Genomic DNA, 72,089 nt, shown 5'->3' with positions numbered 1-72,089 from the left:
GTGCGGTAGATTACAATCCGTCGCCAAACTTTTTGTATGCATAACAAAAATACAGTACATAAAAACTGCATAATTGAAACATTGTTTTATATCAATTCTCTTTGAATAAAACTACAGTTTGTTGCTAATTTCTTTTTACTATTATAACCTCACCAGTCAAAACATTAGCCTGTTCTATAAATTGAATATTATGGACAGATTACGACAATTTGCTAAGTTTTTTATATTTATTAGAAAGTGTATAAAAATCAAAATTATATATATATATATATATATATATATATATATATATATATATATATATATATATATCTATATATATATATATATATATTTATATTCTGAATTACACAATTAAACAGTGTCATTTTATTTCAATTTTTTTAGTACCTTAAATGTACATTTTTATATTGTTTTTAACCTCAAAGTAGGTTTGCACAAAATTTTTATATTATTATTTCAGTTTTCTAAAACTGAACTACAGAAGTGCATATAAAATGACAAAGGCCAATAACTAAAATTTTTTAAATATTACTAATATATGAAGTGCGTAATTTATAATATTAGTAAAATAATAAATCTATATATACTTATAAATCAAAATTTAACGACACATCTTTAAAACGTACTTTTTAATTTTTAGGTTATATTGATTAAAGGAAAATTAATTACTTTTTTAAAAAAGAATTTTAATATTTATACACCTGATTTTAATCAGATGTAAAAACTATTTACAAATCATTATTATGAAACCGTATGATTTGAATTATAGAGTAATTTATTCAACTCATATATATTAATGCGATTATATGAGTTGTATTTTATATTACAATAGCGTAACAAGATTTCTAGCAAACTTGCCTACGACTTATCATAGACTTTCAATTCATACTCATGCAAAAATATGACTTGATTTAATTTCTAATTGCGTGACGAGATTTACAGCTATTTTTTAAAACGATTTATATAGTAATTTATTTTACTCATATGTTCATGCAATTATATGAGTTGTATTCTATATTACAATAGCGTAACAAAATTTTTAGCAAACTTGCCTACGACTTATCATAGATTTTCAATTTATACTCATGCATTTTTATGATGTGATTGACTTTCTAATTGCGTGACAAGGTTTATAGTTTTTTTACTTTTGGATTTATATAATAATATATTTATATTTTTTTATGCTATTATATTAGTTTAACTCGAAATTAGTAGATTCTTGTATATATTGAAGCTGGAATAAAGGGGAAAAATAAAGTATTATAAATGTTATTCTCACCAATTGTCCTCGTCTTCATTGCCTTGGAATTCTGCCTTCTCAGTTATCAACACAGTTGGAAGAATCACTTTATAATTAATTTTTTACACTTTCTCGTTTTATTAAACTTATTAGTTTGTTATGTAAACAAACAAACATAACCTCTCTTTTTAAAAAACACATTTTTACACATTTTAATGAACGAGTTTTACTTTAAAATTTCACTTATCACTATCTTTATTATTTTAAACTGCTTCTACATTACATCTTTACTACTGTCACTTCTTATTTATTTTATTTAAAAACAATTACCACTTGAAATGAGCAACATCCACTTGCAGGAACATGCCGTTATACCGATGAGAAATATGAATATTCGCCACATTGAACTTTTTAGAATTTTTGAGGTGTCGAATTAAAAATTATCGAATTTATATTTAACATGATTTTATAAAATAAACTTTAAAACTCAACTGAATTTTTTGTCGTAAACTTTTCATTTAACCGAACTTTGTGAAGCAGATTTTCAAATTAACCAAATTTTCATTTAAGGTTAAATAAAACTACCAAAGTATTTATTCAGATGAGACGAATGTATAAAAAACTGAAATTTTTCGACCGTACCAAATTGCAAATATACCAAGAGAAAATTTTTCAAATTATATAAAGTTCTACTTTGCTAGAGAATCGTAAACTTTTCAATGGTGTAGCGCGCGAATGTACACAAAATTCAAAATTTGATAAAGAATATTTTATACACCTCGGCTGCCTGTACAGGCAGCAGTGAGAGTAAGAGAGAGGGAAAATTTGAATTTGCATTGAATTCAATTTCTCTCTCTCTCTCTCTTACTCTCTTACTCTCAGTGCTGCCTACGCAAGCAGCTAAAGTGTGTAAGTGCCCTAATGTGGCTCACTCACACTTCACTGACTATACCTGTCTGCCTACAGGAATTGTCATGACGACGTGCAGAAGTAAGAGAGAGAAAATTCAAATTTGAATTTACTATCTCTATTGCTCTTATACGTTGCCATGACAACGCCTGCAGGCAAGCAGCCGCGAGGTGATGACAACGTTTGACGTTGCGTTTTGTCACTAGTAAATTAGTTTAAAGGAAATGAAAGTATAAATTTGTCTCTTTTAAATTTAAAATTTAGTTAAAAACCGCAACGCAAAACATGGGACTTTATCTTAACTGCTATCTATGCAGGCCGACTGTTGTCCTTGTCCTATGCATGTGTTTCCATGGCAACATATGCGAAAGACAAGGATAAAAGATAAAGGTATATCTGGCCAAGAGTGTAAATAGAACAAAACGCTGAGTTAGTGGAAAAAAGGACACGTCATAGTTAAATCAAACGGATGTGTCCTTTTTTCTACTAACCCAGCGAAAAATGCTAAAGAACATAATTTACAAGAATATGTCACTTCGTAAAGACAAGTATGATTATGGGTGAAATCACATGCAGGCGTAAAATAATAAATTTTGTAATTTGACCATGAATGGTAAAGAGACAAATGTCCACACGTGATTATAGATATGCTTACACATTTTTGTCCTTTTCTAATGCACGTGTTGACATGACAACACGTGAGTTAGAAAAGAACAAAAATGTGTAGGCATATCTGGCCACGAATGTATTCTTGCATTTATTTTTTATTCCATAGGCATTAAAGGCCTGAGCAGAATAGAAATGTAACCGGAATCGTAATCGCAAACTCAACCGGAAGAATGAGTTAGAGAAGGATAAACATATTGTTTGTCCTTTTCTCACTCATTATTCCGGGTGCGTTTGCGATTACGATTTCGGTTACGTTTCTATTCTGCGTTGGCCTTAAGGCCCTTTCCAGAATGGAGCTAAACGCAACACAAACGCGACACACCTCCATTTGCTTAGCATTGCGCTGCGTTGCGTTTGGCTCCATTCTGGAAAGGGCCTAAAGGCCTTTCTCCAATAGGAACCTAAACTTTTGCGTTGCGTGACTGACGCGTTGATTTTAGCATTGATTGCCAATAGCAATCGACGCAATGCATACGCAACGCAAGAGTTTAGGATCCTATTGGAGAAAGGCCTTCATGGAGCGGTCAAGGCCTGAGCAGAATAGAAACGTAACCGGAATCGTAATTTCAAACGCAACCGGGAGAATGAGTTAGAGAAGGATAGACATATTGTTTGTCCATCTCTAACTCATTCTTCCGAATGCGTTTGCGATTACGATTCCGGTTACGTTTCTATTCTGTTTAGGCCTTGAAGGCCTTTCTCCAATAGGATCCTAAACTCTTGCGTTGCGTATGCATTGCGTCGGTTGCTATTGGCAACCAATGCTAAAATCAACGCGTCAGTCGCGCAACGCAAAAGTTTAGGTTCCTATTGGAGAAAGGCCTTCACAGCTCGACTGCCTGCTTGCCTGCGGGCAGACGGGGCAAGGGGGCGACATGAGTGTAAGCGAGAAGAAAAACTTGCATTTTCTCACTTACACTCATGTCGCCCCGTCTGTCCGCAGGCAGCCGAGCTGTGACCGTACCATAACATGGAGCTTCTAGACACCTGTGGATAGGGTGTAAAGCCATACATTTGTCCTGCAGTGGGATTACGAATAGCGCTAGTCGCTATGTAGCGCTTTTCGTTATTAAGAACTAAAAACTTACATATTTTTAGTGAAATTTGTTCCAAATCATGACCAATATAAAATACCGTTGACAGTTTCTTCAAATCTTAAACTGGAAGATGGTAATTTAGAAGAAAATATAAACATAACCCCCCTAGATAAGGACATTGACATAGAATTCATGTCAATTTCCTTAAATATTTTATCTACGTAGCAAACAAATTCAATATGAAGGTGGAATCAATTTATGGAGTTTTGGAGGTTAGGTAAGAAGGAGCTCCAGGTCTCTCATATCATGAAGGTTATCTGACTCCCTGGGAAGGTAACACTGTCCAATAAATACACAGTAGAGATTTAGTTACAACAAATTAAACTCTTTATTTTATAACTCCTGTGTATAGAATTTTACATTCATGTCTCTTCCTGGAGACCCACACTACACAGCCAAGTCTAAAGCCGATCTGACTCTCGACACACGCTGCCGGCCGGTGGAGCATGCGGTGGTGCCTCAAGGCGAGTTCTCACTTTTAAGGTGCGTTTCGCACTTGACTACACTCGCGGGGTGAGGACCCCCACATACTCCCCCCCCAGTGACAACGAATCTCTCATACATTATATTCTCGTGCATTGTTTGTATGAATTTAAATAAAAAAAAAAAAAACCTAGATAGATGTATTTTTGTTAATATTATTTCAATTTTATGTTTGTTTTTAGTGCGAAGTCAGTCTTTTTTTTTTTATTATTATCCCTAGCTAACCTGTTTTTTTTCTACGTAGGATCGAGGGAATGAATCTGACGCGTTTTTCCGTCGTTTTCTCTTTTTGTTGAGCTGGGATTTCGTCGTTATTTGCCATTGTTTTTTCGCGTGATTTACATGTAGGCTTTGGTATTTTTTCAGGGCTTTTTGTCTTTACAATTTTTATTTGCTGGTCGCACTCGTGGGTCAAAAGCGCGGCTGGTTTTTGGGGCTTTGTCGTGCTTTTTACCGGTATTTGTTTGGCGATGTCGGAGTACGTTTTGTCAGTCAATTCTGTGTTGACCTTGTCATTTATTATGCTACGTTTCTCTATCGTCAATTTTTCGGTAAACGGTACAAAGTGTGCTGGCTTGACGTTCTCTACTGATACATTTTTCAATTTCCCGTTTACATCGATGCGAAAAATCCGGTCTGTAATGCGTTCGATCACCTTGTGAGGTCCGGAGTACGGGCACTGGAGTGATCTTTTGGCCGGAGGGGCACGTAAAAATATGTGCGTACATGATTGTATATCTTTATGTGCGAATGTTTTTCTCCTGTCGTGATGCGTGACGGGAACCGCTCTAACTTTGCTCATATTTCTGCGAAATTCGGAGTGAAAAAATATCGGGTCAGCGGACTCGTCCTCAGGAAGAACCAGTTCTCCAGGGATGCGAAGGGTTGTACCGTAGAGGTATTCCGATGGGGATATTCCGTTCTCCATTACGTTGACTCGTAAGCCGAGCATCACCGTGGAAAGTGCGTACACCCATTCTTGGTCGGTGTGGCACATGATCGCCGCTTTGAGCGTTCGGTGCCACCTTTCGATCATGCCGTTGGAGGCGGGGTGGTATGTTGTCGTGCGGGTGCGATCACTTCCGGTGACCCTGCGGAGTTCCGAGAAGAGGCGTGACTCGAATTGTGTGCCCTGGTCTGTGGTTAGTGTCTCGGGGCATCCGAATCTCGCAATCCACGTGTCGACGAATGCGCGGCAGACGGTTTGTGCGCTGATGTTTTTGATGGGGACGGCTTCAGGCCATCTCGAAAATCGGTCGATCATCGTCAGGCAGTACTCGTATCCATCCACTTTCGGCAGTGGTCCCACGATGTCCATGTGGACGTGGCGGAATCGCGTTTCTGGCGCAGCGAAATCTGCTGGTTTTGTATGCACGTGTCTGTTCACTTTTGCTCGTTGGCATTCGATGCAGTTTGTTGCCCACTCCTTGACGTCCCGGTTAATCGAGGGCCACACGAATCTTTGTCGGATGATTTTTCCCGTCACTTTCGCGCTCGGGTGGGCGGGGTTGTGGAATATCCTGAATATTCGTTCTCGGAGCGTTTGTGGTATAAATGGTCTCAATGTTTCTCCAGATGTGTCGCAGATGACTTTGACGTTTTCCGGTCCCCATTTAATCTCCTGTAATTTCAGTGACGTGCTTTTCGAAGTGCGCCATTCGTCGATTTCTTTATCGTTTTCCTGAGCTGCTGATAATTCGGTCATCGTGAATTCTGCTGGGATTTGGATTGAATCGACTCGTGACAGCGTGTCCGCGACGACGTTTTTCTCACCCGCAATGTGCCGAATTTTATTCGTGAATTGCGAGATGAAACCAATTTGGCGTTGCTGTCGTTTTAGCAATTTATCCGATTTTTGAGTCAGGGCGAATGTTAGAGGTTTGTGATCGGTTAGTACCTCAAATTCGTGCCCTTCCAAAAAATGTCCGAAGTATTTTATGCTCTCGTAGATTGCCGTCAATTCGCGGTCGTACGCGCTGTAGTTTCGCTGTGCCGGTGAGAATCTCTGGGAAAAGAATCCGAGCGGCCGCCAATCGTTTCCGATGCGTTGCTCTAAAACTGCCCCCATGCCCGTGTCCGAGGCGTCCGTTGTGAGTCGCGTTTCGGCCCCTTCGATGGGGTGGGCTAGGGTCACGCAGTTGGCAATTTCGGTTTTTATGGTTTCGAAGGCTTTTTCCGATTCAGCGTTCCAGGGTATTTCCCGCTTGTCATTTTTCTTCGCGTCGCGTAAGTATTCATATAACGGTCCTTGTATTTGGGCCGCATTTCGTAGACCTCGACGATAGAAGTTGACGAGTCCCAAGAATCGTCGCAATTCTGTGCGATTTTGTGGTTTCGGGAATTTATTTATGGCGTCGATTTTCTCTGTGGTGGGCCTGCATCCTTGTGCGTTGACGATGTGTCCCAGAAATTCTAATTCGGATTTGCCAAATTCACACTTGTCGACATTTACTCGCAGTCCGTATTCCTTCAGGCGTTGAAACACTTCCTTCAGGTTTTTCTCGTGCTCTTCACGGGATGACGATGCTATCAGTATATCGTCGATGTATGCAAAGACGTTTGGTAGGTTTCCAAGTGCACTAAAAATGTACCTCTGGAATGTTTGTCCCGCATTTCGGAGGCCGAATGTCATTGTGGTAAATTCGTATAGCCCGAATGGCGTGATTACCGCAGTTTTCGGGATGTCCTCGGGTGCTACCGGTATTTGATTGTAGGCTCTATATAAGTCGATTTTTGAAAAGATGGTCTTCCCATGTAGATTTGCCGCGAAATCGTGTAAATAGGGTACCGGGTAGCGGTCGGGTTCAGTGACAGAGTTTACTCTGCGGTAGTCTCCGCAAATTCGCCAGGTGCCGTCTTTTTTCAGTTTCATCAGTATGGGGGATGCCCATGCTCCGCTGGATTTTCTACATTGTCCAGTGTCTTCCATAGCTTGAAACTGATTTTTGCAGTCCTTGAGCATTTGTGGGGAAAGTCGGCGCGCGTGTTGTGCTACGGGTGGCCCGTTTGTTAAGATGTGGTGGACTACGCCTTTGACCGTCGGTGTCAGGGGTGTTAACGGGTTTGTCAGTTCGGGGAATAGTTTTAAAATTTCCGCGAATGGCATTTCGTGATCGATGGTGCTGACCCCTCCAAACGCCACCGCTTTTATTGTTCCGGAGCTTCGTAACCATGTGAGGGAATCGACGATTTTTCTCGATCTGATGTCTACGAGGAGTCCGTATCGAGAAAGGAAATCGGCCCCCAGGATCGGGTATGGCACGTCGGCGACGCAAAAGTCCCAAGTGAAGTTTCTCCGTAGCCCTAAATCGACGTTTATTTTCTTTTCGCCGTACGTTGATATTTTCGAATTGTTGGCGGCGAAAAGTGTGAATTTTGACGGTGTTTTCGAGTCGTTCTTGTCGCGTGGTATAATGGAGATATCCGACCCCGTATCTATTAAGAAATTCAAACGTGTCTTCTTGTCAAGAATGTGTAAACGCTTAGAAAGGCCGCCAGGTCCGATCGCGTCAACTCGGTTTGGCGGTTTCAGTTTTCCGTGTTTTGGGGTTTTTTCCACGTGCACGGTGATTGGCATTTTTTTGCTTCCTGTTTGAACTTTCTGTGGTACCAACACAGATCCGAAGTGTCGCGAGGCCTGGATTTGCTTCGTCCATTTCCGTTACGCGATGAAGAACGTCCGCGTGAATGTCCGCGATGTTGGTCACGTCCCCGCCAATTGTTCATTTGTTCTTTGATATTTTTTAATTCCGTCATGATGGCGTCTATTCGCACGTCGTGGTTTGTGGCGGAATTTGCGATGGCTGCTACGGATGTTGTATTCGAATTTTCGGTGGAATGTGGCTGTATTTCCTCGGTAATTTTGTCAGCGATGCTCGCTGATTCGGTTAGATTTTTGGTAGAGCTTGGTGCTAATATTTGCCTGTGGAGGGCTGGTAAATGTTCCATGAATAGTGATCGGAGGACTTCGTCGCCACATTCGCCGTTCGCGATGTTCCGGAGTTGGGTGAGTATGAATGAGGGTTTTCCATTTAAGACTTCACCTTTTATTAGTTGTCGTAGGCGTTGTTCTTTGCTTGTTCCGAAGTTCGTTAGAATGCCCGATTTAATTTGAGTGTAAATGTCCGAAGGGGGTGGTTTGGTAAGGACCAAACATCTGACACATGTCAATATTTCGGAATCGACGCCACCGATCAACAAATCCGCTTGATCTATCTCAGTTGAAACGCCGTGTCGGCGGAAAATGCGCTCTATTTGGTCGAACCACATGTCTGGGTCATTTTTATTGAAATTGGGTAAACGTACGCGTGACAAGTCAGTAGTCATGTTGAAATCTATGAGGGGTGGTGCGGGGCTATTTTCGCAGTGGTTTGTTAAAGTGCTGTTATTAATTTCGGAATTTGTATCCAATTCTTGGGTTGTATTTGGATGAGTTGTATTTGTTGCACTGAAATTTGCCGAGTCAAATGTGGGGTTGTCTGTTGTGGTGTCCAAGTCTATTAGTGTAGCCTCGTTGTCGTTTGTGTTCGGTTGTTTTTTGTTTTTATTATTAGGTGGAGTTCGCTGCAGTCCTTTTCTCGCGAATGCTTGTTCTGTTTCGTTTTGATTTTCAGCCGTTGGTTTACCGGATTCTTCCTGTTCCCGTTCTTGTTTTCTAGTTATTACCATGTCGCGTATGCGTTCGCGAGATCCCGTGACGCATCACTCAAGAGTATGAGAAAAAAAAAAAAAAAAAAAATTTTATACGAACTTTTATGTGTGGTTGTAGTTTTGTTTTGATGTTGAAACCGAAAATAGGGCGATCAAATAAAAAGGAAGGAGAGAAGAAAAAAAAAAAAATAAATAAATAAATAAATAAATAAAATAAATAAATTTTTCTTATCTTTACTTAAGTTATTTTCTTTGTATGACCTCCCTTGCCCGCACTCCGAACCGTAACCGTGACAAATTAAGGGTTGTTCATCTAATTTTTATATTGATAAATATTGGACAATGCACAGATATATTTCACACAACGTGTTGACAGCCAGTTCGAAAGGTGAATATTAAGTGAGTTTGTTTATACTAATGAAATTAATTTTTATTTAATTTTGTTTTGTTTAGGAAAAAAAAACAATTTATTTTCGTTAATTGATTTGACAATCACTGGTTGTATTCACCGTTCGGACGTTAAGTATATTTATAATATAGTATAGTAGGTAATAAAGGAAGGTATTTGAGTATTTATTTATTTTTATTAAATTGTCGTAGCTTCCTTGGTTTTGCTTCTGCCTGTAACAGATGTTAGAACATGTCGCGACACAATTTCAGTATAACGTATTTAACTGTGGCTGTCAACCAATACACACACACGCACAATTAAAATATTTATTGTTCCTATTTTAGTTTGAAATTTTTCGTTATGGCGAGATTAATTGTGTTTATTTATTATTTAAGAGTTTACTTTATGTCAATTGTTCTTAAAATGTGTTATTCACTTTGTTTGTTATTTTTTTTACAATGTTACATTGAGTCAAATGAAAAAAAAATAAGATAAAAAAAAAATTTCAAAGGAATAAATTATTTTTCTTGCATAAATAAAAGAAAGGAAATAGTAAAATTTCAATTGCTTTTAATGCAGAACTTGGAGTTTGCTTTTGAAAAGTTTGACTTACAGTTCTGTTGTCAGTGTTGAGAATCGGCGCAGCTGCTTTTTCGTTCTTGCGCTTTGCCAGCGCGCTGTGTGAATTGCTGAGAAGAGGGGGATGCTTGTTCAAGATGGCGACAACTGAGACGTTCCTTGCTTCGTGACGTCACTGTGTATGACGTAGTTGGATTTGCCTGCTTTTGTCCAAGGTTGGCCGGAACTTGATGACGAGAGTTTTCGTCTGTTCGACTGCTTGGCTGTCAGGATCTGTCCAATGGCTCGTGCGTTGTCGCTGCTTCTCTCTGGTATTTGCTTCCTCTCGATATTTTTCAATTGAAGTCGATCGGGAGGTCTGCTTCCAGTTTGAAGGTTTGTGTGGAAAAGTCGTTTTGGTACTTGATTGTCCACCCTCTTTATATTATTTAGGCTTTTGTGTTGCTGTTTCGGTGAGATTCACTATGCTCGTTGTGTATGAGAGCAATGGCGGTATTGACGAAACGGCGTGGGTCGTAGAGATTTTCAGAGTTCTAATTGTGTGTGTGTGACTTGTGTAGAAATTTGTTGTTGCGTTGATTTGTAAATTTCTCTTGTTAGTGGTTGAGAATGTGATTACCTTCGAGTATGCGATGTTGTAGGAATTTTGAATTTTCCAGTAATCGTGTTCGTTGGTTGGCGTCACCACTATGGAGTTTTGGAGGTTAGGTAAGAAGGAGCTCCAGGTCTCTCATATCATGAAGGTTATCTGACTCCCTGGGAAGGTAACACTGTCCAATAAATACACAGTAGAGATTTAGTTACAACAAATTAAACTCTTTATTTTATAACTCCTGCGTATAGAATTTTACATTCATGTCTCTTCCTGGAGACCCACACTACACAGCCAAGTCTAAAGCCGATCTGACTCTCGACACACGCTGCCGGCCGGTGGAGCATGCGGTGGTGCCTCAAGGCGAGTTCTCACTTTTAAGGTGCGTTTCGCACTTGACTACACTCGCGGGGTGAGGACCCCCACAAATTCTCTAACTTCATGTTTGCCAACTGTTAGTTTCAAATAAAATAGTTTATTAGTGACGAAATAAATTATACTTTAATATTGGAAATAACTTATGAATTTAATAAATAACACTTTTAAAAATAAATTATCTAGTTTAATGTTAAAATAATTTATAAAGGAAATAAATTTTTTAAATTTAATTTAATGAATAAAAATTAAGAAAATTAATCTTATAGCAAGAATAAAAAAAAAAAATAATTAATAATTAAAATTTGTTTTCCCATTTTAGTCAATGTCTGATAGAAACTTTTAATCCTATGAAAAAGATAATAAATATAAATGCAATAAATATTTTATTATTAATATAAAAAAGAAAAGTAGATAGTTTATTATTATTAGATAAAGTTTAATTATTTCCTTGATTTTTTGTAAGGATAGAAATTTGAAATAAATGTCTCCTTTTTTCTTATTTATTATTATTTTTTATTTAGTTTATAATTATTAATTTTAAAAAATTAGAGGTTTAAATTAAATGTATTAGGAAATATAAAAGTTAATATAACAATATATTATAATACTAGCAAAATTAAAAGCGCGAAATTAGACATTTAATTGTTTTTTATAAAGAACTGTTAAAGAAACCAATTCTGCAATAAGAAAACACAATTATACAAGTTGGAAAAAATGAGAAAAGTAATATTCAAAATTTGACACGTCATAGTATTACAGTTCAAAAAACACGTAAAATTAGCATAGACTAACATCAAGGTAGGACAAAAGGACAGACCAAGCATTATATTATTATATAATAATAATAATTTTTAGATAGAATATTCTCCTGGAAATTAAAAAATCCCTTAAACAATTAAATAAAATTGAACAGCATGTTTGTATTATTTTTTTACTGTAAAACAACACTTATTACCTTCAAAAAAACCTACAAATTAAACCTCAATTGCAATAGAATAAAAATAATCAATTTTTTTCACTTTTTTTGATAGAATGTTTTCCTGGAAAATAAAAAAATCCCTTACAAAGTCAAAAAAAATTAAACAGCATGTCTGCATTATTTTTTTACTGTAAAACAACACTTATTACCTTCAAAAAAACCTACAAATTAAACCTAAATTGCAATAGAATAAGAGTAATCAATTTTATTCGATTTTTTTTATAGAATGTTTTCCTGGAAAAGGAAAAAATCCCTTACAAAGTCAAATAAAATTAAACAGCATGTTTGTATTATTTTTTTACTGTAAAACAACACTTATTACCTTCAAAAAAACCTACAACTTAAACCTAAATTGCAATAGAATAAGAATAATCAATATTTTTCACTTTGTTTATTATTATATAATTAATTATTTATCGTTGTCCCGAATTGCTTTTTTTATAATTTGTGATATTTGAAGCGTTACACTTGAAAAATTTGTCAGGTTTGTAGAAATTTTTTTTAATTGCTGCATTTCTTCATCGTGGCAAATTCTTATGACTTTGAGACATTCTTGATTCTAAAAAGAAATGGTTAAAATATAAAATAAAGCAAATATGAGGAAAAAATACAAATTCGGAAAATTTGATTATTAATAGTTTAGACTAGCTTTGAGCTAGTTAATATATTAATAATAACATTTTTAATCATAAAACCAACCTCTAATGGTACATTAGACATTTTTTTGACCACTGCTGCTGGTATTGCTTCTTCTAAATCGACCTATTAAATTGTATTAAAGTTATATATAAATCATAAAAATTTAAGTATATTTTATTTTTGAAAATTTGGAATTTTAACTTACATCAGAGTCAGATTCTGGTATTCCAATTTCTTTGGTTACGCCATCCCCTAAAAAGCAACTTTTGCCTTTTACAGACAAAAGTCGGTCTTCCAACCCCGTTATACTAACATTGGCGTTGCTGAAATTGCCTCTTCCAGTGGTTCGTTTGCACCGTTTGATATTGGCTAATTTTCCTTTCGTGTTCGATACCCATCGCGACAGAAACTGTCAAATAAATTCTTTTTAATTGTTATACAATTAAATATATTAATTATTAAGTATATGTGGAAAATTGAAGCTCAAAATGTATATTGTTAATAAACAAATTAAATAAAATGGCCTTTTTGTTTTCGAGATATTAATTAATTAATGTTATTAAAACATGAAATATTTTACAAACAAATAGTCACCGTGATTCTAAAATTTCCAAGTAGCACCGAATATTACAGTAATATTACTGTAACATTAAAATGTCCGCCTCATGGTAATATTACCGGTTAATTTTACAGTAATATTATAGTAACATTACAAAATATTACTGTAATATTACAAAAAATTTCAAAAACATTTAAAAATATTTGATTGATTAATTCTTTTTTTTTGTCATAAAAAACTTTGAAATTTTTATGTATTTCAAATAAACGTGTAATATTACTGTAATGTTGAGGCTGAAATTTTAATATTACTGTAATATTTACGTAATTCCGCATCCAATGTTCTCATTTTTACAATTGGATCACTTTAAAAATTTTTCCACATATTAAGAAAAAAATTTTACCTTTTGCCATTGAGGAGGCGATCTAGAATTTCTTTCTGTGTTCATTAAATTTAATTCTTTTGAAATTTCTGCCCATTCTTTATTATATTTTTGCCTTGACAAAACTTTAGTAAATTTTTTTGTCAACAACGTCGGATTTTCCTCAATACACTCCAAAATTCTCTGCTTCTGCTCAGATGTATTATTAATTATTAAATGGTATTATTAAATGGTTTTTGAGTTGTCTAAGATTTATAAAAATTTTTAAAAAAATAAGAGTATCAATGTCGATAATTAAGGTTCTGTTTGAAATGGAATAACTTTAACAAATTTGTTTATTAAACTAAAAAAATCGCAAAAAATTACATACTAAGTTTTCCAGTAGTTATTCCAGTAATTCTTCTTCATAAAGGATTATTTCATGAAATAGTGGATTTTATCGTTTTTGTTGCGAGCTATTAAGGATGCTGATTTAGATGTATAATTTTATGATTATCATTTAAAAAGTGTTTACAATAAACAATTAGCCAATAAACATTAAAGTCTTGAAGGCATACTTGATTGATTTTTAAAAATTTTAGAGAATTATAGGAGTTCCAATCATGACAACAACAAAAAATTGGAAAAAAACCTTTTTTGCAACAAGCCTAAAAATTGTTCTGTATAACTAAACAAGTTTTTAAATGAAGGTAACTTGTAGTTATTATTAATATCTATCCTGAAGTAATAAAGTCCCCTAAAATCGGAGCAATACACACTTTTACCAGAAGCACAGAATCGTCATGGGGAAGCCATTACATATTTTTAAAAAATCCAATTATTATTTATATTTTCTATTAAAGAAAGTGTACTAATATTATTTTGGCAAATACAGGGCTCGGATCGACTTTAAGACTCAAAAAAAGTCGCTTTAGTCTCATAAATTTACAAAAAAAGTCGCAAAAAGTCGCATGGAATTTCAGAAAAAGTCGCAAAAAAGTCGCATGAAATTTTAGACAAAAATTACAAAAAGAGGCATAAAACTGTAAAAATAGTAAAAAAATAACAAAATTTTAATGAGGTATTATTATAATTAAATGTAGAATGCAACAAATTCATGGTGGCGAGTTTTTTTCTGATTACAAATTCCCGGTCAATTTAAACAATTTCCCGGTCAAATTTTTATGAACAATTTAACATTATCTTTTAACTATTAAGTTTTTTTAAATAATTTTCTTTACGTTTTAAATAAGTATTCTGAATTTTGTAAACTTTTAAATTTTATTAATTTAATTTATTTGAAATTTATAAATTAATATTTTATAAATCAACAAATCTTTGGTAGTTGATAGTGAGATCTTTTAACGTATAACATCTAGATTAAATGTAAATGAGAAATACATTAATTTCTTTTAGTCTGTAAAATATCTAGTTCTTCTTGAATTAACGTTGCTTTTTCTGTAGCATCTTTGAGAATTTTCCGTTTTTTTGCTTGAAGTGTCTTAATTTCCTCAGATTGTCGCTTTTTGTCTTCTTTCTCTTTTAATACTTATTGGTATATTAATACCAAAATGGATTAAAATAAGCAAAAATTGATTAAAATAAGAAGCGTCGCAACTTATTTTAATACCTTTTAATTTTCTGTGTACTACTGTGAATTAAACTTCTTTCTTCAGTTCAGTAAAATATTATGACATTATAACATACAATATTATGACATTAGTAATTATAAACCACAGTTATATTTGTGAAATTAGAACAAATTTATTTTTGATGAATTTAAAAAAAATGTTAAAAAATGAAAAAATTCCCGGTTTAGTCATGAATTTCCCGGTTTTCTCGGTCACTTTTTGAAATCCCGGTCATTTCCCGGTTTCCCCGTCCCCCACAAAAATAATTTAATTATTTTTATAAAAATTATTTTATTTGATATCTTTGAAAAAACAAATGTAGTGATAATAATAATTTTTTAATGTAACACAATACTTCAAGAAATATAGAATAATTGGTTTAATACTGTCAGTATAAATAATCACAGTTCTCTATGACATATAGGTTAATTTGTTAAAATAATCATTCTAGATTTAACAAATAAAATCTTAATGGAAGATAAAGTTAATAAGTTATTTTTTTCATTTTCTAACTTCTTCATAAACGCAAATAAACTCGACAGTCGAACAAATAATTGACGATGGAACGTAGTTTTTTATTTTGTGATGAAACACAAAAATAATTTTTAATCGCAATTATTTCTTAACGCATAGAATAATCGGTTTAAAACTGACAATATAAAAACTATGTTTGCTATTTAAAATTTAAGTTAAAAAGTAATTGAAAAATCTAAAAAAAGTCGTATTAGTCGCATTTTATTCAAACAAAATCTGGAAAAAAGTCGATTAGTCGCACTTTTTCACCAAAAAGTCGAAAAAAGTCGAAAAAGTCGCACAATCCGAGCCCTGCAAATATAAATGTTGTAAATATAAAAAAATTGATAATTGTGGATAAGTTGTTTCAAAAATAAGTGTCGTGGTGAAAACTTTACTACTGAGCTGCTTGTGTTTTCAAATAGAAGAAAATTAACAACATTTTGTCCGGCTTAAAGCAGATATTTTATTCTTGAGCATTAAACTTGAAAATAATAATTAGATTTTTATTAAAGTCAATTTTGTTTCCTCATGGAGGAAGTATTTTTTAAATATCAGCAAACTAAATTTTACGCTACTCAGAAAATCACTTCCTTTGTGAGGAAATAATTATTAAAAATATAACTATAATGAATGGATGGGAATTTAAGTATTCAATTTATATACGTTTATATCTTTTTACATTTAGTAGGGAATACGTAATAATAGTCTTCTGAAATTTGAGAGATATGCACCTATAGAAAATTAAATATCAATTATAGTCAATGTATATCTGAAATACGTTGTACAAGATATAGACTTGTGTAAAATTAGCCTGAATTATCTGAAGTACCTTGAATTATATTGAAAAATCCTGAATTATACTATCGCAGTGATCCTTATCAATTAGCCTGTTCGCTTTGAATATTTCTGAAACACACTACTATAAACATGTCATTAATATTAGTAAAAATATTGTACTTTACACTTAATTATTGAGATTTAATTATCAACACCTTTTTAACGTCTTTTAAACCCTTTAAAGCATTGTGACACTCCGTATAGTGTTACAGCCTTGCACATTTTTACATTTTCTAAACATTATTTTATTTGTTTTAATAACAAAAAGTAAATAAAATATATTATAAGATATCCCTTACAATAACAAAGCAATAAAGAAATTAAAATGAATGTAATTATCATAAAACAAAAATATAAAACAATCTGCCGTTTATGCTTAAAAATTTTTTTAGGTCGATGATTACTATCTTGGAGTAAAAATTAAAAAATTCAAAATGATTGATCCAACATGACGGATGAAAATTCAAAATTCGTTTAGATTGACATGAAAAGAAAAATATACATATGCTTTAAAGGGTTCATAATATAAATATTATCTACAAATATTTGAATTATGCAGAAGTATTAGAATCATCCTGAAATATTGGAATAATACTGAAACATTCTGCATTACCTGAAGTATCTTGAATTACCTCGAATTTCTCTGAATTATCTTGAGTTACTTTGATTTATATTGAAATATCTTTAATTATCTTGAACCACTTTAAGTTATCTTGAATAACACAGAATTACTTTGTGAATTATTCTTAATTATTTCAAGTATTGAACTAGGTGTACACTTTATTATTTAGTTGTTTAGTCCTGGATTAGTCCTTATGAATTTAAAAAACCTGAAATGTGAAATAATAGTTTTCTTGAAATATGTACAAATACATTTTATAAAATTTCTGGACATATTACCTAAAATATTTCCGCATCTTGTGATGAAAATTAATACCTCCAAAACTCTTCAGCTAATTTTGAATGCAATGTACTTCTCATTATAAGTTGGACCACCTATCAAATACAATGTATCCTCACTAAAATGAAAAGGTACATTGCATTCTGCAATTTCTTTCTTCTTCAATTTTTAATCCTTATTAATCTTTTTTTTACTAATACTGATATGATTGTTTAATTTCTGCAATTATCATGGTTACGAGTATTGAAGCACATGCAAATTAATTTCAATACTTTTATTCGTTATTTTCATTCTCGATCGCTATGAGAATGACTGTCATACACATGCAAGTATGACTGCTTTGATTATCTAGAAATCAAAATTAAAACGAATGAACTCTTACTGATAATTATTATTCACAAATATATGAATCTGATTCATACACATGCAAGTATGAATTTTTGTAATTCGTGAAAGTTAATATGAAATTGTTCAATTTTTGCAACTATCATGGTTACGAGCATTGAAAACACATGCAAATTAGTTTCAATAATCTCTTTCATTATTTTCATTCTCAATCGCTGTGTGAATGATTGTCATACACATGCAAAAGTATGACTGCTTTGATTATATAAAAATCAAATTTTAAATAAATGACCTTTTATTGATAATTATGATTCATAAGTATATGAATCTTACTCATGCTCATGCAAGTACGATTTTTTTAACTACATGAAAGTTTATATGAAATTGAACATTTTCTGTAATTATCATGGCGGTAAGTAAATATTACCCAAACGTTGTTATTTTTGTTGTGGAAAGCGTTCGACCTGCCTTGAATTTAAAATTTTTATATAGTGTTCTCTCATTACTTGTGCATTTCTTGAAAAATTTTCTTTCATCATGTCTTTGCCTAGTAATATACTTACTGCGGTTGCTGAAGCATAGACGCCACAAGTAGTACCATCTGGCTGTATTGTAATCACAATTTTGGTAATTGCACATGGCTTAACATTTGGATAACGTTTTGACAAAAACGTTAGTTCTTCTTTTGACAAGTTTAGACCAACAACACTATCATAAACGAATAATTTATTTTTTTTTTATTATAATAGCATGTTCTCCAGTGATCAATACAATTACCACCTATAATTTGGATATCTTCATCATTTTTACATTCTCTCACTAAATCTGGTATTGCCATGTTCAAAACACTTAAAAATTCAAAATTTTTGTAATTAACTCCCAACAAAGCCAAAAATGTATCAAGATCTCGATCGTCTAACTTAACTTGAACGTTTAAAACGTTTCTTTCCACAGTGTCAATGTTACCGGAAGAACTGGCCAATAATATTTTGCGATCTTTTTGCTGCGTTTTCGGCTGAGTATCATTGATGGGTAAAAAAATAACTTCATCGTCCTCATGAATAAAAGTCTCTGTTTCAATAGAAGTCCTGCACTTTTTAGTATTATCATTATTATCTAAATTACCGTCCAGGTCCATTTCTTTTTTTATTTTTCTTTTAGCTGCCATTCTTTTTTTAGCAACAGTTTTATTTAGAAGAATAGACTCTGAATCAGTTACCGTTTTATCATCATCTTCTTCTTGTTCATTTTGATGATCAGAAATCTCTCCAGGTACTCTAATTTTCCTACTGCGTTTAAGGCGACTATCTACAATTTCAGGAAGTAGATAATCATTATAGAAGCTTTTTAATTTATGTTCCATTTTTTCTCTCCAAAAATTATCATTTCTAAAGACTGGAGTAACTTTCATATCTTTATCTGTCCATAACACTAAGAGGCCATCTTTTCTCCCAGTGTGATGCATTTGTCCTTGAAGTTGGTAGTAATAATGGTGATTTGTATTTATTGAGTTTCTCTGTTTTAAGTCATAGATTCTACTTAAATCTTTACTTTCACTGAGTAAGTCATCGATTGACTTATTTCTTCCTCTTGCAGGACATTTAATTTCAACGCAACATCCCTTTACAACTGGGTACAATAAGGGAGGCCTTTTCATTGCATCAATTCCAAAACTCTTACTGATTTGCAGTTCTTCCAAATTTAAGTCAATCAATCCATCTGGAGATGCTCCTAAGAACTCGTGAACTGGATCAATCCAAAGACCTGTACGATTTACTTTGCAATTAATTAATTTTTCTAATGCCCTTCTAGCATCTTCTTCGTGTTGAAGACCGTAAGTCATATTGGCATTAGGTTTCTTTCGACTATTATATAACATGTTAGAAATTATACGAGTACGATCAGTTGTGTCTAACATTCTGCAGATTTCTCCATACTTGCTGCTTGTAATCATTTTAAGACGAATGACAAACCAATTATTAGATTTAAATTGTTCAGTTGTGTTTTCAACAATTTCCAATCTGTTTTCTTGATTTTCTTTTAAAAATTTTAAAACTATTTCTTTCTGTTTGCTGAACACATCTTTATGCATATCGGGTTTCTTAACTTTTAAACCATAATTTTTGTCACTGGCGACGTTGGTGTTTGCAAATCTCCGTTTTTTGGAATTGTAGAGTTTGTTTCTTTCAACTTTTTCAATTCTTTCATTTTCAACTTTAATAACCGCTGAAGGTACTGCTTTCCCTGTATGTGTCATTACGTTTGATTGTACACGTTTGGTAAGGCTTTTTAATGATGCTGCATGAACTCTTGCTGCAAAAGATCCTGAAAAACAAAACGATATTCTTTTTCCAGCAATATATTTGCAGATTAAAGAGTTAAAGTTTTCAGCCAAATTTGAACTTGTTTTTAGATATAAGCTTTTTGAGCTCAAAGTTAGATTTCTGTGTATTTCTAGAAGTTCAGCCATAACTCCATATTTTTCCAAGTATGGTACGTAATTTGTTTCGTCTTTAGATGCAGTATCTGCACAAGACCAACCACGAAGTTTGTCACATCTTTTATGATCACCAAAGACGTGATATGGTACATTAAGAATCTCGTTTGTGAGTAATTCTAAATTTTCTTCAAGACTCAAATTATCATCTTTACCTGTTCTTCTTCTTTCTATGACTTCCTGGATCTCATAATGTATTTTTAAACTAAAGGTGCTGACAAACTTGTACCATTTCTTTTCTGCTTTAGTCAATCCTTCCTTTTTGTCCAAAATTTTAATAGCCTTAGAGTGGTTCTTATACTTATGGTTAATATCTTCATATTTTTCCACTTCAATACCAAACTGGGCATATGGGTTGTTTATTAGTATACCATTATAAACGCTACTATCTCCGTCACCGATAAGATATTTGTAAACAAGTTTGTTTTTTTCCCAAGATTCTTGAAATGCTTCAACAGTTCCCTCCGTTTCCATTAACGCTGAGCTTTTACTTTTAGGAAAGTTTTTGAAACAATCATGATCATCTATGTATTCTTTTCTGTAATCACATTTTGCACATGTCTTACATTTGACTTTAACTTCCAAAGGCTTTTAAGTATGCTTTCCTATTATTACAACCGTTCCAGCAGAAGAATCGAATGCACCTGAGGCATATGTTCTTTGCATCCATGCTCCGTCGCAAATGACCGTAGTATAAATCACTTCTGTTATCGTATTGTCCTCAGCAACATAGTATAAAACATTACCTAATTCTTTGCTCAATCGTTTTTCTTCTTCAACATTTTGTGCTAAAGCTTCTTCGCTTGTCTCTATTATTACCATTACAATTTTTCGTTGAATGTTCAAATATGTTGTTGCAGACATAGTTGGAATTCCTGCCGGTGCTAGTAACTCTTGCATATTCGAAAACCCAGAACCTGAAGTCAGGCAGCCTAGGACAATAGCTTCATTAATATTCATTAAGTTAGGATCTTCAGGTTGTGAAATGTGTTGTATTTTAATTTTACAGGTTGAACACTGCAAAAAGACATCCACTATAAAACCTCTTTGTCTAGTTTTTAATAATTCCAATTTGTTAAAAGTACATGAAGGTTTATGTAAACTGGCATCAGAACATTTATTCAGCAAATCTTTGATGACATGATCATAGTGGACAATACGGCAACCATCCATTACATAGGGCAATTTTTTGTCGCCATTTACTTGGTCCTCAATCAACTCTATATTTTTTTCTTCCTTATAACTTTGAGGAAGATTATGGTCCTCTTTAGTGTTTGATAGTTCTTCTTTTGTTTTTGAAATGATAATACTTCTTCTTAATTCCGATTCTTCATTACCCACTATAGGAAATTTGTTAATTTCATTTATTTCAGGTAATTCAATGACTTCTTCAATAACTTCACCATCTGAGTGATCCACCTCTTCATAATTCAAGAACGAAGCATTATCCGAATCTATGGCAGGATATTCAACTGTTTCTTCAACTATTTCAATGTCAGAGTTATTCTCTTCTATGGAACTAGATAATGTCCAATGGGATGTTAGAGTCAAAAGCGAAATATCCTTTTTAATTTCGCTTTTCCCTTTATAATCCTCAGCGATTTCTTTATGTTTTTCCGTGTTCTGTATCTCTGCATTAGAACAATTGAATTCGGGAAAGTCAAATTCTATTTTATCACTATTTAACTGTAAGCATTGCTTTGATTCACTGGAAATAATAAAATTCTCAAAGTTTTCTTCCAACGCATTGTGCATGGCATGCAAATTTTGTTTTTCCAAAAAATCTTGTTTTTCCTTCCTTTCTTTCTCTCTACGTCTGTAAAGGAAGTTACCAATAGTAAATAAAGGTTAATATACTACTGCTAGTAAAAAAATATTTGTATTTGAAATAAATTACCAAGAAAAAAGTTGAAGTTTTTCATCGACTTTCAAAATATGTTAACAAAAAAATTAAATTTTTATATGAAAAAAAAGATTTTTTATATACTGAATTAATTTCTTTTAACTTTAGGGTTGACTTTTTTAATTTTTACATAGGTAAAAACTAAGAATAATTGAAAAAATTTTAAGAGTGGGTCTGATGATCTTTTTTGTTTAAATAATTTGTTAAAAAAAATTTTTTCTTTTGTCGTTTTTTTATTGCTTCCTCATCAAGGAAGCTTTGCAGTCCTTCGTGTATAAATTTTTAAAAAATGGTAAAAACAAATTTTCTTCTATTTAGAAACATGTTATATGAGATCCTGATCAATTATCCGGATATATGTATGGGTGTGTGTGTGCGGATCTTTTTTGTGAACAAGATAACTTTAACAGATTTTTATGGATTTGGGTAAAATTTGGTAGGCTTAATTACAATATTAATATCAGAAAAAGGTGCGGGAGGATTTTAAAAAATGCATAAAAAAAAAAATTTTAACGTCTATTTTCCAAAAACTCTTTATATTCGAAAAAATTTTTAAATAGCAAAATTTAAAGTGATATAGTAAAATCAGTAGATTAGTAGATTTAAATTTGAATTTTCTGTCTCTCTTACTCTTGTACGTTTTCTGCGTGGTGGGAGGCTGCCTGTGCAGGCAGCCAGAGATGTGAGTGTACCCTTACCCCAAAAATTCCCATAAACATTTTAAATCAAATTTCAACTATTTTATAGAATTCAACAAGCAAAGAATTTTTTTTTAATTTGTTTAAAAAATTATAAAAAATTTTTCCGGCACATCATGGATATTTATTTCTTGACACTTTATCTTCAAAAATATGTATTCATATTTATCATTTCAATAAAAAAATATTTGTAAAGTTTCAGACACCAAATCGTGCGCTACGCGGAGAATCACCCATATATAAAGTATGCATTTGAGTTAAATTTAAAAAAATTAATGAAACTAAAAAAAATTAAAAGTTAACATTTTAGCAAAAAAATGTTGTGTTTATTTAAATTCAATTTTCAACATAAAATAATTGTATTTCTTGCATTGAAACCAATCGATTGTTATATATATATATATATATATATATATATATATATATATATATATATATATATATATATATATATATATATATATATATATATATATATATAAAGAATACATTTGAGTTAAATTTTAAGAATTAATGAAAGTTAAACAAAATTCACATTTTGACTATAAAATTTTGTGTTTTAAATCAAATTAAATCAATTAAATGAGTGAGAGAAATGTATTCTAGTAATCCAGTAGGAACAAATTTGTACAGTTATATTTTTAAAAATGCATTTCAAATTTTGTCCCCATTTACCCAGAGATTTCAAATTCTCGGGGTAAATGGAGACAGCTAGTTATTATTAATCAAATTGACAAAAATAAAAAATTCAAGTGAATTTTTGTTACGGGTGTCATATTAAATAAGAAAAAATTGTTGTATGATTTTTAAGTCTGTTTTCTTTTAAATGCGAGACAAAATACTGTAACAGTTTGACTTTGATTTTCAAGTTTTTATGCATTGAGCGATAACATGAATTATCCTGCTGCCAATTGTCAAGATAAAAGCTTGTCAATACTCAGAACCTCTTGTAGGTGATCTGAGGTTAAAATATTAACGTTGAACTTCATTTTAAAACTGTAAATTAAGCTACAACACCTCTTATCCCCATTCACCCCAACTGACCATATATGAATTATCCTGAAGTATTGTGAATTAACATAAATTACTTTGAATTACATGAATTATCTTGAGTTATATGAAGTATCGTGAATCATCATGAATTATTTTTAAGTATGAAGTAGGTGTACACCAAATTTTTTAGTTCTTTTCCACTAGGGATTGCTAAAAGCTTACCTGGATCTTACATGTAAACTACACGAATATTTCTTGTATGCTCAAGATAAGTTTACAGCATTATAAATGTGCCATGTATGTTTTCTAAATAAAAAATTTGTTGGTCACACTCTAAAACTTTTTGAAAAATATTCTTAATATTTCCAGGTATGTAAAAATAATAATAAAAGTAAAATAAATCGGGCCCAACGTGAAACAGATTAATATTTGTTTATAAAAAATCAATATTTCTTATATGAAAATTTTTTTAAAAATTTTGTTAACATATTTCGATAGTTGGGGAGCATAATTAGAATTTAGAAATATAATAATTCTTGGTTATAAAGTTCGGTATAGGCGGGTGCAAGTCAAATTTTTACTTAACAAAATTTTTAGCTACCGAATTTTTGTTTGGCAGGCATTTTCTTTACAAGACTTTAAATTTAAAAGAATTTTGATTTCAGAGAATTCTTCCCGGCTGAAAAAACTTGTACAAGAAAATGTACAAGTTCTTGTACATGTTCATTAATGAACTTGTCCATTTTCATGTACATGTTCAAGTAATGTTCTTGAACAAGTTCAGCATCCGGAATTGAGACATGTTCTTGTACCAGAACTTGTACAAGATCCTGGACAAGAAAATATACTTGTAAAAGAAAATGTACATGTTCTTGTACATATTTTTTTGTGCAGGTTTCATGTACATTTTCTTGTACCAGATGTAAAAGATATTCTTGTACAGGTTCATTGATATTTTTTAAATTTAAAATTTTTAACTTTAAAGGCTGCGCAGTAGTTTTCTTAAGCCTCTACAGCTGCGCAATAATCTTTAGCATGCATAAGTGAAGAGTCTTAATAATTACAACTTATTAAAATTTCAAATTTTTCTTAAAAACATTTTTAAACAAATGTTCTTGTACAAGAATATAAACGTGTTCATGTAAAAGTACTTGTACATGAAACCTGCACAAAAAATAGGTACAAGAACATGTACATTTTCTTGTACAAGTATATTTTTTGTCCAGGATCTTGTACAAGTTCTGATACAAGAACCTGTCTCAATTCCGGATACTGAACTTGTTTAAGAACATTACTTTAACATGTACAAGAAAATGTACAAGTTCATTATTGAACATGTACAAGAACTTGTACATTTTCTTGTACAAGTTTTTACAGCCGGGTTATTCAATCTAATTTTATGTGATTCAAATATTTAAATATGACAGAAATTCTAATTCACTGAATTTTAATTTGTACGAATTTTTAATTGATAAAATTTTTAGGAAGCCAAATTTTAATTTACCTCTTTTACGTAAATTGAAAAAACAAGATTTTCATGTTCAAAACTTAAGCATTTCTTTTATTTATAAAGATTTTCATTATTTTTTCCCTCAAAGTACCACTCTTAAGCTTTACTCTCCCATTTGAAATTTTAAAAAATATTGATTTTATTAAAAGTTATGATTTTTAGAAAATAATATTTTTTTACGTGTTTTTGTTTGTTTAAACAAATATATTATTCAAACAAATGAACATTTCAGCAATATAATGATTGGTCCTTATTCTAGGATAGTTAATGCAATATTATGAATTTTGTCCGATTTTTTAAAGCACTTTTTAAAGCGTCGGACACAAGTGACCCATGTTTACAGTCAACGTAGGTCAAAAACCACCTTACAGTCTAGGGGGTAATTTTGGTCAAATGAAAATTTGGCGTCTTAAAAATTCGATTGAATTAAAATTTCTCTTGAATCAAAATTCATGTAAATTAAATGGCTATGAAATATAAATTGTTAGAAACAAAATATTCGGTAACTAAAAATTTTGTTCAGTAAATATGCGTATAAAATAAATTCATCTAAAAAATAATTATTTAGAATAAAATTCTTTGAAATGAAAATGTTAAGAAATGATTTTTATGGAATAGTCATGTGCCCTAGAGTAAATGAGAAACAAAAAATTTGTTTCTCTTAGTAAAAATTCCTAAATTCAATACTTTTAAAATTAGAGGTTATTGAAATTAAGTCTATTTTTGAAAATATCGACAAAATCAGAAGTTGAAAAATTAATAACTCAAAAATTATGACACTTATAAAAAATACGTATACCATTCTTTATCAAAGAAAGCCAAAAAATATTTATCGGATTTTAAAATATCATATGTAAATTTCACGTGGGATCTCCCACATATGGACAAATCCACAGAACCGGCCGATTTCATGTTACTCACATATTTTTCTATTTTAGAAGTATTATATTAATTATTTTCATACTTCAACCATTTTGTAATATCTCTGAGAACCTATTGAAATAAGAAAATTGAATAAATGTGAACCTTCTAGTCTTTTATAAAAAATAAAATCGAATTAAGTAACTTAAAAAATGAAATTTGCGGTGTTACTCCAGGTATAAATTTCAATTCTTATAGGTATAACTTGTTCGGCATAGATCGGAACAATTCCAAACTGTGGTGAATTATAGTATACTTATTGAAGAATGTTTTGAAAGTAATAAAAAATGTGCTCTTAAATAAAAAGAAATGATAGTCGTTGAAAGTAGCGTTACTCATTATTTTATAATAATGAAATGTCTATACATTTTTGTAAATATCTTTTGCGGCGATTATTTGATTTGAATTTTTCAAATTGGAGCTTATTGCTTGTGAACAGACGAACAAATGTATGTATCATAGAATAGAGTGCAATCAGAATTAAAGAAAATATTCCAATAATTATCACTCTATGTTTAAGCGTGAACCATTTTCAACTTAGCCTTTTTTCAGTAGCACAACTACAGGATAAAATATAATGAGTTGAAAACATGTGTGATTATATAAAGACATTATTATAATTCTTGTATGCAAACGCCAAATTATATTTTCAGTTTATAACGTCTAAAAATTAAAAATAAAAAAAAATTTATCGAAATTCAACTAGGTAATCGTGAAAAATGAATTATCCCTTCATTTGTTTTATTTTCAAAGTTATATCAAAATCGATGTCAATAATGTCAGTTTGTTGGTTAAAATAGTTAATATCAATATAGTAAGTAAACAATTTAATTTACAGAAATAAAAAATTAAATGCTAAAAGTTAATTAAAATATTTTAATATTATTATATTAATCAAAAATATGTAAATATTAATTATCAAAAATAAATTAATTATATTTTATCATATTTTATTATTCAAAATGTTTTGCACATATTTCAAACAATATATAAAAAAAACAAAGAAATGCCATTTTTAATTATAATTTCCAGAAGAAGAATAATATTTTCGTTTTTGACTTTTAACTCAAACGGCATTAAAATAAAATGAATCACGTAAGAAGATAATTGTTCTTGAATATATTTTAAAGAAAATAAACCATAAATAAAAGGTGTGCTTGCTATTTGGAAAATTTTCATTTTGATAAGTAAAAATCGGCCGGTTCTGTGGATTTGCCCATATATTTATGATTTTTTTCATTACTGAAAATAAATATTATTGCAGACAAAATTTTACTTTTTTTTGAAAAACGTATCAGTAGAATATGATTTTGCAATCAATTACAAATTATTTTTATAACTAGCAAAATTAAACGCGCGCAAGCGCGCCAAACTCAGTGTTTAATTGTTTGTTATACAGAAATTAAAGATTAATATTATCAATAATAATTTAATTTATTAGAATATTATTACATATTAAATGATAATAATGAAAATTATATGTTTACAGGCCTCGGATTATACGACTTTTTCCGACTTTTTTCAAAAATACGACTTTTATCGACTTATTTTAATAAAATGCGACATTTTTTTTTACATTTGAAAAAAAATGTAAATAAAGTACAATTTTTTAGTATAAAATGTAGATCTTCTTTAGATCTTCTTCAATTCAATTATTTAACAAATTTTGAACTAAAATGATTCTTCACTAAATTAATTATTTTTAATAATTTTAATTAAATACATCACAAATTCAATTACATCAAAATTATTTTCCAATTAAAATTTTTATGAAATTTAACAATTGTTTATAATTTAAAAAAAATATCACAATAAAATTGAATTATTTTTTAAAAATTTCAATTCAAAATAAACTAAAATTCAATTATTACCTGAAATTTTAATTCAAAATCAATTAAAAATCCAAGAATTATCCACAATTTTCAATTTAAAATTTAATTATTTACCAAGTTTTCAATTTGAAATGAAATAAAATTCAATTATTTTCTAAAATTTCGATTCAAAATTAATTATCCAAATTTTAAATCAAAAATGAACTTAAATTAAATTATTATCCAAAATTTCTATTAAAATTCAATTATTTCACAAAATTTTCAATTCAAAATGAACTGAAATTCAATTATTTTCCAATTTTAAAATCAAATAAAATTTCATTATTTTCAAAAATTTGAATTCAAAATTAATTGAATTTTCAATAATTTGAATTTAAAAGCATCTAAAGTTTAATTATTTCTAAAAATTTCAATTGAAAATTTTTTTTTTGAAATTTAATAATTTTAATTAGTAGAACTCTAAGGAAATTTAATTATTTTGAAATATTTTAATAATATTCTTTGAAATTTCAACTATCTGAAACCATTTTTCAATTAAAAATGATTTTCAAATTATTGTATTTTGTCCGCATTTTCTAATAAATTTTTAGTGAAATCATCTCAAATTTTAATTACAAAACACTTAAAGTTTCAATTAATTTCAAAAATCTCAATTTTAAATCTTTGAAAATTCAATTGAATTTAAAAAATGTTTTCCAAAAATTGTTTGATAAATTATTTTTAGTTCTGTAAAATTTAATAATTGTTTGAAAATTAACAATATCTTTTGAAATTTAATTATTTTTAAAAATTTCAACTTTAACCCTTCGAAAAGGATTATTATTAAAAAAAAAAAATTTTTATTTATAAATCTGTAAAATATTTTTGTTAAAATAAAAAACAAATCAACTTTTTTTGGAATATAAATCGACTAAAACGACTATTTGTGTTTTTAAGTTGATTCGAGGCCTGTGTTTTTATAATTGATATTTAATAGGTATTCGTTGGCCCGTGGTACCTTAAAAGTAAATTTTTTTCAAATTACTATCTGTAGGTAGGTATCTGTAGGTCTGGATATATGTCAAAAAATAATAAATTTTAAATATTTCTGAACTTAATGTTTTAATAGAATCGAATATTTAAAAATATTTTTAACAAAACTTTTGTTTTTCACTTTTCTTTCTCGGAAAAAAGTTTGAACAAAATCTATTGGGATCTGAAATACTGCGATACGCCATCTGGTGACGACCCCGTTGTGTCAGCCATTTTTCGTTTCATCCTTTTTAAAATATATGTAGAAGAAAGAGATAAAAAATCAAGATGGCTGACGCAACGGGGTCAGTTTCCCCATAATTCCCTATGATTTCAGATCCCAATAGAAAATCACTTGCGATTTCCAATTTTGATAAAAAAAATGAATATATTTGGAGTTGAAACTTTCACAAATTTAAACTGATAGAAGAGTTTTTACAACGTTGAAATGACATTATAATATTTGAGGCACATTTTATTACAATAAATAAAAGAAATTGCATTTTTTTAAATGAATTTGATAAAAAATGAAAAAGTCGTTCAATTAGAGGTTCTAAGTGAGAAATGTGTAGAATATAATTAAACACAAACTAAAAAGCTATATAAAGTACTTTGCTGGTTAATAAATTTGTTATAGGCGTTGAATACGTCTGAAAAATACAACAACAAAAATTTTCGTTTATTGAGCAGAGTTCACAAAGTAAAAATGCACTGTAAGTAATTTAATTTTTTTTCTTTTCATTTTCAAACTCTATAAGTATATTTTCATAATCATTATTTAAATATGGAATGGCGCTTTGTATTTTTGTACTCTGCACGACAGAGTATTTTATAAAAGAATGAAACATTAATTTCAAGGAATTTCAAAAATAATTAAAATACTTTACTTTAATTTACCTTATTAAAGTTATATATTTTCATGTAAAGTAACTTACTTCTTGACAAAAATTATTTTTTTAGTATGCGGTCTTGGACGGTATTTTCGACTGCGAGGTTTGTAAGTGCCCATGGTTTTTATGTTATTTTTTATTTATTGTTATATTATACTTATTTATACTATTCTTTACGTTAATCTTTTTATTTTTGTATTATTATAATTTTATAAGAATTAACAGTACTGAATGTTTAATTTTTTTTCTTCTTGTTTTAATTATATTATCTTATTGTACTCAATAAAACGATTCATTAAACCATAAAACAAAAACGTTAAGATGTGTCAACTTATACACTGACATGATTTTTTTCTTGATAGCAAGCTTTATGCGGAACAATAAAGCGATACCGTCAAATGAACAGCCAATGACAAACTTCCTTTATATGAAAATTGTTAAAAATTTCTCATGGCGAAACCAGCTAATTGACTATATAATAAATAACGATATATTCATTATTTACTAACAACTTACAAATTAATAGTAATATTATCAATAGATGTATTGTAAGGTTATCTCAATTAGAAATTTTGTAAAATTGCAACTGCGCTGATGGATAGTTATTATTGTACGGAATTAATCCACTTTATTCTATGGACTTGTCCAGAATGTAAACTAGCTTTTTGTATTAACTGATTTATTGATTTTTAATACCAACGACAACAATATGCACTGTTAGATTACTTATGCAAGTCAAAAGTGTTGGTGCAGGTAGTAAAGAGTTAAAAATTTTAAACAACTAAGAAAACTTCCACTACCACCATCATTATTTCTCTTTCATACAAAATCGCTTATAAACATTATGTAATTTTTTTATTTCCTTGGACTTCCCGGATAAAGAATCTAAACATCAGAAATCATCGGGAAGTACAGACAATGCGTATAGAAATTCCAACGCAACCTTTATGATACGGTCATAGCTCGGCTGCCTGCCTGCGGGCAAACGGGACAAGGGGGTGACATAAGTGTGAGCAAGAAGAAAAACTGGCTTTTTCTCGCTTACACTAATGTCGCCCCCTCGCCCTGTCTGCTCGCAGGCAGGCAGCCGAGCTGTGACGGCTCCATTAAGGCCTTTCTCCAATAGGTTCCTAAATGTTTGCGTTGCGTGACTGACGCGTTGGTCCGCAAGCGCAGTGACGTCATCAAAGCATTGATACCAATCGCGAACAAAAAGTTTGGTTCTTATCCCTGTTTTCTAACTTTACAATTTTTAATGCAAATGTTTCTTGACGGCTTTTAATAATTTTAATAATTTAATTTATATAATTAAAAAAATCAGTGTCTTAAAATCATAAACCAAACTTTTTGTTCGCGATTGGTATCAATGCTTTGATGACGTCACTGCGCTTGCGAACCAATACGTCAGTCACGCAACGCAAACATTTAGGAACATATTGGATAAAGGCCTTTCTCCAATAGGAACCTAAACTTTTGCGTTGCGTGACTGACGCGTTGATTTTAGCATTGGTTGCCAATAGCAACCGACGCAATGCATACGCAACGCAAGAGTTTATGATCCTATTGGAGAATGGCCTTAAAAGCCTTTACGACGAGCGCGTAATAGGCATTACGGTGTGTCTCCAATAGGATCCTAAGACTCGTTCCACAATTGGCTCGACGCAAGGCGAACGCAGCGTAGACGCGATGCATCCCCCATTGTGGAATAGGACTAAGAACGAGCGTTGCGTACACGTCGCGTTTATTCTCAGGCTAAGTCCAGAATAGACCAAAAACATGATTGTGAACGTAATAGCCTAAGCACGACTGAGTCGGGTACGCAAGTCGGATACTCAGTTATGCTTACGCTTTAACGTATTCATATAAAATACATTGTGACGTTACGTTTACGTTCATGTTTTTGGTCTATTGTGGACACAACGTTTTCAAATGCAGGCGAAATGTCTTTGCGTCTTTTCGAGCGTCGTAATGGTACGGTCACAGCTAGGCAGTCTACCTATGGGCAGGCGGGGTGACATGAGTGGAAGCGCGAAAGAAAATTCAAATTAAAGTTTTATTCTCGCTTACACACATGTCGCCCCCTAGCCCCGTCTGCCCGCAGACAGACAAGTCAAGCTGTGACCGTATCCTTAAGGTGAATCCAGAATGAGCACGTAAACGTTACGTTATAAAGTTAACTTGCTGACGTCACAATGCTATTTCATGATGAGTCTACATTGGCTGCGGAAATGTGTGACGTCACCCAATTAAATAACATTGAGATGTCAGCACGTTCACGTATACGTTTGCGCAGCCAATGTAGAGTCAGCATCAAATGGGTGACATCAGCACGTTAACGTTATAAGATACCGTTTACGTGCTTATTCTGGACTAAGCTTTAGGGAACGGTCACAGGTCAGCCTACACGACTCGAGCATGCAGGTTGCTATGGAAACTTGTAAGCATGAGAGAAACAAAGCAATTAGCTATCTCTCACTCTCAAAAGTTAACATAGAAATCTGCATACACGAGCCTTGCAGGCTGAGCTGTGACCGCATTGCATTGCGTAGATGGTGGTTCTTGTGAAACCATTTTGGATTTTTATCTATTTCTTGAACATATGTTACAAAAGACGGAATGAAAACATGTCCACGACGAGACGCATGAAAATCCCCTAAACTTCATATAACAGAAATGCCATTTAACAGAAATTTATATAACAGAAATTTCATTGAACACAATATTTACACAGCAGACGATTCATATAACAGACTTTTCATTGGATAGACGTTTGATTGGACAGAATTTTTATCGAACAGAAATGTCACTTAACAGAAATTTTATCTGACAGAATTTCCATTCAATAGAACATAAGTATAGCAGAACTCTCATTGGACAGAATATTTACACGGCATACGATTCATATAACAGATTTTTCACTGGACAGACGTTTGATTGGACAGAATTTTTATCGAACAGAAATGTCACTTAACAGAAATTTTATCTGTCAGAATTTCCATTTAACAGAACATAAGTATAGCAGAACTCTCATTGGTCATAATTTAACTTTTGCATCTTACATTCTCATCCCTGCTATATTTTTAATTTGACGGTAAAGTAGATGTAGAGGTCAGTAGTAGTTATAATACATTTCATAGCGCTTCAAAGTATGAAATATTAATATAAAACATTTATTCACTATATTTTATTCATTTATAATTATTAGTCATTCATTATCAATAATAATAAAATGAAATAATAGTTTTATTATTTAATATTCAAACTGCGCGAGAAAAAAATAGCAACTACTAATCTCTACATATACTTTACCGTCAAATTAAAAATATGGCAGGGATGAGAATGTAAGATGCAAAAGTTAAATTATGACCAATGAGAGTTCTGATATACTTATGTTCTGTTGAATGGAAATTCTGTCAGATAAAATTTCTGTTAAGTGACATTTCTGTTCGATAAAAATTCTGTCCAATCAAACGTCTGTCCAGTTAAAAATCTGTTATATGAATCGTATGCCGTGTGAATATTCTGTCCAATGAGAGTTCTGCTATACTTATGTTCTGTTGAATGGAAATTCTGTCAGATAAAATTTCTGTTAAGTGACATTTCTGTTCGATAAAAATTCTGTCCAATCAAACGTCTGTCCAATGAAAAGTCTGTTATATGAATCGTCTGCTGTGTAAATATTGTGTCCAATGAAATTTCTGTTATATAAATTTTTGTCAAATGGGATTTCTGTTATATGAAGTTTAGGGGATTTTCATGCGTCTCGTCCACGACAACAAGGCTCTCACCAGATAGCGTATAGCAGTATTTCAAATCCCAATATATTTTTTTCATTACAGCGGTTCCATATGTATAGCAAATCGCAGTCGTTGCGATCGTCGTACGGTTGGTTTCTATTATCCCCACACGCCAGTTGTCATCATTCTCGTCACCCTGCTTTAGTAAAAATTTAGTATCTTTATAGTAACTTTTAATTTTAATAATAAAATCACTAAAGGCCTAAGCAGAACTAATTCTTGAACGGGAACGCAAACGTAATGGAATGAGTAAGAGAAGGATAGACATAATGTTTGTCCTTCTCTTACTCATTCCATTCCGTTTGCATTCCCGTTCAAGAATTAGTTGTGCGTTGGCCTTAAGGCTTCACTACAGCAAGGTACGGTAGTTGACGAGAATTATGACAAATGGCGAGCGCAAATATATGTTTGCAATGTTTATACTCATGGCCACTTACAAAACTCAACGCAAAACATTGCTATGTTTACGACATGGCATTAAGGTGATTGCACCTTAAGTGTGTAAAGAATTTATAAAACTTTTAAAAATAATACTAAACACTGTAAAAAATTCCGTTGTAAATTCTGTCTTATGTCAACGTAAAAACATCGGCGGAAAGTGTAAACCATGAGAGATAGAAAGAGATAGTAATAATTTTTTGTTTACATTCAGGATGGACTCACATGTTGATGTAAATGCAGAATGCAAAAGCGAAAATAATGAGAGTGAAAAGGATAATGATATATCCCTGTCCTTTTCACTCTCATTATTTTCGGTTTTGCATTCTGTATTTACATCAACATGTAAATCCAACCTCATGGTTCACTTGAAGTAAATACAAAAGGCAAGTGAAAGTCCACGAATACCATGAAAGCAAGAGAGAAAAGTAGTCTAGCTATCTCTCTTGCACTCATGGTTTTCTTGGACTTGCCTTTTGTGCCTTTAAACCAACCCTATTTTCATTTCTCTCTCTCTCTCTCTCTCTCTCTCTCTCTCTCTCTCTCTCTCTGAAATTATAAAAATTAATATCAGTACTCATTGTTTTTATCTATAACAAACAGCTGAAATGTCACTAAAATTATTTATTAAACTTTAAATTTTATGACAACATTGGGAACCGCAGAGCTGCGATACGACATCTGGTGTCGACCCACTTACGGTAACCATTGTTTATTTTGTCTCTGTCTAACATATGTATAAAGAAAGAGACAAAACAAGATGGTTGCCGCAAGTGGGTTCAGGGTTGAGTAGGTACACAAGATTTCGGATCCCAATAAACCCATCCTTGTCGATCGACAGCAGCGCAGCGTACTTAAAATTTGTAAGTGTGAACGCGGTGTGAGAAAAATTAACACTGTGAAGAAACATTATTTATACATGTATATATATGGCGGTAAACGATAAATTCTTTTTTTAAAACAAGGGTAGAGCACGAGGTCACAAAGTAAGTAAGATTATAATTTTACTCTTTTTACATTAAATTTAAATAAAAACTTTTTGACGTCCTATGTTCTTAATCAAATAAAAAAAATTTTATTTCAATATTACATTTTTCTATTATTAGAGAAAACCATGTCAAAAAGAAAGACGAATAGTGGCGGACCAAAAAAACGCACTGGAGAGAAGAATGGTAAATACATCTGTTTTTTTTTAATTTTATTAGTTAATTTAAATAAATTTTCATTTAGCTTTTGTTGAAGATACTAATTTTTAATGCAAACTATCGTTTATAATAGAGTTAATATACATTTATTAAGTGGATTTAGAATTATTCTTTTTTTCTATAGTCCAATTTTTAACATTTTTTACTTGTGTCTTTCATATCTTTTGACTATTTAAATGATGTAACTTTGTTATAAACAGAGATTTATAGTTCTGCATACTTCAAGTTAATTAAACGAAGAACACATTTACGCATAAAAATTATATTTTTGTTAACTGTACAAATAGTTATAAGATTTTAAAAGTTGTCCCTTTTAACCTTTTTCGAGTGTAATCAAACACTTATTTATGATTTTTTCTTATGTCAGATAATTGCCACACGAAATTACCTTATAAAAAGTCAAAATTTAAGTTATTATAATTATTTTAAGACAAAAATATTACATTGATTTTGTTCGTGTCTTATAAAAACTTTTATTATTTACGTATTAAAAAACATGTGTGTACAAAATTTAAAAGTGCCCGTAATATAAAAGCTAGTCTACAAAATTTAAATAATAATATCCACAAAGTACTTAAATATATTTCAAGTGTTGAAATTTAACTAAGTGCAAATGTGCTTTAAATAAAAATTATTGGAAAGGTAATGTGAAAAGATTCACTGGCTTACAGTCGATAAATAATTAACAAATAATCATTCTTTTCAAAACAATTCATTTTTTTAAAATATATTTGTACAAAATATTTGTTAATTTAATTCTGAAAAATATGCCTTCGTAAACATAAACTGCATCGTTTTGTAAAAAAATATAATAGCAATATATATAAAAATATTTTATTGTCTAAAAATTTGTATTAGTAAAAATTTTCTAGTTTAAGGACGGGTCAAAATCGTGCCAGTTTTTATATTTAAATTCCAAATAAATTAATTTTGATCAATTATTTTAATTCTTTGGAGGGTAATATAATTTTCTTAATACCTGTATTTAGCAAGAAAAATACCCTAATAAAAAAGGGTAATTATGTAATAATGAGACATTTCATATGAGAATACAGGGTCATGCCTCGGATTTTTCTCAAAATTCGGTAAATTGTAGTGATAATGGTGCTAAATAAGTGTACAAATTTTGAATTCGAAATTTTTAATATTTTTCGAGATATTTACAATAACAAATTAGAGCAATATTTTTTTGCTTTACTTATAACTTTTTCCCTATTAAAAATAAAAAAAAATGTTGTGAATGTTTTTTATGCAAAAGACCTTAAACTTTTAGAAAAAAATTATTTTTTAAAAAAAATATTAATTTTTAAACAATTTGTTTAAAAAATAAAATTTGTTTATAACTTTTAAACATGTTCTCCCTCATTTGGAAGCGCGAAAAAAATCATGAATATTGTTTAAGTCATAATAAATCGATGGTTAAATTTTTGAGATGGCATTATTTTTTGTTTTCGAGATATTAATTAATTAACTAACAAAAGTTAATAAAAAATGAAATATTTTACGAACAAATAAAATTAGAGTAATTTTAAAAACACCATTAGAATGCTTATCAAAATCCGCATCCAACGAGCCCTATATGAACTATTTTGGATAAACGGGTGTTAAATTAATAATTAATAATAAAAATTATTTAAATAATTAATAACATTTGAAGAAATGAAAATAAATCGTCAATTCTTTTTTTATTTGGAAGATCATCTAATTCTGTTTTATTTAACACAGAATTAGATGATCTTCCAAATAAAAAATATATTTTTTTTAAAAAATAATTTTTTTCTAAAAGTTTAAGGTCTTTTGCATAAAAAACATTCACAACATTTTTTTCTATTTTTAATAGGGGAAAAGTTATAAGTAAAACAAAGAACTATTGCTCTAATTTGTTATTGTAAATATCTCGAAAAATATTAAAAATTTCGAATTCAAAATTTGTACACTTATTTAGCACCATTATCACTACAATTTACCGAATTTTGAGAAAAATCCGAGGCATGACCCTGTATTCTCATATGAAATGTCTCTAATATTAAATTTTATCAAGAATGTCCAGATGGACTTCCCCATTGCTGACCAATAAATTGGATTTCCTCCTGCACAATAAAATTTTGCTGATCAGTATTTCTACGGTCAATATATTCCACATTCAAATTATCCTCGTCTGCTGGTGGTGGAGGTGGCAGTGGATTTTCTGTTGCAGGTGGTAGTGGTGGCGGTGAATTTTCTGCTGCTGCTGGTTGCGGCAGTGGATTTGCTGCTGCTGGTTGCGGCAGTGGATTTGCTGCTGCTGGTAGCGGCAGTGGATTTGCTACTGCTGGTTGCGGCAGTGGATTTGCTGCTGCTGGTTGCGGCAGTGGATTTGCTACTGCTGGTAGAGGCAGTGGATTTGCTGCTGCTGGTTGCGGCAGTGGATTTGCTGCTGCTGGTTGCGGCAGTGGAATTGCTGCTGCTGGTTGCGGCAGTGGATTTGCTGCTGCTGGTTGCGGCAGTGGATTTGCTGCTGCTGGTTGCGGCAGTGGATTTGCTGCTGCTGGTTGCGGCAGTGGAATTGCTGCTGCTGGTTGCGGCAGTGGAATTGCTGCTGCTGGTTGCGGCAGTGGAATTGCTGCCGTTCCTTGAGGTAGAATTTTTTTTGCGACGGGAGGATCTGCTTTTTTATAAAAAGAATTCCTTGTTTTTAATCCTGTGGAATAAAAAGGTGTATTAATAAATAATAAATTTAATGTTATTAATAAAAATAGATTTTTTTTCTGTACATTCTTGATAAAATTTAATATTAGAGACATTTCATATGAGAATACAGGGTCATGCCTCGGATTTTTCTCAAAATTCGGTAAATTGTAGTGATAATGGTGCTAAATAAGTGTACAAATTTTGAATTCGAAATTTTTAATATTTTTCGAGATATTTACAATAACAAATTAGAGCAATAGTTCTTTGTTTTACTTATAACTTTTCCCCTATTAAAAATAGAAAAAAATGTTGTGAATGTTTTTTATGCAAAAGACCTTAAACTTTTAGAAAAAAATTATTTTTTAAAAAAAATATATTTTTTATTTGGAAGATCATCTAATTCTGTGTTAAATAAAACAGAATTAGATGATCTTCCAAATAAAAAAAGAATTGACGATTTATTTTCATTTCTTCAAATGTTATTAATTATTTAAATAATTTTTATTATTAATTATTAATTTAACACCCGTTTATCCAAAATAGTTCATATAGGGCTCGTTGGATGCGGATTTTGATAAGCATTCTAATGGTGTTTTTAAAATTACTCTAATTTTATTTGTTCGTAAAATATTTCATTTTTTATTAACTTTTGTTAGTTAATTAATTAATATCTCGAAAACAAAAAATAATGCCATCTCAAAAATTTAACCATCGATTTATTATGACTTAAACAATATTCATGATTTTTTTCGCGCTTCCAAATGAGGGAGAACATGTTTAAAAGTTATAAACAAAATTTATTTTTTAAACAAATTGTTTAAAAATTAATATTTTTTTTAGAAAATAATTTTTTTCTAAAAGTTTAAGGTCTTTTGCATAAAAAACATTCACAACATTTTTTTCTATTTTTAATAGGGGAAAAGTTATAAGTAAAACAAAGAACTATTGCTCTAATTTGTTATTGTAAATATCTCGAAAAATATTAAAAATTTCGAATTCAAAATTTGTACACTTATTTAGCACCATTATCACTACAATTTACCGAATTTTGAGAAAAATCCGAGGCATGACCCTGTATTCTCATATGAAATGTCTCTAATATTAAATTTTATCAAGAATGTACAGAAAAAAAATCTATTTTTATTAATAACATTAAATTTATTATTTATTAATACACCTTTTTATTCCACAGGATTAAAAACAAGGAATTCTTTTTATAAAAAAGCAGATCCTCCCGTCGCAAAAAAAATTCTACCTCAAGGAACGGCAGCAATTCCACTGCCGCAACCAGCAGCAGCAATTCCACTGCCGCAACCAGCAGCAGCAATTCCACTGCCGCAACCAGCAGCAGCAAATCCACTGCCGCAACCAGCAGCAGCAAATCCACTGCCGCAACCAGCAGCAGCAAATCCACTGCCGCAACCAGCAGCAGCAATTCCACTGCCGCAACCAGCAGCAGCAAATCCACTGCCGCAACCAGCAGCAGCAAATCCACTGCCTCTACCAGCAGTAGCAAATCCACTGCCGCAACCAGCAGCAGCAAATCCACTGCCGCTACCAGCAGCAGCAAATCCACTGCCGCAACCAGCAGCAGCAAATCCACTGCCGCAACCAGCAGCAGCAGAAAATTCACCGCCACCACTACCACCTGCAACAGAAAATCCACTGCCACCTCCACCACCAGCAGACGAGGATAATTTGAATGTGGAATATATTGACCGTAGAAATACTGATCAGCAAAATTTTATTGTGCAGGAGGAAATCCAATTTATTGGTCAGCAATGGGGAAGTCCATCTGGACCATACAACTTTCCATTGCCAACGCAAGGAATTGGATTTCCAGGTCCTACACCAACTCAAATGCAGAGTAACCGATTTTCATCTTCTGCTGGAAGTATTGGAGCACAATACAATGTGCCAGGACCAAGCCGTGGTCCACATTACTTCCAACAGCCGATTAATATGGTTTATCCGCCTCCAAGATACGGTGCAGGATATTTTTCACATATGAATTCTGCTAACCAGTATTTTTCCGGTCAAGAGCATGTTACACCAGGCTTCTACCCGCAATGGGGAAGTGTTCCTGGATCAGAGAACACCCTTGCATCTATTCTGGCATTGCAGCAGTCTACAATGCTGTCTACAATGCAAGAAAATTTGTTAAGGGGTTCCCTCTTGCAGGCAGCTTCTTCCACAGCGAATGCAAACGTCGTCAATGCGGGTGAAAGCTCGATGAACAGCGGTGTTTCACAGAGAACAGAGGCCCCAAAAAAAACTGAAGTGAACGTTAAAGTAAGTTTTATAATAGCATTATTTCTAGAACATACAGTGCCGCTCAGTAGATTTTGCCCACCGTACAGAATTTTAGGCGTTGCAAATGTTTTATATTATTGTTTCTAATAAAGATAAAACAATAAACATAGACATTGTAAATTATAAACTAATATATTTTTTTAACAAATCATTACATTTTAATTGCACATATATCATTAGAAAGGTAATGTTAAACCTCCAAAAAAAACTTTTTTGAAAATTGTGATACGAAAAATGTTCACAAAGATATGGTCAATTGTTTAAAAAACAGCCCTTTTTTAATTAATAATAAATCGAGAACGGTTGTTTATTGGAAAAATTTGTTACGGAAAAAATGTTCTTCCTTATGTATAGAATTAAAAAAAAATATGTAGAAGTTAAAAAAAAATTTTTATTCTACTATGTATTGTGCTTATACTTAAATATACATTATGACCTTATATACACGGTATGTAAAAAAAGTAAAATTAATTTTTTTTAACTTCTCTTATTAATAAACAAAATTTTCCATTTTTTTGGTAAATTTTAAACTAATATATTTCTTTAACAAATCATTAAATTTTAATTGCACATATATCATTAGAAAGGTAATTTTATCACCTTTAAAACACTTTTTTGAAAGTTGTGATACGAACATTTTCACAAAGATATGGTCAATTGCTAAAAAAGCAGCCTTTTTATAATTAATGATAAGTCAAGAACGCTTGTTTTTTGGAAAAATTTGTTAAGAAAAAAAATGTTCCTCCTTATGTATAGATTTCAAATAAAGATATGTAGAAGTTAAAAAAAATTAATTTTACTTTTTTTACATACCGTGTATATAAGGTCATAATGTATATTTAAGTATAAGCACAATACATAGTAGAATAAAATTTTTTTTTTAACTTCTACATATTTTTTTCTAATTCTATACATAAGGAAGAACATTTTTTCCGTAACAAATTTTTTCAATAAACAACCGTTCTCGATTTATTATTAATTAAAAAAGGGCTGTTTTTTAAACAATTGACCATATCTTTGTGAACATTTTTCGTATCACAATTTTCAAAAAAGTTTTTTTTGGAGGTTTAACATTACCTTTCTAATGATATATGTGCAATTAAAATGTAATGATTTGTTAAAAAAATATATTAGTTTAAAATTTACAAAAAAAATGGAAAATTTTGTTTGTTAATTAGAGCAGTTAATCAATAAAAAAAATTTAATTTACTTTCCAGATATTCTATAACTAGAGAATATTAGCTTTAAAAAAGTCTATGTTTATTGTTTTATCTTTATTAGAAACAAAAATATAAAACTTTTTGCAACGCCTAAAATTCTGCAGGGTGGGCAAAATCTACTGAGCGGCACTATATAAATTTTTTTTCAAAATTAATTATTTGAATATTACTTTACATCCAATTTTTCTTTGATTACAGAAATTTCAAAAAGAAATGCATAAAATGCTGGACAAAATGATGGTAAAGCACGGTGTCATAAACAAAAATCCAGGACGCGGTGGTAGAGGAGGTCGCGGTAATAGAGGAGACCGTGGAGGACGTGGCCGCGGTTTCAATGGTTGGCGTGGTGGAAGAGGAGGCGGTCAAGGACTTTCTATTTAATTTTTAAAATTTATATAAAATATATAATAAAAAACATATTCAACAAAATACGACTTTTATTAGTATGAAATGTAGATAATCCTCCTAAATTAAAACTTTTTTAAAAATAATAATTAAATTCTCTGCAAAATAAATTAATTTTAATAATAGTATCTTAGTTTTTCAAAAATTGCATTATTTAAAAAAATTTTAATTGAAAACTCTCTAAAATTCAAGTATTGTCTAAAGCTAGTAAAATAATTATCATAACATTCTAAATAAGGAACTAATAACACTTTTTTAATTTCGTTTAAAAATTTGTCAATACCATAAAAAGTGTTTAATTTTAAAAAAATTGATTATTCAGTTTTTGCTGTATTTTAAAAGATTTGACAGTAATTATTAAGACTCGCGATAGAGAATTGCATCCCAGTAAACAAATCCGCGAATATATATTCTCAAAATATAATCATTTTTCGACGAATTTGTATGCTACTTTAAAATAAGGTTTATTGGGATAAAATCTTGAAATAATTGAGGAAATTTTAAATCAATAATTTTTACTTTTTTATGCAAAAAAACGATATTTTATATTTATTTAAACCTACCTTCTATACTAATTTGCTGACTCGTTCCAAACTCAGAAATAATATTAATTAAATTAAAAACTCAATATATATTTGAGAAATTTTCACTTCTTTAAACGGTTTTTGTTATGTAGAATATTTTTTTAGCAAAATATTTGATTGTCAGAATGTTACTTTTGCAGCATAATTCGATTCTTAATCTTGCAGAATTTTTACTGAGATGAAAATTAATTTGCTAGATGTTAAATTTGATTAAAATTCTACAGTTCCTCCCTTTAATTTAGAAATAAATGTTTTAATGAATATAGAAAACAATCTTTAGATAATTTAAATGATCTACTGTCCTCTTCAGAAACTAGAAATTTTTATTTTTATTAAAGGGGTTTGACCACTGTGAAGACCGAAAATCAGACCCATTTTTAAGATATTTTTCAAGAGCAGAATGAAATGAATTGAAAAAATAATTATATATTATTGTTAAGTACATATGAAACTATTAAAAAATTATTTTTAAAAGGTAAATAAATTTAAATAGCGGCGCTGACAGTCGATTCATAACAACCATTTTTTTGCAGAGGTGTACGGGCGGTAGAAAATATATTTTAGTTTTTGAATTAGAACGAAAAACCGATTTTTTTGTTAATTTATTACTTAAAATCTATGGAATTACTTGGGGGTTTGTGAAAAAACTAAGTTTTGTGAAAATGGCACGTATTTAAATAACATTTTTGAGTTTTTTGGTACAAAATTGTTAATAAAAAAAAAGTTTTTTATAAAAAAACCTACTACGTACTTTCATAAAGAATATTATTTTGAAGCTGTAGACAGTAGTCTAACCCCTTAAAATTAAAATTGCAAATTACATAAGTTTTATTAAAAAATTATTACTAAATATACCTATGAAAAAAAACTTACCTAGTAAAAATAAATAATACATTTTTAAAGAGAAAATTGTAATTTATGTCTTAATTTATAAAACACTTTATTTGAATCATTAATTTAATAATTTAATTTTACTTAAATAGTATTTAAATATTATAAAAAAATATTTACTTTATTAAATTAACCTGAGACAGCACAAATTTTAAACCCGGCATCTTTCGCAATTTTTTTTGTAGCTTTTTGGCTATATTTTTGTTCATATCAAAAAACGCTATCTTCTTCCTTATAAAAAAATAAAAAAATTACATAATAAAGATATTTCGCGCTATATATAAACATTCTATCAATAAAACAATATTGTTTTGCTTCTACGTATAAGTAAGCTATGTTGTGTTCTAAGGTTAATAAATGCTTTATAGTTAACTATTTTTGTCTTTTGTAAATTACTTATTTATTAACTCAAATATATATATATATACACACAATAAACAATAGAGATAGTTTTTCAACCATTTTGTAATCCTTTCATTTATAAAATTTTTAAAAATGGGGAAAAAAAATTTTCCTCTATAGAGATACATGTTAACAGATCCTGATCAATTGTCCGGATGTATGTATGTGTGTGTGGATCGTTTTTGTAAACACGATATCTTTAACAGGTTTTAATGGATTTGAATAAAATTTTGTAGGCTTATTTAACACATTAATCTCTCAAAAATGACGAGAGAATTTTTAAAAATACCCAAAAAAAAAATTTTATCGTCTTTTTTCCAAAACTTTTTTTTTAATTGAAAAATTTTTAAATCGAAAAATTTAAGGTAATATATAATATAATCGTCTTCCTTACATCAAGATGAATCGATTGATATATATAAAGTATAGATTTGAGCGAAATTTAAAGAATTAATGAAAGTTAAAAAATCAAAAATTCTCATTTTAGCTAAAAAATGTTGTGTTTATTTAAATTCATGTTTATATATGAAATAATTTTATTCTCTGCATTGAAACGAATTAGTTGGTATATATAAAGTATAGATTTGATTTAAAATTTGAGAATTAATAAAAATTGAAAAATCGAAAATTCATATTTTAGATAAAAAAAATCTGTGTTTTTTTAAAATTCAAGTTAATAAATATAATAATTGTATTCCTTGCATTGAAACGAATCGATATATATATAAAGTATATGTTACACCCAAAATTAATTAAAATTTTCTTAATTTTTCAAAAAATTTAATTAATTTAAAACAGTTTTCAACTCGAAATTTTTTTAATCAATCAATCGAATTGGAGAAATTCATAACATTTCCGGAGGCTAAATTTTTCTCCATACATATCTTCATGTTATCTAACATTTTAGATCCTCCTAAATCATTTTTTCTCCAACTTTCTAAAAGATTTCATATACTTTCTTTTATCTTTTTCTTGACTTCAAAATAATTCAGCAATTTGCATAATAATAATTCCTTTTTCCGTGTAATTGAAATCTTATTATAATATAATTGACTCTTTCAACCTGCAACAAAATAAATTATTTTTAACATGTGTATAAAGTAAAAATTTTTTATAAATAATATTGAAAAATGTAAGCTTTCACGTGAAAAGAGACCTATTTGTCGTGTTTAGTATGAAGTATAAAACAATGTCAATTTTCCAAATACAGAAAAAAATTTTCATTTCTTTGTTTAAAAATAATTTACAGAGTTTGACACGTGAAATTACGCAGTTTACATAAATTTATTGATAATATAAATTATTTTAAGTTTTTTTTTTCAATTTAATTACTAAAAAAATAAAGGTTATATTCTTTAATAGCTGCGTATTAAAAACTGCGGTCAATAAACATTGTTTACCAAACTTATAGAAAACCTGTCATTCTCATAAATTTAATTTTGATTAATGGAATCATAGAAATGGTAAAGAATTTATGCTTAAAATGTAGAAATTTTTTTATTTATTAGATATTAATTAGACTTTTTAAAGAAGAATATTAAAGTAAAAAATTTATTTTTCTATTATTACTAAAAATAAATTTTTTTTATATAATCATTAAAATAAGTATTTCAATTTTTCACAATGTTGACACATTCTAAGTGCGAACTGATTACTAAAAAATTAAAAATTTTATTACGACACTGTTATTATTTATATTTCTTAGTCTACATTATATTTCTATATTTTAGACCAAAAAACGTTTTACGTCAACAGAAAATAATACAAATAAATTTCATTTTTGTATTTTGAATTTAAGGTTATGTCACCTACTGAAATTAATTTAAATTACTTACTTATTACAAGTAATAAAGCTTTGTAGAAACAAGAAACCACTTTTCACCAACTTTCACTAATCACATTTATTTTTCACTTTTGGCACATTTTTTCGTAAAATAATAAGTAATCTTCTCTATGCACAGCTTATTTATAATTATTATTTGCTAATAATTAAAAACAGAAATGAATAAATTATTTTTCTTATACATTTACGAAAATACTCTTTCAAATAAAAAAGAAAAATAATGAATATTTAGTTTTTGTTTACTTTTTACTGTGACGCATGCAGCGCCACCTCGTCGCACTATCGCCAAACATCTAGTCACATTATACTCATAGAACAGCTGTCACATTTGGTCATTACCTGATGGATAACAGTACTTATCTATTTTAATCAAAATACATTTTTTTCTCATTTTTGCATTTATAATAGGATCGGGGTGTATTTTTCTTACTAATATTCATTTTCACAAATGGAAATAGTATAGTTTTTTGTCATTTTCAAGAAAAGGCTGTTGCAGTTAGAATCATTACGAAGCTTTGTTGCTGAAAAACTGTTCACATATAATTTAATGTTAATAATTTTTTTTCGATAAATAAAACAGTCAAAAGTATCTGGTCGTGTATTTTTCATAAATAATCATTTTCCTGAAAAAAGAAATTCATTCTGTTGTATTGTTATCATGTAAAGGCTGTTTCAAATTGTTCATTAATTTGGCTGTAATAAAGAGGACTCTGCCTGAAAGTGACCTGGCCTTAAACCGGCCTACTGTGAGCAGGAAAGACAATCCTAATCCCCTGATTGCGTGGGAAACAATGAAAGAAGAATATCCTCATGTATATAAAGTTGCTTTAAAATATCTACCCGTGCTCGCGACGTCTGTGCCTTCTGAGAGACTCTTTTCTCATGCTGGTCTTATAGCAACAAAGCTCCGTAACAGAATTTCACCAAAGCACCTAAACCAAATAATTTTTTTGCAAAATTTAAATGAAAAGTGGTTCGATCTTTAAATTTAAAATTAGATGATTTCAGTATGTACGTACATAAGTACATAACTATACACGAAGATATTCTCCTTTCATTGATTTTTAGTTGAAAAGTGATTCGATCATTAAATTAAAAATTTTATGATCAGTATTATTTTAGTATCAGTATCATCAGTATACTATAAGTATAATCAGTATAATTTCTCAGTATTATTACTAGTCTTTTGTATTTCAAAGAATATATTTTAATATATATTTAATATATATTAAAATTTTAAAAAGCCTAAAATAAAATAAATACTTTCATAAAAAAGTGTCTACTTATTTTCTAATTTGAAAAAAAATCGAAAAATCGAACTTTTCTATCGGATAATCGATTTTGAAAATATAAAAGAAATGATCGCTTCGAATAATCGAAAATCGATTTTTTTCAGACTTTCCAACCCTACTATTAATGAGCATGGTTTATAAAAAGGGTGACCGTCTTGACACATCTAATTATTATAGACCGATAACCCTACCTAACTGTATTGTTAAAATTTTTACACAAATATTATATGATAGATTATCCTAATGGGTCATAGACCATGATTTACTTCTAGAATCCCAGTCTGGCTTTAGACCTGCTCGAAGCTGCGCTGATAATCTCTTCACATTAATTTCTCTTATACAGATTCATTTCAGTAAGCCTAACGGAAGAGTTTATGTTGCGTTTATTGATCTTAAGGGCGCTTTCAATACAGTTTTTCATGATATTCTATGGAGAAAGCTTTCTGAGTTGGGGGTGAGTTACAAAATGATAAATATTCTTCGCAATTTTTATGATTCTGTCTCATTGTCAATTAAATCTGGAGAATTCTTAACCCCACCGGTCAAGGTTACACGTGGTGTCTTGCAAGGAGAGGTCTTAAGTTCATTACTCTTTATACTTTTTATGAATGACCTTGGTCAATATTTAAAAAATCAGGGATGCAGAGGCCTTTCCATTGATCACAAGACAGAGATTAATTCATTGGAATATGCGGATGATATTGCTTTACTTGAGGATACTCCCCTAGAACTAAGTATAAAACTTGAACCCTGGCGGATTTGATTTACCTAAATTCGACCCAGCTGGGGCAAATCTAAGTCAAATTTAGGCAATTATCAAAAAAAAAGCTTTAAATTTATTAAAAATTATAAAAATTAGTATTGTAAGGTTAAATGAACATTTATAGAGTTAATTTTTGTAAGAATTTTAATTATTAACGTGATAAATAATAAATAATCACTTGATATGTGCAAGTGGTAACTGTAGATTTTAACTCGTCAGTTTTCATAATATTTTCAAGATGTGAAAAAATAATTTATATTTAATAGAAATTGCAAATTTTATTAAATTATTTTATTATTTATCGAGCACAGTTTAAAATAATTGCAATTTAATTTTAAAAAAAAGTTTTCTTAAAAGTGATAAGAACTCTACTATACCGACAGCAAGAGGATATTTTCAGGTAAGTAAAGTTTTTGTAGCGTGTAGTTTTGTTGTGACTAAAAGATCGCTTTAGTTTCTATAGTGATCAGACAGGAACATCGAATCGAATTTAATAAAATTTGCAATTTCTATTAAATATAAATTATTTTTTCACATCTTGAAAATATTATGAAAACTGACAACGAGTTAAAATCTACAGTTACCACTTGCACATATCAAGTGATTATTTATTATTTATCACGTTAATAATTAAAATTCTTACAAAAATTAACTCTATAAATGTTCATTTAACCTCACAACACTAATTTTTATAAATTTTCATCAATTTAAAGCTTTTTTTTGATAATTACCTAAATTCGACTTAGATTCGACTTAGATTCGCCCCAGCTGGGTCGAATTTAGGTAAATCAAATCCTCCAGGGAAGCGCTGGAATCTTACTGTAAAGAAAAAGGACTAACTGTAAACGTACAAAAAACTAAAATTATAATTCTTAAAAGAAACAAACAAATGAAACCTAATTTTAAATACTTTAAATATGGATCGCATAAAATTGAAGTTGTAAATAAATTCTCATATCTTGGTCTTCCTTTGCACTATACTTGAGATTTTAACCTTGTAACAAAAAGATTCGTTAGCTCTGCGAATACGGCAATAGAATCAACTTTGAAAACAATTTATTCAAGTAAAATGGATTCATGGAATGCGTATGCTAGGTTGTTTGACTGTCTCTGTCTGAGTGTACTCCCCTACTGAAAATTCTCATATAGAATCTTATATAGGATTTCACATAAATTCATATATTAAAATCCACATAAAATCTTATGTGTCATGTAAGAAACTATATAGGATCTTATGAAAAATCATTATGGGAAATTGAGACATTATTTAAAGTAGGATTCGATGTAAATTCTTACAAACGTATTCTTAGATAATAAGTTATGTAAATTCCTATATAAAATCCCACAATTTTTTCTGGTCACATTTTTTCCTTCAATTTCTTATGTCAATTTCTCATGTCAATTTCCTTCGTGTTTTCTCATTAAAAAACATACCAAAATTCATTGCTCAATCCTTAACCAGAAATTTTCCGATATCAAATCAAACATCAAATCTTTTTTCGATTCTTGAATAAAAAATTATTACAAATAATCTGACATGAAATCATATTGAAAATCCTCACGTGAGATCATATATATGATTGATTTGAACATAAGAAAACATATAGGATTTCATGTAGATTCTGAAATATCTATATCTAAGATTTCACATAGAATTATGTAAAGGAAACAATATAGGATTTCATATAGGAATTTTCAGTTAGCAGACGGCAGTTTATAAAAATTAAAAATTATTTAATTAAAAATCAAATAATACTACTGTAATTCATCTGAAAAGAAAAGAAATTGTGCTTTGCAATACACCTTCTGAGTTAGAGTCTCAGCTTTTATAGTATTCAAGACTGATCTCAACTGTGAGAAAAAAAATTAGCACCATCTGGCGGCGTAAGAGTGGAACTATGATGATATACATCTATATTTGAATTTCTCATATAATTTCCTATATAATTTCCGACATAATTTCTCCTATAATTTCCGACTTGGTATCTTAGACGGACAATTAAAACAATGAAATCCACACATGACATCCCACATAAATTCCTATGTGATGAATTCTTACATGAAATCCTATATAGGATCCTATATAGGATTTTATATATGATCCTATATAACATTTTACATAGATTTTCATATATATATATATATATATATATATATATATATATATATATATATTTCTGTACGATGAATTCTTATATGAGATCCTATATAGGATCCTATATAGGATTTTATATATGATCCTACATAAGATTTTACATGGATTTATATATATATATTTCTGTATGATGAATTCCTACATGAGATCCTATATAGGATTTTATGTAAGATCCTATGCAAGATCCTACGTATGAACTCATATGGATTCCTATATAGGATATCATATAAGAATTCATCGTACAGAAATATATATATGAAAATCTATCTAAAATCTTATATAGGATCATATATAAAATCCTATATAGGATCCTATATAGGATTTCATGTAAGAATTCATCACATAGGAATTTATGTGAGATGTCATGTGTGGATGTCATTGTTTTAATTTTCCATCTAAGATACCAAGTCGGAAATTATATGAGAAATTATGTCGGAAATTATATGGGAAATTCAAATATAGATGTATATCATCATAGTTCCACTCTTACGCCGCCAGATGATGCTAATTTTTTTTCTCACAGTTGAGATCAGTCTTGAATACTATAAAAGCTGAGACTCTAACTCAGAAGGTGTATTGCAAAGCACAATTTCTTTTCTTTTCAAATGAATTACAGTAATATTATTTGATTTTTAATTAAATAATTTTTAATTTTTATAAACTGCCGTCTGCCAACTGAAAATTCCTATATGAAATCCTATATTGTTTCCTTTATATAATTCTATGTAAAATCTTAAATATAAATATTTCAGAATCTACATGAAATCCTATATGATTTCTTATGTTCAAATTAATCATATATATGATTCCACGTAAGGATTTTTAATATGATTTCATATCAGATTTTTTATAATAATTTTTTATTCAAGAATCGAAAAAAGTTTTGATATATGATTTGATATAGGAAAATTTATGGTTAAGGATTGAGCAATGAATTTTGGTATGTTTTTTAGTGAGAAGAATTGACATAAGAAATTAAAGGAAAAAATGTTACCAGAAAAAATTGTAGGATTTCACATAGGAATTCACATAATTTATTACCTAAGAATACGTTTATAAGAATTTACATCGAATCCTACTTCAAATCATGTCTCAATTTCCTATATGATTTTTCATAGTATCCTATATAGTTTCTTACATGACACATAGGATTTTATGTGGATTTTAATATATGAATTTATGTGAGATCCTATATAAGATCCTATATAAGAAATAAGCTTAAAGATTTGGCTATTTCAGGGTCGGCTGATAAAAAGTTTAATTGGTACCTACAGATTAAATCCTTTTTTGAAAGTATAGATGAGGTTGCTAAATGGCGTACCCTCTCACTCGGGTCGGATAGAGGACAGTCAAATAAATTGTTGCGGAAGTATGAAAATGTTTTATCACAGCGAGATCATGATTGTCTAAATGCTTCAAAAAGCTTATTAATCTACCCAAACTTATTGCCTTCTGCAAGTTCTGAATCCTTTTTATATAAGCGTAGTCCTCTTTACATTAAACGCATATTCTCGCAAATCTGATTGCTCAATAGTCATTTAACTTATATTTACATTAAAAAGAAAAAATTTGTATACCCGAACTGCCCTGATCTATGTAGTTTCTATAAAACTGATGTCGATGATTTTTATCACACACTAGTTGTATGTCCATTGTTTAATTGGCTACGTGTCAAATATTTCACAATCCATGTAGATATGGATGCTACAACTTTGTGGCTCTCTGTCTTGTCTTCGAAAGATTCTAATATTGTTAACAAGTTTGCTTCTATGATAACCGAAATTGTACCCCTCGTTTAATTGAATAAACGATCTAATATATATTCAATTTCCTCTGTGGTCTGCTGTCATAACACCATTCTTTACCTGTGAAGTTCTAAGAGGGTCAAGTGCTTCATCTGAAAGTCATTTCTTCGAATTAAAAAATCAAATTTTGAAAGGGGAAGTCCTGCTTGATGTTCATAAATTGTTTATCATTTACTGGCGTTCTATGCAAGGCAGTATCATGATTGGTTCCAGTAAACAAATTGGAACCAAATTAGAAAATAATGAAAAAGCCTTAAGAAGAGCTGCAATTGAATCGGAAGATAACAATTATACAGCTGTTCCAAATAAAATAAAGCCAGTACAAAAAACAATTGAAAATTCTGACGTTTAAGAAATTGAATTTGATGAAACTGATAAGAACTCTAAAACTGTTCCAAATGAAATAAAGCCAGTTGATAATTGTGATATTCATGAAATGGAATCTGATGAAACCGCATCAATAGAGCTAGATTGTGATAATGCCGTTCAATTAGAGGCAGTATAAGAATTGTTTTCTATAGAAAATTGGTGAAACAAAGCCAAGAAGATCAACCCAGTTCTAAATATGCCTCTTTCTAATTCGCCAACCAAAATTGTACCGAAAAGAAACGTTCCAAGTATTTTAAACCTTACCCGGAAATAAAACAAATTGAAATAACTTCAAACAAAAAAAATACTTGCTCGTTCGACTCCATTTTATCAATAATTGCTACTGCTGCAACAGATAGTCCTTTCTATCTCGAATATATAAAAGGGAAATCAGAAACTAACTAAGCTCTTTTGAGTTTCGTTTTTTGCTTCTTAAATCTTGGAGGGGTCGGGCGTAATGTTGGAGCAGTTTACATACAACGTGCAACTATTTTAATGGAGGCTTTTATGGTAAAAGATTCTCATGTAAAAAATAATGTATTGTATAACACAAGTTCAAATCAGCTGCGGATAGTAGATGCTTACTGCTGCATTAACGTTAAGTGGCAGCATTTGCTGAAAGAAGAAGTTGTCATGAGGACACAAATCTGCAAAGTTGGCCACAAAAAAATTCAAAAGGTGAAAAGAATATTAATTAACGAAACATTATTAAAACTGAGGGTATTAAAGCACTTTAGGAGTCCCTTCTTTTATTTTCACCTAGTACTCAATACTCTGATAACAATTGTACTTGCACCCTAATAGAAGAGACGGCAAAATTCAATGTACAAATATTTATAGAGTTGGCGATACTAATCGCGCCAAACGAATTAATGACATGCTTACCGAAAGACTTTCCTACCAACTTAACTATTGGTAGTGATATTTTCAGGTAAACTTATTTACATATACACTAAATTTAATTGAAAATATTTAATCAATATTGAATTTATAAATTTTCTATTCATTTTTGAATAAGTTAAACATTTTCCATTTAAGAGATAAAATTTAAAAACAGTATTATCTTATTATAGATTAGCAGGGATGATAATTTACACATCAGGACATATCATCGCCCCTTGCAGATGGCTCAATGGACAGTGGGAAGAGCATGATGATACATGTAATGGAAAGAAGAAGGTTATTAATAGAGAAGTAACACTAATAGCAACAATATGGGGCATTCCACGGGAGATTTTCATTGAAAATTTTTTTTTCCCCGAAATATTTTTTTTCGAAATCTATATGAAAAATAAGGAAATACGTATTTTTTTATTTGATGAAAATGAAGGAAGTTATGATTTTTTTAAATTTAACATCAACGAAGAAAGTGTGTTTTTGGAACATTTTTTAATCTATTGTACTAAGAAATTAAAAAATATGGTATATATGAAATTTGTTCATTTTCAAATTTTTCAAATATGTGCTAAAAAATAACGTACCTATAACAGAAGCAACAAAAAAGTTGAAATTAAACTTATAAAGTGAGTTTTCTCAAAAGAGACACTTTCGATTTTTAATTTTTTTTTTTTGCATTACAATCTCTGATGACTGAAGAATTTTTTCCCCTATCTGCGAAAGTGGTACTTTTAGTTTTTAAATTACTATTTACAATTTTTAAGCTTGACGCAACGATTTTTAGTATTGTTTTATAAAAACTAAAAAAAAACATATGGAAAAAGGTTACATTTGTAGAAAAAATGTTTAAATTCTGTGAGCCGCCACAGTGGGCCAGAAGGCGTTCAAAACTGGCCAAAAGTCAAGGTTTAAATTGATAGATGACAATTATGTAATCATTTTCAGAGATAGATTTGCTACGAATATCCAAAATATTTTGTCAAATAATACATTATTGTATTAGCAATGCTCGTAGGGCATTCAAACATCCTGAAGTTCTTGCTGAATGTCTAGGTTTAAACCATGAGCTATTAAAAAATTTAAAAACTATACTGATTGCTCTTTCGATTCATCTTCCAATAAATTCAATTGAATTTGACAAAGTATGCTCTCGTACTGCCGAAATATACGTAGGAAATTACTCGTGGTATGACTGCAACACTTCATAAGATACTTGTGCATGGTTCTGATATAATATGTACAAGTATGCTGCCTGAAGGAATGCTTGGTGAAGAAACAAGTGAATCACGTAATAAAGATTACAAGAACTACAGACAACAACACAGCAGGAAAAGTAGTAGAGATGTAACTTTGGAAGATATATTCTACAGATTAATGGACACGTCAGATGTTATCATATCTTTAACAAATATTGCTTCTCGATCTCGTTTCAATTCAAAAAAATCTTTAACAATTCCAGAGGATGTTAGACGTTTACTAGACTCTCTTGAAATTCATAATAATATGAACACTTCGTAAAGTTCTAGTTCGTTTGATATGGATGTCGATGGTGACACAGAAATAGATGAGGAATCACAACGTGAAAATTCAGGTCTTTTACAAACTTTAACGCTTTTAGATGAGCTTGAATTATCAGATGATGAATTGGATATATCAGACGATTGAAGATGACCAAGCACGTGAGAGGCAAGGGGACTCAGCACCCCAAATCTTGTAATTATTCATGTAAATAATCTCAATAATTATTACTGTAAATGATGTAAATAGTTCATATTGTAAATAATTTCTACTGTAAATTATGTAAATAGTTCATATTAAAAATAATTTCTACTGTAAATAATGTAAATATACCTTGTTCCGGTATACTACTAACAAAATCGTTTACGTAGTACTGACGAGCTTCAACTAAAGCGAAACCGAAACTCAGCATACATTACCTATTACAATTTTTTAAATATGACTTTCGATTTATGAACATCAACTTGGAAAACCCCGAGTAACAAATTTCAGGCCATTTGAATCGATTTTTAAAGACATAGTCCGCCATATTTGATCCGCCATTTTGAATTTTGAAAATCTGACTACAGATTCGTAATCAGCCACCCCAAAAAACCCCGAGTAACGAGTTTCAGGCACTTTTAAAGACATTTGGACTTTTGGTCAGTTTTGAACGCCTTCTGGCCCACTGTGAGCCGTACTAAACAAATTATAAATAATAATTTAAAAACTAAAAATACCACTTTCGCAGATAGGGGAAAAAATTCTTCAGTCATCAGAGATTGTAATGCAAAAAAAAAATTAAAAATCGAAAGTGTCTCTTTTGAGAAAACTCACTTTATAAGTTTAATTTCAACTTTTTTGTTGCTTCTGTTATAGGTACGTTATTTTTGAGCACATATTTGAAAAATTTGAAAATGAACAAATTTCATATGTAGCATATTTTTTAATTTCTTATTACAATAGATTAAAAAATGTTCCAAAAACACACTTTCTTCGTTGACGTTAAATTTAAAAAAATCAGAACTTCCTTCATTTTCATCAAATAAAAAAATACGTATTTCCTTATTTTTCATATAGATTTCGAAAAAATATTTCGGGAAAAAAAATTTTCAATGATAATCTCCCGTGGAATGACCCATATATACACGGAAAAGTTTGTGAGAGCGCTGCCTTACCAACACCGACAGCTCCTTTGCTAAATCAGAGAGGGGTCGCTTCCTCTTTTTGGTAAAGTACACCTCTCTCTGAGAGAGCTTCCGCTTCCCACAGTTAAAGAAGTCAAAAAGAACGTATGTGTGTTTGTGCGCGTAATCGAGTGTTTTTATGGTAATCGACAAAAAGAAAGAGATTAATCTGAAGTTCGTGTATTTAATAAAAAAAAGTGTTCAATTTTATTAATGAAAAATGGATGATTTCTTTAAAAAATATAACTTTGAAAATTTTCTTGAAGAATTTGCATGTAAGTATATATACTGTAACGCGGCATTTTATTGCCTGCGTTCAATATAAATAAAAATAATTAATTTATCGTCAATTTAACGCCAGAGCGGGAATCACACTCTATTTCACTTTAATTCTATCACTTTTTATTTTGCCTTATTTTCAATAAATTCCATAATTTCGCTAATGGGCGAACCGTCAGATTATTGTTCACCGATCATAAAGAAAATTAAGAATAAAATTAACACTTTTCTTTCTCTTACTTTACATAAAATAACACTCGGGGTTAAGTCCCCAATTTCACAACTATCGGGTCAACCATCGATTTAAACATCCTTGAAGGAAGACATCAAGGGAAGTATTTTCTGGCATATATAATTGGATGTGAGTCCCAATTATTCTACATTGCTAGGAAAACGAAGATCCACTTTCAATAACAGAGACCTGTCAAAACACTGGTCATTGTCATCTTCCAGACACATGTTATTGTGCAGCACCCCTATCAGTCATTTATCGAACTTTCTTTCGACCGTCGATAACTAATGAAGCTACCATCTGACGCGCATCGATTACCAATGGTGGATCCTTTGTAACTCGGGCGAGACTCACCATGGAGACGAAGCGCGACGAACGGACGCGTTGACGCGGACGAACAGCCATTTTTGATCATTCTCGTTTTGGCGTTCGACAGCAGTGTTGTTGTGATTTTTGGTGTCAGGTTAAATTTATATAAAAAATTAAAGTAATGAGACGCGGACTGTTACGAGGACGTCGGCGTATCTCCGGTGAGTCTCGTCATTTAAAGTGATCTTTCGGCGGATTTGATCGCCTAAAAGATTAAAATAATAAAAACTCTGTTCTACGAAAACTTGTGTGTTTTCACAGGTCCCTTCAGGACCTGTTTCAAATTATAACTAAATTTCTGTGTTTTCACAGGTCCCTTCTGGACCTGTTTCATATTATGATTTTTCTTACCCACCCGCTCTCTTTGTTTACAGCTGGGCTAGCATATTAAATTTATTAAATAAATGGTTTGGTTATTTTCCACAAAATAACCTGGCGTCTCGGGCATTAAATTAAAATAAACCAAATATAACGGGTATTTTACTCAAATCCACATTATAAATTAATTAATTAACATTAAAAATTTCAGTAAAGTTAATTAAATAACTAAATAAATAAAAATACACGTTATAATACATACACCAAATACAATTTCTAGGTTATGGTTGTCTATAGCACATGAATTTCACGCTTTATGTATCACATGTAGATATGTGTTTATGAACACCTCTCTAAATAATAACAATTATATTTGTCTTTTCTCTATTACATTTAAGATTGCATGTGGTATAACGAAATATTAATTTGGTTTAAACATGCATGTATACACTACAATCACAATTGAAACTATTTTTCGGTTTTGGAACTTTTCGTAATTTATTAATTATCTAAAAACCATTATTGTTATTATAATTTAAAATTTATTATTTTATGTTTTAAACAATTAATATATTAATTTGCATAATGTTTTCGCTTTTTTATGTCGCAAAAGGTGTGAAAGAAAACGAATTTTATTTATTAAGTGAAGACGAAATAATTAATTATTTAGAAGGTCATTCCCAGAAAGTTATTATTGATTTCATAGCAAAATTGAATTTTGAAAAAGGTTCTTCTATCTCTAAATCAGTAAAAACTGTAGTCATACAGTAAATGCAAGTGATAATTTCGATTCATTTGACGGTGTGCCAATAAAAAGAATTAAATTAAGTGAAAATGCTCAAAATAATATTGAGAAAGATTGTGTTTTTGATTTGACAATTGACAATACTTTGGCATCACCATCAAGTGAGCAAGCAGAAGCAACTACTTCAACTTCAAATAATTTACAATCAAAATTCAACGGTTTACAAATTAATAATTCAGTATTACCATCGATTACGAAAGAAAAAGCAAACAAAGTTTTTCGCTTTAAAGAAAATGAGTTGTATCATTTCCTTAACTCTACTTTAGACGGTCAAATAATTTTGGGAGTCTATAAAAACGACAAAGAACTAGATCATGCGAAATTAAAAGATTTAATAATTATGCATGAAATTAAAGAAGATCCTTTACATTACAAGTAAGTTTATCACGATTTAAGGGTACTTATCCCTTTAACATAACCTAAAAATAAAAAGTAATTTAAAAAAACTAATAATATATTTTTAATTGATTACGCCCAATTTTGAAAGATTCAATATGTTGTATAATTTGCAGAAAAAATTATTTCGAGTTAAAATTTGTTATTAAATAATAATTACTTTACTTTTTTCATTTTTCTTGGAAATTTTTATAATAATCGTAACTTTTATCCTATTTTTATAAATAATAGCTTATTTTAATCTCTGAAATATTCTCTACAATTTTTGTTCGTTGAATTTGGTTGAAAATGTTTTATTTAAAAATGTTTAAAAAAATAAAAATTTATTTATTTATTAATTTTGAAAAAAAATTTTTGAACAAAATGTAACACAGAATTATAAAGAATCTTTCAGAAAGTAAAATACGCTATTGTTTACAAAAATTAGTTAAAAATTACGATTTGTAAGTAATTTTTCAGAAAAATAAAATAAAATAGTTTTTCTCAAAACTGTACAACTGGATATTTTAAAATTGGGCAAAATTGAATTTAAATATTTTTTTAGTATTTTAAAAAGCTATTTTTAATTTTTAACTTATGTTTCATTCCTGATGATTATTATATAGACTTAAGAATTGCTTAAATATGAATTATTTCCCTAATTTTATGGATAGTCGATTTTATTTGTGTTTTTTTTATATGTATGCTGCATGAATTATCCGGCTGATGATTGATAAATTTATTTATAGTTTAAAATGGTATTCTATTTGCTAATATACTTTTTTTATTTGTTAATAAAGTTTTCCTATGTAGAAGAATAACACTGCTTATTACTGTAAAATAGGGAATTACCCCACATAGCACGATTTCTTGCTGTGAGGTTACTGTAAGGATATCTGTAGGGTTTGTAAGGTTACTGTGTAAGCCTGCAGTAAACTTGAGGTCATATTAAAACTTCCGCCTTACAGTAAGCTTACACAGTAAAGCTAAGGTAAGCTTACACGGTAAGGTAGTTGTAAACTTCCTTTAAGGTTGCTGTAAGGTTGATGTAAGGTTACTGTTAATATAAAGTAATATGAAAATATATTAAAAATAATTATATTATAATATATATTATATTATAAATTTTTTTGTTTAAAAAATTATATATTTGGTAAAGTACTTTATGAACCCCTATAGGGTTTGTAAAATAAAAGTTACTGCGCAGCCGTATGTGCCATAGAAAACTACTGCGCACAAATATTAATAAATTTTATTTATTAACAACATTCTATATTTACAGTAACCTTACATCAACCTTACAGTAACCTTAAAGGAAGCTTACAACTACCTTACCGTGTAAGCTTACCACAACCTTACGATGTAAACTTACCACGACCTTACTGTGTAAGCTTACCACAACCTTACCATGTAAACTTACCACGACCTTACTGTGTAAGCTTACCTTAGCTTTATCGTGTAAGCTTACTGTAAGGCGGAAGTTTTAAGATGACCTCAAGTTTACTGCAGGCTTACACAGTAACCTTACAAACCCTACAGATATCCTTACAGTAACCTCATAGCAAGAAGTCGTGCTATGTGGGACGTTTGTTGTTTACTTAGTATATGCAGACATTGATTTAAATTTAATAATTTTTTTTTGTTACGATTTTTGTATTTAATTTTTACCCCAATACTCCATTTTTACAGAATAAGCACGGAACGCTTCAAAAAATTACGTGAACTGTATTTAGAACTATTTCCGACTGAAGATACAGATGTGTATTTTGCTCCTTATCACAAAACACAAACCGGAGTTGCTGTAAGTGCTAGAGGCTTTTTGTACAACCATTATAAAGTTGTGAGGCAAAAACTACGCACAGCTGGAATTTTGGACGAAATTTTATCAGATGAAAGCATTTCAGTTACAGAATCTGAGGGTATAAATCAATTATGAAGAAACTATATATAATTATTTAATTATTATTCTAATGTCACTTTCTTTTTTTATAGTCGGAGATGAACGTTTACTTCCTTTAAGTGATGCAGCTCGTGATTCTTATTCAATCATAGATGTTGTAAAAACTTGGGAAACAACTTATAAAAAACGACAAGGAATTATTAATAAAAAAGAAGGAAAGCAAAAGACTTTCAACGTTGCAGGTTATTTTGCAAGTTTTCCTTGTCTACGTGCGCCTGTTGGAGTAACATTGGTAAATATTTTTTTTAAATTTCTCTTGTAGTAAACAAATTTTAAAAAGTTAAATCTTTTATGTTCTTAATTTCAGCTTGAATTAGATTTTAAAGCATCATATCCAGATATTGTTGATTCCAGAGACGACTTATTTTCTGCCAAGTGGAATGACAATTGTTCGAAAATAATAAAAATTTGTGAAAATTCTAAAATTCCAGACGTAAAAAAATTCAATGATAAGTACGGAAAATAATCAAAGAAGGTATAATTGACATTTATTTTAAAATTTTTAATTTTTTAATTTTATTTTTTTATAGAAATAAGCATGTTGAAAAAATCTTCTATCATTTCATTTAATTTTAATAGGAACTCACAACAGTTTACTGGCGTTATTTTTGTTACCGCTGTATATAACGGTCAAAAAATCTTTAAAAAACGGAGAATCTGAAAACGTGGCAATAAAGAAAGCTGATGTAGCCAATTCTTTCATGCTTCACATTGAGGTAAACACATTTTTTATTGATATGTACAAATTCTGAATTGTCACAAGCCTAAGAAAAATCTTGAAAATGTCAGGGAAAAAGTTTTTTGCCAGGAAAAGTTTTAAAACTGAAAAATCAGAAAAATTAAAAATTTGATTTATATGTCAACCTTTATAATATATGTTTTGAATAAACAAAATTATATTTTATTTATGTTACTTTAGGAATTGAAAGAACTCGATCAGAAGAAAGAAGATTTGGACAAGTGGTTACAAGATTTGAATCAGCCTATTCTGCCGTACGTTATTGTTTGCGGAAAATTAGGAAATGCTTGTGCATCGTACTTAGTTCTGAATAATGAGAGATACTTTTATGAAGATCCCGTGGCTGCAATAAATGCTTGCTTAAAATGTTTAATGGCGTTGCGCACATGGCCAATTGAATGTGATTTCTTGTGGATGTTTTTTCAAAATTTTATGTACTCGTTACGTCCAGATAATTCTTACACAGACGTTAATAATTTGATTGTTAAATTACAAAAGCTATAAATTACCTGCGATTTGTAAAAAAACATTTAAATGGTAAGTGTTTATCCTATTTATTATATTGTTTTAAATGTTTATTCTCGTTGCGTACATGGCCATTTATATGTGACTTCGTATAGATGCGTTTTTTCAAAAATTTATGTTTTCGTTACGTCCAGATAAAGCTTACTTAGTCGTTCCTGATCAGTCAGCTGTTAAATTAAAAAGCTTTACATTATCTGCGGTCTGCTAAATACATTTAAATAATAAGCATTTATCGTCTTTATTATAATTTTTTCGCATTGTAAATTTTAAAAATTTACCAAACATGGATTATTTATTCATTCTGAATCATATTATTACATTTATTTTAATATTGTATGGTGATCCAGCACTTCCAAGAAAAATCGTTCATATTGTGATAGATTTTATACATGTCTTTATTACTACAGTTTATTTGCCATCTTTGAAAACAGATATATTAGAAGCTCTTAGAGATGAGAATATTTCAGACTTCTCCAAATGTAAACTAAATAAATGTTTCGAGAGGCACAGTAAAACTTTTGATGCTGTTTCAACAGAACCAAAGCGATTTAATATTTTAAAAAAGAAAGGATATGTGGATCCTCTGGAGTTTGATTTGGGATTCAAATTTAGCGAAAAAATTGTTGGAAATGATATCTTGTTGGTGCCAAAAGCTATGAAAAGCATTTATGTTCCACTACGAAATTCACTTAAATTATTTTTAGAAATTCCTGGATTATTTGGTCAAATATTGAACTATATGAAGCAGTTATCTACAGAGTCTTATATTATTCCGAACATTATACAAAGCAACTTATGGTTTAAAATTGTAACGTTACAGTCTTTAGACTGCACGTTTTGTTAACAGTTTTTCTCTCTTTCGAAGAAACCTTGATAATTTTTGCAACGATAGACCAAGAACATCTAATTTTAAGATTAAAAATAGAACGTAATTTCCGTTCTGAGGCATTTTATTTTAATTTTATTATTCCATTAGTGGAGAGACAGTCAAATCCTAAAGGGTCATAAATAATTAAAATATTTGAATGGTTAAGTCATTTCTTTTATATCATTTTTCATGAAAATTGGTGATACGGGCCTGAGTAAGGCCGCGAGAGAGAGGTCGAAGGACAAAGAAAGGAATACTCCTGAGGGGTCAGGGGATCAAGCTACAAAGTGGTGGACAACTTCCTCCGTGGGATAGCAGCCGTGAGTGCGGCAAAGGACCGTACATCGAGGGTGGGGTGCGGATGAGAATCCCGCACTCCGAGATACTCACGACTGCCGAAGAAGACGTCCATTTAGGCTCAGCTCTCCTTCGGCCAATTAGAAGGCCGCTGACCTTTCCAAATAAGGGGAATATGTCACGAGGTCAGCGTGGTGAACTATTTTGTCGCCTTTGCGCCGATTAAGGGGGCAAGGTAATCGAGGGGACATTGGAAACCCGTGAAGAATCGTTCTTCTTGGTCGAGACTTGCGAAAGTCTAGTTGTATTGTTTTTGTAGAAATTTGGTAGTGGCCATTTTTCTTTATTAAAAATTCAATCCTTAGTTTTGTGTGCAAGAAGCACTAAATTTTTAAGTATTTCACAACTCATTAACTTAGAGCCTACATTTTGGCTGGATTGGATTTTCTGCCGGAGCAGAAAGATTATAACTGATTAATTTTGGAAGCCATTGTGTCCGGTGCGGTCTGTATTCGCCACGCTGACGCCTGGATTATCTTAGTTTGGTAAGAGGTCCAAAATTATAGGTATCTTTGTTAAAATTGTATTAAACTCTTTTGTGCGGAATTATACGGCACAAAGTTTAGATTTCTCAGTGTGCCGGTAATTTTCTTTGATTTAATTTACTCTTTTTATTATTATATCAACGTAAGGCGAAATTCATACGCCACCATGTTTGCCCTTCTGGCTTGACTGTCTCTCAACGATATAATTTCTTATCCGATTATTTCAAATTTTCTAAACATATTAATTTAATTTTATTTATTTTTATGTTATGTCAAGTCAAGCTAGTCGAAGGGCTAGATTTCTGGACAAAGTCCGGCATTGTAAATAGAACCACCTTTTTCATACATTAATAAAGTTATGTTATTCAATATTAAAAGAGAAAGTTTGGTGTAATTGATTTAATTTGACATATATGGACCTTTTCTCTCTCTGTCTCTCTCGTTCCCTCGTCATTCATCTAGATAGGGACTCACGTTTGGTTCCCAGCCACTCTCCAAAAATAGCTGAGCAGTTCGGCATAATTTTAAGTAAACTATAATGTTCCGAAAATCCTGGGACGGTGAAAAATTAAATTGTGTAACGTAACTTTCGAGTAAATTTGGCTTTTCACCGGGCGTCCTTAATACAAGTTCCGGGAGTTCGAATTATTATTTAAATACATTTATTTCATTTAACGGTTTTAATAATTTTTATTTAGTAGAATTATTATTCGTTATAAAATGTTTGGAGACATCTCCCCTGAAACAATAATATTGCCATTATTTATTTTTTATGATGACCTCGAAGTCGGAAATCCGTTGGGGAGTCATGCTGGGATTAACAAATTTGGCGCTGTGTACGCTTTGATTGGATGTCTACCGCCAAATATTGCATCAAGACTCACAAGTATTCTTTTTAGCACACTTGTATATGTTTCCGATAAAAAAAAGTAGTAATGAAAAAGTCTTCGCGAAAGTTATTGAAGAGCTCAACTTCTTACGAAATCAAGGAATTTGAATAATTGCTGATGGTGTAGAGTATATCGTTAAATTACAACTAACTCTCATTATAGGTGATAATTTAGGTTTGAACGGAATATTGGGATTCGTAGAATCGTTTAAGTCAAATTATTTTTGTCGAATTTTCAAAGCCGATGCGAACCAAGCTGCTGTAATGACTGAGGAAGACAAGTCCCTACTCAGAACCAAAGACAACTATACCAAAGATGTGAAAAAGAATGATTTCTCAAAAACCGGAATAAAAGAGAAATGCGTATTTCACAAGGTAATAAATTTTCACCTGACACAAAATTTAATCGTCGATATGATGCACGACATTTTAGAAGGAGTGTGCGTTTATGTAATGAGGTCTATCATATATACGTTTATCTTTGGAAAGAAGTACTTTACTTTAGAATGCTTAAATAATAGGATTCAAAACTTTGATTTTGGGTTTACTGAAAGCGCCAACAAGCCACCAGTGATTCAACTAAACAGAATAAAAAAAAAGTTAAACTTGAAAATATCTGCATCTGAAATGTTGTGTCTTGTGCGTTATTTTGGCTTAATAGTTGGAGACTTGATATTGGATAAGAACAACGACTCTTGGAAATTGTACCAATATTTACGTCAAATTATTGATATTGTTACTTCTCCGCGAATAATACGAACAGATGCTTTGCAACTTAAGGAATTGGTAAAAAATTTGAACTCTTTGTACATAAAACTGTATGGAAATTTGAAGCCCAAATTTCACAACCTTGTACATTATCCAACTATTTTAATAGAGAACGGCCCATGCATAAACTTTTGGTGCATGCGATTTGAATCCTATCACCGGAAACTAAAAGCAACAGCGGTATCAACAAGTTCTTCAAAAAATTTGCTTCGCACCATTGCAACGAAGCAAGTTTTACAGATGTGCCACATAATTCACTCCCTAAAGATTGAAATGAAATTCAATTCGGTTGTATTTTTTTTTTTTTTGAAGTTATTATTTTCCAGGAAATTACTTTTGATTCTAATTATCACGCGTATATCGTGAAACAGAATGGTACTGAAAATAAATTATTTAAACCTGATGATTTGCCACATATTCCTCCAGTTCTATCCGTGCAGAAAGAAGGAACACATTTTATTGCTGTGCGATATGGCATGTAATAATTTTATTTAATTAAAATACTGCGCGAATAAGATTTTTTCAATGTTATACTTTGCTTCGTTAATATGATTGTTAACTTTTGTATGACAGTTAAAATAAAAAACAATTATTGTAAAAGGTAAAATCATATTACATATATTGTAACCTAAATAAACTATTTTCATAAAAAATAAACGAAATCATTATTTATATAATTTTAAATTTCCACACCGAATAAATAAGATTTATAAGACTTTCTTTTTTTCACCACCATATTTTTCTATAATTAATCACTCAATATATTCAATTGCAAATTAAGTAACAATAGGGTAACTGCACCAGTGGTGGATCATGCACCAGTGGTGGATCAACTGCGAGAAAAATGGTCATTTCTGTTTACACGTTTGTAAGTAAATAAACCGCAAGTGTCGGTAATTGTTAAGAAAGTTATACAGATCAATATTACAATTTAAAAAAATTTTTAAATTCATCGCGAAGAAAGCAGGACAACAATTACTAAAGTGGTGACAGAAAACAAGAGTTTTCTTTAACATGTAAGTTAAGAGTATATTTTGGAATAGAAAGCTTTGGAGCCATTTTAGGACAATTTTTAATTCTTTTCACAATAGGAGGCATTTCGTTTCATCCCCATAGAGCCCTGAGAACAATATTTACGTCTTTAAGTAGTGCGTGTCCATTGTTTTGGGGTGATCCACGACTGGAACCAAAAAAGTAACAAAATCTAGTGGTGGATCAGTCCTACTTTTCGCCTGTTGACGCATTGTTTTATTGAAAATTTTATGAGTTAAATTTTAGTTAACACTAATTCAAATGTTTATTAATTGTTAACACCTGGAGGTCGATTACGTAACTTTCCCACTTCCCACATCTCACTTCCCACATTTTACATTCCACATCCCACATCTCACTTCCCACATTTTACATCCCAATTCCCAAATCCCACATCTCACTTCCTACATTTTACATCCCACATCTCACTTCCCATATTTCATATCCCACTTCCCATATTTTACATCTCACTTCTTACTTCCCATATTTCATATCCACTTCCCATATTTCACATACCACATCCCACTTCCCATATTTCACATTCCACATCCCACTTCTCACATTTTACTTTTCACACATCACATCTCACATTGTACATTACACTTTTCTTATCACGCTTCCCACCTTTTATATCCCACTTCTCACATCTCTCCCATTTCCTACAAGATGTTGGATGTGGGAAGTGGTATGTAAAATGTGGGAAGTGAGAAGTGGGATGTAAAATGTGGGAAATGGGATGTGGGCATTGAGAAGTGGGATGTAAAATGTAGGAAGTGAGATGTGGGATGTGGGATGTAAAATGTGGGAAGTGAGATGTGGGATGTGGGAAAGTTACGTAATCGACCCCCTGATTTCAAATTGTTAAATTTTTGTTGAATTAAAATACCCAGAATTAATAAATGTTACTTATTATTGAAACTGAAGCTTTAAGAGTTTCTATTTATTTATTACCAAAAATTCTAATAAAAAGATGATTAATTAATATTGAGTCACATTATACCTATAGAAATGAAAGAGGAGGGGATATGGATAGGAAAGTGAATTTGAAAATCTGTCCGTAAAGCCTTATAAAAGTTGCAAAACGTCTCAGTCTCGAAATTTTAAAATGCAATGTTTTTTAGTATGATTTTTTAAGTGATCCACCACTGGAGCAATCTATAACCATGACTGGTGCAAACAGTGATCCAGAATAGGATCATTGACAAATTATCTTTGATGGAGCATTAAAGTAAACGTAGGTGTCAAAATTAAGTCTAACCTTGAAGGAAATGTCTATTGGAACTATCTGGTCCATAATACTATAAAGAATAACCTCGAATTTGTCTAAAAACAACCTATACAGAACTTCAAAGTCAAAATAAGAAAGTTAAGGGGCTTAACTGATCCACCACTGGTGCAGTTACCCTATATTCATAAATGTATAAATTAAATAATTTTTGTTTTAATCGAAAAATTTTAATATTTTACTTAATTATATTGAATTATTAATTTACAATAAATTGTTAAAGTAATAAACGAATTATTGTTCAAAAATCTTTAACAGATGTTAATAATATTGTTTGTAAATTTATTGTTGAATAACGTTACATGTTAATTAAAAAAGAAAGCAAACAATATTTTTTAAATAATTTTTATCCTTAAATTGTCATATTAAATAAATTAATTTGCCATTAAAAATATTTTAAATTACTGTTTTTATATATGCAATTTTAAATAGTAATAATAATAAATTAATAAACTAACATGAATTTATAACATTAAATATTCCCTATTGAAAAAAACACGTATAATAATACGTATAATAATACGTATAATTATACGTATAATTGTACGTGTTTTTTTCAATAGGGATATATTTTTGTTTATTAATATATACCTAAATATTATAAAATATAGACACGTATAATAATACGTATAATTATACGTATAATTGTACGTATTATTATACGTATAAGCTAAGCAAAATTGTCGAAAAGTTTCAAGAACAATTTGTAGCAAAATTGCGCTGAAAATTTTTAGAAAGTTTAAAATGCAAATTAAATTTCACGAAAAAAAATATCGTCGAATGTCAATTCAAGCAGTCACCCATCCAAGTACTAACCGCGTCCAACGTTGCTTAACTTCCATGATCTGATGAGAACTTGTTCCTTCGCCTTGGTGTTTCCGCTGTCTTGTCTTGATTAATAACTTTGTCGTATAAGTATTGTATCGCACCTAACCTCACTTTTAGTGACACAAATACACTTTATTATTTTAGGGGCGCTTAAAAAATACAGTGCTCTCCTGCGCACATGTCAGCTTGTCTATGAAACCCCCCAAAAAAATATATCATGTCATGTACATCTCTTATCCAAGCATATAATTCTTTTAATTATTGAGAATCGGTTTCAAATGAACACTATTTTTGTGTTTTCTTTTTTTGTAAAGTTGAAGTGTATTTGTATTACTTCGTGTCACTAAAAGTTAAGTTAGGTGCGATAAAATACTTATACGACAAAGTTATTAATCAAGACAAGACAGCGGAAACACCAAGGCGAAGGAACAAGTTCTCATCAGATCACGGAAGCTAAGCAACGTTGGACGCGGTTAGTACTTGGGGATGGGTGACTGCTTGAATTGACATTCGACGATATTTTTTTTCGTGAAATTTAATTTGCATTTTAAAATTTCTAAAAATTTTCAGCGCAATTTTGCTACTAATTATTCTTGAAATTTTTCGACAATTTTGCTTAGCATGTTTGCAGAAAGTTTTTGCTGCAAACACGTACAATTATTATTATACGTATAATTCTTGTTTCAAATTCGTATGTCTTATTATAAGTATAATTGTACGTATAATTATACGTATAATTATACGTGTTTTTTTCAATAGGGTTATTATTGTCAAAAAATTAATATTAAAAAATACATTTATCATTTAGATTTTTTATATATGCATAGCTTTAAATATTTATATTAAAAAATTAAAAACTAACATAAATTTATGTTATTTAAATATTATTATTGTAAAAGTGTAGTGTTGAAATATGCATTTATCTGTATAACATGATTTTTCATTTTTTTTGCTGTGGGAGGTCAGAGCTCTCTCAAAGGAGAGGAGTCTACTCTCACAGAGCGAAAGGAGTTTTACCAAAATGGCACAGTTTATACATTTCAAGTCAGAGAGCGTGTCACTACTACAGCTGATAAAGCAGCGCTCTCACAAACTTATCCGTGTATAATAGTAAATTAATAAAAGTTTTGACAATTTTGACTACCAAACATTAAAAAGTAGCACCTAACAATCGCCAATTAACCACCTAACAATTAAAGTAAATCTTTTTAAAAAATATTATCTTTTATATATAAAAACAGCAAGTGTGTTGGCACTCTAATATATAATTAAAACGTCTGCGAATGTGTATCTTCTAAATTAAAAATGTTAATATTATTAAAATAACGACCACCAAATATTAAAACGTACCACCTAACAATCGCCAATTAACCTCCTAACGATTGATGTAAATCCTTTTGAAAAATATTATCTTTTATATATAAAAACACAAAGTGTGAAGTTGGCACTCTAATATATATTTAAATTGTCTGGGCATGTGTATCTTCTAATTTAATAATGTTAATATTTTTAAAATAATGACCACCAAATATTAAAAAGTACCACCTAACAATCGCCAATTAACCACCTAACGATTGATGTAAATCTTTTTGAAACATATTATTTTTTATATATAAAAACAGCAAGTGTGAAGTTGGCACTTTAATATATATTTAAAACGTCTGCGCATGTGTATCTTCTAATTTAAAAATGTTAATATTATTCAAATAACGGCCACCAAATATTAAAACGTACCACCTAACAATCGCCAATTAACCTCCTAACGATTGATGTAAATCCTTTTGAAAAATATTATCTTTTATATATAAAAACACAAAGTGTGAAGTTGGCACTCTAATATATATTTAAATTGTCTGGGCATGTGTATCTTCTAATTTAAAAATGTTAATATTATTCAAATAACGACCACCAAATATTAAAACGTACCACCTAACAATCGCCAATTAACCTCCTAACGATTGATGTAAATCCTTTTGAAAAATATTATCTTTTATATATAAAAACACAAAGTGTGAAGTTGGCACTCTAATATATATTTAAATTGTCTGGGCATGTGTATCTTCTAATTTAAAAATGTTAATATTTTTAAAATAATGACCACCAAATATTAAAAAGTACCACCTAACAATCGCCAATTAACCACCTAACGATTGATGTAAATCTTTTTGAAAAATATTATTTTTTGTATATAAAAACAGCAAGTGTGAATTTGGCACTCTAATATATATTTAAAATGTCTGCGCATGTGTATCTTCTAATTTAAAAATATTAATATTTTTAAAATAATGACCACCAAATATTAAAAAGTACCACCTAACAATCGCCAATTAACCACCTAACGATTGATGTAAATCTTTTTGAAAAATATTATTTTTTCTATATAAAAACAGCAAGTGTGAATTTGGCACTCTAATATATATTTAAAATGTCTGCGCATGTGTATCTTCTAATTTAAAAATATTAATATTTTTAAAATAATGACCACCAACTATTAAGAAGTACCACCTAACAATTGCCAATTAACCACCTAACGATTGATGTAAGTCTTTTTGAAAAATATTATTTTTTATATACAAAAACAGCAAGTGTGAAATTGGCACTCTAAACGTGCTTTCAGAGTCTAACAGTCGGCTTGCTTGCCTGTCTGCCTGCAGTAGACTGAAGGCATCTTAATGCATATTACTTTTTTTTTATTGTTTTCCGATATCTATGTTGTATATTAAATACACATTAACTTATAAATGTTGATAGATTGCCGTTAAATTAAAAATTTTGTATAAATTTACTAAAGTTATATAATAAATGATTTAAAAGTTGGCGCCATTTTAAGGGAACTTGAAACTTCTGCACTTATGAACCTATGTTCTTTAAATATGTTTATATTAATTTAACTAATGACCACCAACTAAATTTTCACATCGTACGGCATTATATAGGGCGCTTATATCGAAATTTTTTTACATTTAAAAATTCAAAATATCGTGTGACAAATTTTGAAAATTCAATTATTTTCATTGAAACTCATTACTAAAGGTTTATAGAGGGCACTGATTTCGAATTTTTTATTCTCTAAAATATTTAAAATTACAAATTTTTGTAAATTAAGTTATTTTCATTGATACTCATTACTAAAGGTTTATAGAGGTCACTGATTTCGAATTTTTTTTTCTCTAAATTATTCAAAATGGCAAATTTTGAAAATTCAATTATTTTCATTGAAACTCACTACTAGTGAGTTATAGTGGGCGCTGATTTTGAAATTGTTATATACTCAAAAATTCAAAATGCTCAAAATACTTCTCTCAAATACTCAAATTCAAACTCATTTCTAAAGAGATATTTAGAGGTCGATGATTTGAAATTTGTAATGATTTTTCCCCAAACTCTAAAAAGACGACATTTCAAATGATCCAAATTTATTAGTCGACATTCTAAATGGACGACATATTAAATGATCGACATTTAAAATGCTTAAAGCTGTAGATTAGGGCGTCTCACAGAAAACGTTTATTTTGATTTTCTAAAACCTTAACCCGAATTTAGACTCCTCTTGACCCACAAAATAAGTCATATATTTTAAAAATTTTTTGAAGGTCATTTAGAGGTCGCTGTTTTGATTTCTATGCAAAATTGCACTGTTAAAAATATTCGTAGTTTTAATATACATAAAGTACTTAAATTTAAGAAACTGCGTATATCAAAGCGAATTTATATATAAAGTATATTAAATTTTATTACCTATAGGAATCAGATATAAAAAATTGCATTTTACTCAATTTATACATGTTCTTGTGTACAAAATAAGTTTTTATTAGAATGTGAAAATTTTGATCCACGCAAGGTATTTTAAATAACACAAGTTTTATGTCATTTTTAGGGTATCTTAAACCTTGAATGTGCCGACGGAACCCTTATTGAAAGACTTTTGCGTCCGTCCCAGCTATATGTTCCCCCCCTTGCGGCTACAGTATTTGATATAGAGAGCTGAAATTTGGTACACACATGTATTTTCACGTGTAGATTACAGGGAAAGTATAGCAAGTCCGATTGGATTTGATAGTTACGAGCTAGAAAGTAAAGAAATCGGTTTTTTTTCGAAAAAATTGACCCTGCCCCCTCCCTTAACATCTACATTTTTGTTTATAAATAACTGCAATTTAGTACCCATACGTGTTTTTAAATGTAGATTACATGAAAAGTATAGCGAGTCCGATTTAAATACATAAAA

At 30.2% G+C, this 72,089-nt stretch overlaps 3 protein-coding genes across 3 annotated transcripts; 1 reads left to right on the top strand and 2 right to left on the bottom strand.

Moving 5' to 3' along the window:
- Positions 1-7,929: 7,929 nt before the first annotated feature.
- Positions 7,930-11,032, bottom strand: LOC127285367 (uncharacterized). The gene has a single exon (XM_051311349.1). It carries the CDS (start codon positions 9,067-9,069, stop codon positions 7,930-7,932), a length of 1,140 nt encoding a protein of 379 aa, XP_051167306.1. The 5' UTR covers positions 9,070-11,032.
- A 1,347-nt stretch (positions 11,033-12,379) lies between these two features.
- Positions 12,380-14,449, bottom strand: LOC127285373 (uncharacterized). Its single transcript, XM_051311355.1, has 4 exons — positions 13,572-14,449; positions 12,815-13,018; positions 12,670-12,732; positions 12,380-12,529 (listed from the first exon to the last, which is right to left on the bottom strand). The coding sequence occupies exons 1-4, from the start codon at positions 13,614-13,616 to the stop codon at positions 12,380-12,382; spliced, it is 462 nt and encodes a 153-aa protein (XP_051167312.1). The 5' UTR covers positions 13,617-14,449.
- A 20,778-nt stretch (positions 14,450-35,227) lies between these two features.
- Positions 35,228-42,038, top strand: LOC127285372 (nucleolin-like). The gene is made up of 4 exons (XM_051311354.1): positions 35,228-35,235; positions 35,356-35,421; positions 39,968-40,416; positions 41,856-42,038. The coding sequence occupies exons 2-4, from the start codon at positions 35,364-35,366 to the stop codon at positions 42,036-42,038; spliced, it is 690 nt and encodes a 229-aa protein (XP_051167311.1). The 5' UTR covers positions 35,228-35,235; positions 35,356-35,363.
- The last annotated feature ends 30,051 nt before the right edge of the window (positions 42,039-72,089 follow it).

Source organism: Leptopilina boulardi, unplaced genomic scaffold, assembly GCF_019393585.1.
Source record: "Leptopilina boulardi isolate dan_hultmark-lab unplaced genomic scaffold, ZJU_Lbou_2.1 LbouV2_332, whole genome shotgun sequence".
Lineage (NCBI taxonomy): Eukaryota > Metazoa > Arthropoda > Insecta > Hymenoptera > Figitidae > Leptopilina > Leptopilina boulardi.
The sequence above is the reverse complement of the archived record's forward strand: the minus strand, read 5'-3'. Positions and strand labels throughout refer to the sequence as shown.

What these genes read in the sequence shown, in the direction of transcription:
- LOC127285367 (XM_051311349.1), bottom strand. Translation starts at nt 9,069, where the DNA reads ATGGTAATAACTAGAAAACAAGAACGGGAACAGGAAGAATCCGGTAAA.
- LOC127285373 (XM_051311355.1), bottom strand. Translation starts at nt 13,616, where the DNA reads ATGAACACAGAAAGAAATTCTAGATCGCCTCCTCAATGGCAAAAG. An exon ending in CGCCTCCTCAATGGCAAAAG is followed by an intron (nt 13,019 to 13,571) that starts GTAAAATTTTTT and finishes TTTATTTGACAG; the next exon opens with TTTCTGTCGCGATGGGTATC. An exon ending in TACCAGAATCTGACTCTGAT is followed by an intron (nt 12,733 to 12,814) that starts GTAAGTTAAAAT and finishes ACAATTTAATAG; the next exon opens with GTCGATTTAGAAGAAGCAAT.
- LOC127285372 (XM_051311354.1), top strand. Translation starts at nt 35,364, where the DNA reads ATGTCAAAAAGAAAGACGAATAGTGGCGGACCAAAAAAACGCACTGGA. An exon ending in ACGCACTGGAGAGAAGAATG is followed by an intron (nt 35,422 to 39,967) that starts GTAAATACATCT and finishes TTGGATTTCCAG; the next exon opens with GTCCTACACCAACTCAAATG. An exon ending in AAACTGAAGTGAACGTTAAA is followed by an intron (nt 40,417 to 41,855) that starts GTAAGTTTTATA and finishes CTTTGATTACAG; the next exon opens with AAATTTCAAAAAGAAATGCA.